Genomic DNA, 68,612 nt, shown 5'->3' on the forward strand with positions numbered 1-68,612 from the left:
TGCAGCCCCGACCCCCTGTTTGGGGATCTGCCCCGAGCCCCGGGCAATCCCTGCGGGATGCTGGCCAAGAGGATTAGTGGCTCTCTCCTTTCTCGGACTCCTGCCGTCCTCCAGGGTCAAGTGTAACGCCGCAGTAAACTGCAGGGATGGAGCGGCTGGTTTTGGTGGGGGGACATTTCACCTTGCTCATCTCCAAACCCCTTCCCAAAGGGATTCCTCTCCACAAAAATCCACACCCCCAGAGCATCCCTGAGCCTTCCCAGCCCCTAAGGAAATTTTTTCTACCCTTTTTCCTTTTCTTTTTCCTTTTTCCCCCTCTCTTTGACAATTGATGGGTTTTAAACTATGGCTGGTCCTTTCCCAATGCTCCCTGGTGGTAGGAAAAAGACCAGGAGCTCTGAGCTCTCACAGGTAGGCAAAAATAATATTTATACACAATGTACCAGCATGGTCCATGGTCAGGACAAAGACTATACAGTAGATACAGGACATCTCAGCAGAGCTAGACCCCCACTAGCAGGGTTTGGAGAAGGGGGTGCATGAACAGGGGCCAGGGAAGGTCCAAAATTCCCTCACGGTGCCAGCCACAGGTGCTCCCTGTCCCAGTTCACATCCTCCTACACAGCAGTTTAAAAATACATCTGTATATATTATTCTATTCTCCCAGGTAACACTGTACAATCATAGAAGTTTCTTTAAAAGCAATAATTTACTTAAAGACATCTCTATTTCTCTTTTGTTTTTATACAAATATTTACTGTGATATATATATATATTTATAAAGAAGTTAACCCTCTGAGAACTCTACAGCAGCAAGATGTGCACCTTTTATTTTTTTTAATAATTATTATTTATTCAAAAGAACCTAAAACCACTTAAAAGCATTTGTTTTAAAAAAATAAATAAGTAGTGCTCACACAAAATCTCTCTTCCCCCCCTCCATCCTTCCCACCCCCCAGATGCTGTGGTGCAAAAAGCAGGGGGTAAAAGCATCCCCCCAGGAGCAAAGGGATTGGTGATGGGATGGCATCCACCTTTGCTATCTTAGAAACAGAAATGTCATGGCTGGAGCTCAATGGCATGTCCCTATGTGTCCCCACTTTTGGGGACAACATATTTGGGGCACTCAGTGCTGAAAAAGCTGCCTCCCAGTGCTGCCCCTGGAGTGGTTTTAGTGGAAGCCAGAAACAGAGCAGCCCCTTGGTGGGCAGTGTGGGGTGATGGTGACAGACACTGGAGGGAAGAAACTCAGCAGGGATGATGCCCCTGTCCCCAGCACGGTGCTCAGTGGGACACTCGGGGCAGCCATTCCCCAGAGCCCTTGGCAAGAAGAAGATGGGGATGGGGACACAGGACAAATCCTGCTTCTGCCACCCGTGTTTGGACACGCCACAGCAAGTCCTGACCCCAGGACACGACTTCCCTGGCGTGGGCTGTGGGGTGAAAAGCACCGGGAGCCCATCACAGCCGAAATGCTGTGCAGGACCCCACTGCTGAGCCCTCCCCCCACGGGCTCCATGGCCAGGCTCAGATGGGGGATGCCCATGGGTACAAAGCCTTTCCCAGGGAGCAGGGAGCCGGATCTTGGCTCCCAGAGCACCAACGACAGCACAGCCAGATGAAAGGACCCACAAACCTGCCCCTTCCTGCCTCCTTCCCTCCGTGGGGAGGAGGGCAGGAGAGGAGGCTTCATGTGCAGGGGGTGCTTTGCCTTGTGCCAGAGCTAAAGCTAAACCAGGCTGTCACCAAGGGCAGCCTGAAAGGCGGTAGATGATGGGATGTGGGTGCTGCAGAGCAAAGGGGGCTTCACCCAGAGGGGGGGATGAAGGATGGGGGCTGTGGAGAAGGGCTGGGACACAGGATGAGTTTGCATCTCTAAGGCACAATCCACCTTGAGGTTGGGACACAGGGATGGGCTGAAGAGCAGGATGGGGTGATTTTCTCGACTGGCATCTGTTGTTTTGGGGAAAACATCTGTCTCTGAAGCAGGACTCTCTGGTGGGTTGGGAATTCATAAAGCCCAGCCTGGCACACACATAGCTCCAGGACTAGAAATGCAGCCCAACAAGATGACTTTCCCCGTTCATTTCTGTGTTTGAAAATATTCTTCAAGGAAGAAAGATACCAAATTGGTCAGAAAAGTGGGGAAATACCCAATTTCGAAAGCTCTCCACTCTCCTTTTTGTGCTTTTCACCATTTTGTACCAGTTATGGTGAACCTTATGAATTCCCCATCAGAGATGTTGGGGGAGACCCAACACTTCAGCAGCTGATGCTCCAGACCCCATTTCCACCCCAAAATCCAACATTTCCAGAAATCTGCTAATTACCATGTTTACAATGCTTTTTTCTCTCACAGCCCTGCTTATCCTTATTACCTCCTTTGTCAATAATTCCACTACTTTCATTCACTGCCACAGACCTACAATCACTTACATCTGTTTTCTGCCTATGAAGTCATGCCAGTGGTAAAAAAACACCCCAAAATTGGATGCAATCTTAAATTTTAGGTCTTGCATTTACCCAACAAGTCACCCCCTCAAAGGACCCCGGTGGCTTCTTCATTCCCTTGCTCATTTTTAAAAAATACTGAATGACTTCTTTCAGATTTAATATTATTATTATTATTGTTATAATTATAATAATAATTATTATTATTATTTTGGTAAACAGTCTCCCAAACGGTGCGGTGAAAAAATTAAAAACCCTCTCACCTCCCTCCCCCGTTTTTTCCCCAAATTAAAAAGAAGTACATTAATGTTGCATGTTATTTCAAGTGTTGTTCTTGTGCAACTGAACCAGACCGCCTGCCGAAGGAGCAATTGTTTTGTTGTTGCTGCTCAGTTAAAAAAATAAAAGGAAAACCTAAAAAAAAACAAAGAAAGAGAGAGAGTAAGATTTGTTTCCTGATATTCCCTCTTTTTGGATCTCGCAGTGCTCGGCGTTTTCCCCGCAGGGAGAGCAAAGCCCCACGTGGCTGCGCGGGGCCAGCACCTGCCCACGCCCCACGGACCCTCCTCTCCTCATCCTTCCTTCTGTCCATCCTTCCATCCATCCATCCATCCATCTGTCCATCCATCCCCAGGCCGTGGGCCCCGCCGCGGGCGCCGGGCGCGGGGCACGCGCCGTGGCCTGCCACCGTCCCCTCCTGCGGACCGCTCAGTGGTTATTGCGATGAAACTGAAAACTATGAACGATACTAATTTCTCAAGCATTCCTATGGCACTTGCATTGTTCTGCATAATTTGAGCGGGTTGTAGGGGAAGAGATTAGAGGAGGAAAAAAAATACCCTTGGAAAAGTCAACGGAAGGACCAAGAGTCATATTTCCGACTCCCTCCTGTACGACCGCTGATCCAACGCTATTGTGGCTTGAAGCCTGTCGAACTCGTGCCTGTTGTCTGGGCTGAGGTCCTCCAGACCCCGGCTGTCATCGTCTTCCTCTTCCTCGTCACGGCTCATGAAGGCCAGCTCGTTCTCGTAGCAGAAGGAGTTGGTGCTGGGCAGCAGGAATTTGTTCTCCACCAAGTCCTTGGCGCTGCAGCGGGGGGTGGATGGGACCTCGTAGGTTTTGTGGAAGTGGGAATAGTCTACTTTGTACTGGTTTTTCTCCTCGAACAAGACAGGCTCGAAGCGGTGGCCCCACAGTATCTCACTGGCCAGGTAGGAGCTCCGAGCTTGCGTCGTCATGGCTGTGGCTTCTACCATGCCCTCCAGGATGACGACGATCTCAAAGTCATCTGTCTCCAGGTCCTGGCGGCTGATCCCGAACAAGGGGCTGTCTTCGTTGATCTCGTGGAGAATGGTGATGGGAGACACCAAGAAAATACGGTCCAAGCCTTTATCAAACCCCACGTCAATGTCTATTTGGTCGAGCGGGATGTACTCCCCTTCCTCCGTGATCCTGGGCTTAATTAGCTGAGCTCGTACGTGGGCTTCTACTATGTGGCTTTTCCGTAGGTTCCCAACTCTCCACATCAGGCAGAGTTTTCCATCTCTCATCGCCACTACAGCGTTATGGCTGAAGAGTAATGTCTGGGCCCGTTTTTTGGGCCTGGCCATTTTTGCCATTATTGCACCAATCATGAAAGAGTCAATTATACAGCCCACGATGGACTGAACCACCACCATGAAGACGGCGAGCGGACACTCCTCGGTCACGCAGCGGAAGCCGTACCCGATCGTCGTTTGGGTCTCGATGGAGAACAGAAAAGCAGCCACAAAGCCATTGACCTGCAGAACGCAAGGCTTGAAAGTATCGTCTCCACCCGGGTTTTCTAGGTCTCCATGAATGAGTGCAATTAGCCAGAAAATCAGCCCAAACAATAACCAGGACACCAGAAATGCCAGGGAAAAGAGCAAGAGCATATACCTCCAGCGGATGTCAACGCACGTGGTGAACATGTCTGCAATGTACCTCTGTGGCTTGTCATCCATGTTGGTGAACTCCACGTTGCACTGACCATTCTTCTTTACAAACCTGTTCCTGCATTTCCTCCTGGTGTGGATTTTCCCATTGCCAAAGCCGTTGATACCTGGCATGGTGGTCAACCTCAGCCCGTCTTCCTCGGAGGACACAATGCTGTAAGGGTTGACTCTGCCTGTAGTCATCCCTGAGCCAGGCCCACAGTGAAGGTGAAGAGTCTTGCGACTCCCAGTGTCCCCCTAACCCACCCCTGCCCACCCCCCAAATTCTGCTGCGGTGGAAGAGAAGTCCCAAACTTCCACGTCTTGGCTGCCACGTCACCACGTGGATCCCGTGAGAGGCTCTGTAATGAGAAAACAGAGACAGGGCCGTTACCACTCTGGCACAGGGACCCGAGGGGCTGCTTGGCCAATGGTTCTGATGTTGAGTGACAATGTCCTACTCTGCTTTAATTCTCCCTTCCTTGGCTGGGCTGCTCCCAAAAGACACACAGAGGAAAGGGAGAAGGTGTTAGAGTTTGTTCACGAAGTGAGCGAACGAATCTTAGTGCATTTGTACGACACTCAACAAGCAGATGAAAAACCTGGAGTTTCTCCACTTCACTTTTCCCACGAGCTCTGCCACCAGAGAGGAAAGCAGAGAGGCCGAGCTGTTCTCCTTGGGACACAGATACCAATAAAGGTACTCCTGGAAGCAGCTCCATCAGTTTGCATTGCCCGTGCCAGATGGATCGATGCCCAGCCCAGCGCCGACCTCAGAGCACCAGCTCTTCTGGGCTCCAGGGAAAGCACAGGGAGATGTGGATTTAACCTCTGTCCCCCTGCCCGGGATGGAAGAGGACACAGCCAACGTGCATCCGGTTGGAGAAGGCTCCAGGAAGGCACTTGCTCGGGCAGATGTTCTGAGGAGCAATTTTCCCAACGTATCCATTGGGACATGGAGCCATCCACGGTCATGGATGGATTTAGCTAGCCAAGTCTTGTGAAAGAACAGCTGCCACTGGGGAATGGGGAGCTGTTTTGGTCCCTTCCAGAAGGCTCAGCTGCAGGGTCAAGGACCTGCACTCAACTTTGCTTGGGAGAGAGGTGACATGGACATGGGAGAGGTGGCCCATGCCTGCTGGGCCCCCATGGTGGAGATGAGCATGTGATGAGGGAACACAGTGACACTGTGCCAGGTTGCAGGACCCCCAGCCCGTAGTGGAGTGGACAGGATTGTGGAGAAGCCATGTGGCACATACCAAGCACCTCAAAGAGATGGCACCACAGGAACCCTCCATACACCACCCCCTGCCAGTGGTCACCCTATTAGCACCACTAAGCATGGAAGTGCCTTTCTGGCAGTGAGCACAGGGCAGCAGCGTGGTGGGGAGGGGTGCAGAGCCCCCATGAAAGCCCAGCTCCTGCCTGGAGCTGGCAAAGCCGCGGGGCTGGACAGGCTGTGCCGGATCCGCCGGCGCGATCGATGCGCTCGATTCCTGCAATCAGCTCCAGCGCCCGGGGACACGCTGGGACAAACACACCCTTTCCATTACACAGTGTCCAGGGCCAGCCAGCAGCAGGGAGCATTGCCAGGCACAACCTGCCCGGGGCTGCATCATCCCGGCTCGCAATGATACCCTGCGCTGCCTTTTACTGAAATGCTCCCCAAATCCAGCCTGAGAATCAAGAAACCCTCTTCACCACAAGCAGGGGCACTAAAGCCAGCCCAAACCTCCCAGGTTTGGACACAGAACCGTGTGTGCCACCATCTTACACCAAACAACACATTTTCCCTTGCTACAATCCAAGCACAAGCATTTTTATCCTCAAAGTTGATTTTTCAAGAGCCACAGTAGTTTGCTGGCATCTCAGCAGACCAAGGGATCATTCATACACGGAACAAGAGATTCTCCCTCTTTGGAACCACGGGGAAGAGTTAAATAGGCACAAACCATTAATATTAATAGCAAATATTTACAATCTTATAGTCCCTGGAAGTCAAACAGGACCAAAGTGGCCTTGCAGAACTGATCTGCCCAACACCAACCTGGTCTCCCACCCCGAGTCTTCCTCCTGTCCATCCTGACTTGCATTCATTAATGTTTCATCTCTTTTTGTGAAACGAGGTATGAGCATTTTGGGGCAGAAAAGGCTGCTCCTCTATCACCCCTCTGTCTCACCCCAGGGCAATACACCAAATGCTTTTGCGACAGGAGGAATTTAGAGTCGGGTTTGTTTTAATTAATTCTAGATGCATTTGAGAAGTGAACAAAATGCAATGAGCCCCCAGTGACCTGTGAGAGGATTAGCTGGGGTCTGGATTAACTGTGCTGGAAGAGGAGCTGTGCCCGGGTGACAGCAGAGGCAGCAGCTCTGTCCTTACCTGGGGTGGTGTTTCCAGGGACCCTCAGGCCCCCCATCACCATCACTGCTCCCCCTGCCTGCACCCCTTTCCCCATCCCTCTTTCCTTCTCCCCACTCTTGTTTTCTCTGTTCCTTCTTCCTTCCTTCCTTCCTTCCTTCCTTCCTTCCTTCCTTCCTTCCTTCCTTCCTTCCTTCCTTCCTTCCTTCCTTCCTTCCTTCCTTCCTTCCTTCCTTCCTTCCTTCCTTCCTTCCTTCCTTCCTTCCTTCCTTCCTTCCTTCCTTCCTTCCTTCCTTCCTTCCTTCCTTCCTTCCTCCTTCCTTCCTTCCTTCCTTCCTTCCGTTCCTTCCTTCCTTCCTTCCTTCCTTCCTTCCTTCCTTCCTTCCTTCCTTCCTTCCTTCCTTCCTTCCTTCCCTTCCTTCCTTCCTTCCTTCCTTCCCTTCCTTCCTTCCTTCCTCCTTCTTCCTTCCTTCCTTCCTTCCTTCCCTTCCTTCCTTCCTTCCTTCCTTCCTTTCCTTCCTCCTATCCTTCCTTCCTTTCCTTCCTTCCTTCCTTCCTTCCTTCCTTCTTCCTTCCTTCCTTCTTCCTTCCTTCCTTTCCTTCCTTCCTTCCTTCCTGCCTTCCTTCCTTATCCTTCCTTCCTTCCTTCCTTCCTTCCTCCTTCCTTCCTTCCTCTCCTTCCTTCCCTTCCTTCCTTCCTTCCTTCCTTCCTTCCTTCCTCCCTTCCTTCCTTCCTTCCTTCCTTCCTTCCTTCCTTCCTTCCTTCCTTCCTTCCTTTCCTTCCTTCCTTCCTTCCTTTCCTTCCTATTCCTTCCTTCCTTCCTTCCTTCCTCCTCCTTCCTTCCTCTCCTTCCTTCCTTCCTTCTTCCTTCCTTCCTTCCTTCCTTCCTTCCTTCCTTCCTTCCTCCTTCCTTCCTTCCTTCCTTCCTTCCTTCCTTTCCTTCCTTCCTTTCTTCCTTCCTTCCCTTCCTCCTTCCTTCATTCCTCCTTCCTTCCTTCTTCCTTCCTTCCTTCCTTCCTTCCTTCCTTTCCTTCCTTCCTTCCTTCCTTTCCTCCTTCCTCCGTCCTTTCCCTTCCCTTTCCCTTTCCCTTTCCCTTTCCCTTTCCCTTCCCTTTCCCGGAACGGTTCCCTTTCCCTTTCCCTTCCTTTCCCTTTCCCTTCCCTTCCCTTTCCCTTTCCCTTTCCTTTCCCTTTCCCTTTCCTTTCCCTTCTCCCTTTCCCGTTCCCTTGCCTTTCCCTTTCCCTTTCCCTTTCCCTTTCCCTTTCCCTTTCCCTTTCCCTTTCCCTTTCCCTTTCCCTTTCCCTTTCCCTTTCCCTTTTTCCCTTTCCCATGTCACACAGAGTTTCAGCGACCCCTCTGCTGCAGGGTGATGCCAGAACAGACCCAAGGAGCCCACTCTGTTTTGGGTACAGGGAAGTTCTTGTGACACAGCCCCTTTCCCATTTGGGACCCCACATTCCCGGACCGAGTGTTCCCGAAGCTCCCGGGGGACAGACCCCCCCCGTCCCGGGCCGGCAGCAGCAGCCTGGGGAGACGGCAGCTAAATAAAGGCAGCAAAGTGGATGTGCCGGAGCAGGCGGCCGCCTGCGGCTCGTCCTTTATTTAGCACAGTTTTGTTTGGAAATACACTTTCTCGAGTTCGCTGAAAGCTGAATTTCTGGTTTGGTTTAAATTTGAAGGCTGGAGCCCCACGCTGCCGCTGCGGGAGGCTCAGGCTGGGAGAGCGCTCATGCAAACACAAGGAAAGCCGTGGCTGGACGGGCTCTAACAGGGACCAGCTGGGGACAGCATCTCCGTGGTCACCCTACATCTCCCTGGCTCAGGGGTACATCCTCCAGCACCTCCCTGGCATCTCCTCACAGCCAGGACAGCCCCTGGGGTGTTCCTGGGAGGTATTCCCCCTTCCCGCCTGCTTCCCAGGAGCTTCACAAACCTGCCCACCGCAATTTCCCCCGACAGGAACAAAATCAAAACTTCCCCTGACAATCCCTGCCCGCAGACAAACCCACGCTGGGAGTGGGGCAGGACCGGGACCATCCCCTGCTGTCCGTGCCACGCGTCCCGTGCAGAGCTAACAGCGTTAACACGCAGAAAACAAAACAGGCTCATAATACGAGTTTCGGGAATGAGCGGCCCCGGCTCCCCGCGGCTCCCAAGGCAGAGACGCCGAGGACTGCCCCAGCTAATGAGCTAAGAGAGGCAAGAACTCCTGCCACGAAACTGCAGCAGCCCAGCTCCCACCGCGGAGCGCTTCCCCGCCGAGAATCCCAGCGCCTCCAGCAATCTGCCAACTGCACAGTTAATTTTATTTATTTTATTTTATTTTTTTCTTTCTTAAAAGGGGATGTTAAATGTTACAACAATATTCGGAACAGCCAGCACGCTGGGAAAATGTGTTGGATGCCGGGGGAGTCATTAGTTAGAGCCGGTTGAATGTGCCAATGTGATTTATCATCACACCTTTCCCCGCACCTCTGGAGTTTCGGCTGCCACCCCCCTCTTGCAGCCTCCCAGCGTGGATTTTCCCATGGAAGTGTGCACAGAAGCGGGCTGTGCTCAGGTGGGGACTCGGAGGAGCGGAGTTTGGGGATGATGGACAGGCAGGTCCCCTGTGCGCGGGGCCGGAGAGGTGACAGGGCGTGAGCGGGTCACACGCGGGGCTGCTGCCTGCCCTGCGCCGCAGATAACGCTGCCCTGCGCCGCAGATAACGCTGCTATCTCCCGCGGCGATGCCCTTCATGCCCCAGCGGCAGGACAGCAATGTCAGCGGCGAGGAGCGAGCTCTGCGTGCGGCACAGCTGAGGAAACCCAAACATCCCCTGCTCGTCCCGTCCCGATATTGCCACCCCTCCCCAGGCACCCACAAAGCGAGGGGAGGCAGCTCAGGGGCTGGAGGATCCCCGAGCCACACCACGGCAGCAGCAATGCCTGAATATCTCCTTCCACAATGCCCTGTCTTTGAGCACTGCCAAAAAATTAAGGGTCAGCACAAGGCGGGCCAGGTCAGGACATATAAAGAATAAATGAGCATAAACGGCCCCCTGTTTCCTCACCACTGCCAGAGAGGACAGGAAAGAGGTTCCCACCACAGAGCATCCCTAATGAGAAAAAAACTTCTCTGTTTTGGCAGGGATAGGGGAAGAAAACCACCACAGGCACACACCTCTTCCCAGAATCCTCCACACTCCTCTACTTCCAACAAGCAGTCAAGAAATCGCTGTCTGCAAGTCTTGGTGGCACATGCAGAAGGGAAACTGAGGCATGTGGGACAAGGAAATCCCTCGGTGGCAAGACCTGAGGTGACGGGGTGCCTGGAGAGATGCTGGCTCATCCCTGTCCCCCGAGCCACGTGTGGATGCCACGGGTACAGAAGCAGAAAAAAAGGGCCACGTGCAGCATTCGTCACCACTGGGGCCAGGTGGCCTCTGCAGGGTGATGGGCTTGTGCTTAAGCACTCTAAAACTCCTGCTAAATGTGCCTTGGATCACAGAGATCCCGGGACAGACCCTTTCAGAGGCTGCACTGAGCATTTTTTCGGCTCCAAAACTCTGTGGTGTGGTATGGGGACTGAGCATCCCAGCTCCAGCACCCATCCCTGTTACAGCACCCACACCCTGCAGTGACAGGACCCCAGGGCTGTGCATCCACCCTGCTGCAGGACAGTGTCAGAGGGATCTGGGAATGCCACAAAATCCACAGTCACTCCAACCCACAGCCAGCCCTGCCACCCCCTGTGCCTTGAAATAATCCTTCTGGAAATCACAGGCTGTTTTTCCATCCCCTCACATCCATACACCCGGACAACAGGACGTGGCTGGGGGAAAGGATGAGGGCAAGGGGGCTGCAGGCCTTGGCAGGGACCACCTGTATCAGGGGCTGTCAAAGGACACCCCAAAACCCCAGGAGATGCAGCCAGACTGCCCTGCCCACTTCTCCCACCCAAACCTCCGGGGTACCCCCTTACCCCTCCCCACAGCCCCCTGCAGACCCCCAGAGCCCCCCCACCCCAGCTGCTCTGCTCCAGCTCAGAGCATGGGTGTTAATATCCCAGGAAATCCCCCTGGGAAGGGGCAGAGCCCCAGCTCCTCCCCGGGCAGGGGGAGCTCCGGCAGGATCTGGGGAGGGGTCAGCCCTTACCTGGTGTGTGCCCGGGGGGACCCCAGCGCTCCCCGGCCATGGCTGCAGGGCACAGGGTGCCCCGGGCCCTGCTGCAGCCCGGGCAGGAGACAGAGAGTTTTAATTGAATTTCTAGATTATCCTGGGGGAGAAATTGTAATCTCCTTAAATCCAACCTCTGGTCGAGTCCCGTAACCTACTGTCCTGCGCCGGGGAAGGGATTTAGTGAGGGGGAGGGGAGGTTTCCCAGCCTGCTGATGCACCAGACCCTGCACCCAGCAGGATTTGACCCACAGGACATCAGAGATCTGCTCCCAGCAGCCCCAGGGCCCTGCAAATTAAAGTTCTGCAGCAGCAATGATGTGTTCCCTGCCCCGTGTCCTGCCATGGTACAGTGTCCCAGGAGCCCCAGGAGCTCTGGTGATGGAGATGGCTGGAGCTGGATCAGAAGGGTCTTTGGAGGGTGAAGAGGAGCCCCCCTAAGTGGGACTCATGGCTGGGGTGTGCCCACAGCTTAGAACTGAAATACCTCCTAGCCCAGCTGTGCCCAAGGTACCAGTGAGTTGTACAAGTGCCCAAGCAAGTCCCATTCCCTGCCCAGGCTGTGGTGGGAACTTCCATCCCAAAAAAAACCATCCCTGGGTCGTGTGGGCCCAGAGGATGTTCTTGGATGGGATGGTGACCTTGGGGTGTCTCCATCACATGGCCCTGGTGCCTCCTGCATGTTCCCAAATCTGGATACATGCTGGGCTCCAGCTCCAGCCCCAAATTCCCCAGCGATGGGGTTGAACAGATGATCCAGAGCTGGAATCAGTCAGCCTCACTCCTGCCTGCCATAGCTGGGGCCTCTGCAGGGACACAGATTTCCTTTGGGAATGGCAGGTTCCCATCCAGCACATACCAAAAGGCTCAGGGGAGAGGCACCACCCCTGCCCCAGCCCTGTCCCTGACCAAGGGGGGAGCATCCAGCTGCTGAAAACCACCGTGGGAAGAAAGGGAACAGAGAGGCAGAAAGGGCAAATGTCTCCAAGTGGATTTTATCACCAACCAGACAGAAACGAGCTGAGGGCCGCAGTGCTGAGGGCTTCCTACCCTGAAGGTAACACCAAGGATTGGAAGCATCCCTGGGATATCACAGGCATGGATTATTTCAAGGCCTCTCACACCTCAGGGTCAGAGGCAGGAGACGACAGATCTGCATCCATTCATCCTCATTCAGCATGACTAATCCTGTACCTCCCTCTTGCCTGGTTCCATTTGGGGCCTCTTTACCAAATCCCATTATCCCAAGGCAGATTTTCACTTGTTCTCACCTATCAGAACTCACTCCAGGAGCGTGTCTCCCGCTCCAGGGAAATCACGAGTGTGGGCAGAGCCACGCCCAGGAAATGTTTATCCTGCAGGTATAACACTGGCAGCGGGTTGGGAGGGAGGGATGGAGCTGCCACCGGAGCCAGGAGCTGTGGGGAGAACCATGGCATCTCCCGTGGTGACATTCCAGCTGGGAATCAGCACGGAAAGGAGTGGGGTGACCACGAGAGCCAGCTCAGGATACACACATCCCTTCCAGCCAGGAGAGCTGGGATGTAAGCAAGGCTGAGCCATCAACTGCTCATCACCACCTTCCATCCTTTTTTGGATCTTAAACCCACGATCATTCCTACTCCATCCAAACACTAACAATTGCTCAACTCTCGGTGAGAAGTACAGCCCGTGTCCCTCTATCCCAGGAGCTTTCCAGGCTCCACGGCCGTGCCAGGGTGAAGTTGTCATTTCCACCCCTGAAGTGCTGCTGTGTTCCCAGTGGCACCGCCATGGGTTAAGGTGTCAGCAGAGCCCTAAAGGTGGCTGTTAACCCGGCAGGGAGGGAAAGGACACGCCAGCCCGGGGAGCGCCGCGCTCCCGGCTCTACTTACCGCGGGGGCAGCGGGAGCCGCGGGTGCAGAGCCGGGCCGGGACTCGGCCGGTGTCCTGCCTGATCGCTGCCCGGCTCAGATTACAGCCCCGCTGCTTCCCTACATGTACAGCACATGGCACCTCGGCCGCGGCCCCGGGAGCCACCGCCAGCCGGGGGATGTGCCCCTTTCCAAGGGGCAGGGAGGGGAATCGCGCCGGGACAGCGGTGGGGAGCCACAGATGCCTTAGTGGTCCCAGGGGCGATGGAATAGAAGCAGCTTGGAGGGGATTTCAGAGATCTTTGGGAAGTGAAGGACCAGCCAGAAGGATGAGACCCATTCCAAACTGGTGGATCAGAGGGTGCCAGGCAGATGGTGTCCCAAGGCAAGACCACTTTGCTCTTGTTGTTTAATGATGGCCATGACACAAACCCCATCTTCTCAGGAGAGGATGAAAAATCCCCCTCCTTTTCTGCTGGGGGTGTCCAACTCCCCTGGCACACTCGTGATGCTGTCCAGCATCTTCAAGACAAAAAAGGCCCTAGCACTGTTCTTGCAGCTAGTAGTTCTCCTCCAGCTCATGGCTCTCCCACCACCAGTTCATGAGTTTCAGAGTCTTCGAAATCTTGTGAAGGCTCCCTTTAAAATGCTCATTCCTCAAGCAGAGCCTGCTTGGAGGAAGTCTCCTTTCCAGAGGGTAACAAGTTTCTGTCCCAATGTTTCTGCCCTTTCAACCCTTCTTTGCTGACACTGGAGAACCAGACAACCCCAAACTTCAGGCATGTCCCCAAACCCAAGTAGCTGAAGGGCAGCAAAGGCAGGGCAGGGTATTTTGGGGACTGTCTTTATCTGCTGCATGAAGATTTAGCACAAGCGTTGCGTAACGCTGGGGGGGTCACTGCTCTCGTCCCCTCTCGCCGTCAGAGATCAGAGACTCAATTAATCCTCCCTCATTCCCTGCCCACGGGGACCAGCCATGGGTGCCCTCTCAGCCTGGCCCTGGCAGCAAGAAGTCAAATCTCTGCCCGACGTCAGCAGCCACTGCTGTAGTAGCCCACAGCCTGGGGGTGAGGTGCTGTGGGACACTGCATTGCCACATGCTACAGCACCCATTGCCACCACACAGGACACCCATCATTCCTCCCACCTTGCTTGGAAAGCCCTGTTCAAATTGAGGTGGCCATGAAGGAACCAGACAGATACCGAGGTCCCTAAAATGACTCATTATTTCTGTGCCCCAACCTCAGGTTCTGCTGTTAAGGGGCTCAGCAGACACAGACTGTGTAGCAGACATCTGGGCATTTAAGGCATTTAAAAGGTCATTTTTAAACCATCAAGGTTTGGTGCACATCTGCCTGTGTTCCCCCTCTGCTCTTTTGCACAGAGCAGGTCACTGGTGGGTGGCTTGCTCAGACACACACTGCAGGATCACAACAGCAATGAAGGGATCCCTATTTATTTTTTTTTTGGCCAGCCCTAAAATAACAACCCCCACGTGTGTCCTTGGGCAACCCTACAATGAACAAGGAGAGTGCAAAGCCCAGCGTTGGCGAGCCTGGGCACTGCTGTGTGTGCTGACAAGGAGAAGGGCACCAGCAGGCAAACCCAAAATGCTGTCACAGGAAGATTTGGGGAGGTAAAGGTGGTGTCATACTGCTGCCACCCACAACAGCCTGCAGAACCCCTGGGGTCCTGGTCCTGCCCACCAGCATCCCTTGAGAGGTAAAAATAGACATCACACAGCATCGTGGCATGGCTGGGTGGCCGTGATGGCAATGGGAGGGCACAGAGCAAAAGGACCCCGTGGCTTGGGGCAGGGGCCAAGTCTGGTGGCGGTGGGGAGGATGACAAGTCTGGTGGCATTGGATACAGTGACATGCCCCTGGTGAAGAGCCTCACGGAGAGTTACACAACGCTGCCCTTGGCCGTGTGTGCTGTGTGTGCTCCTATCGACACGGCCCCGGCCGCCCTCCGCCATCCCCGCGGGCACACAACTCTGCAAGTGGCACAAGTGCAAGTGCACGTGAGCAGGGGACCTGCTCCAGCCCCCCCAGAGCCTGGGCCTCCTGCAGTGTCACCAGCCATGCAGCAGCATCCCACTGTCCCCTGGCTCGGGGATGGTGCTGGGTGGAGCAGGGGGAGCAGGGCAGGCACCCACCCCCAGCATCCTGCTGGGAAAACACAGTGGCTAAGGCACTGCATGGCCCCCACCTGGGGATTTTTAGGGCACCAAAGACCAGCCAGAAGGACACAACAAATTCAAACCTGGGGGATGTGATACCAGATTAGGGCAAGGCAGTAAGTGCTGCAGGCAGGGCCATGCTTCTTTGGTCTTGCCACTTAAGGAGGTCTGTGACTCAAAACCACCCTCAAGCCTATTCCAAGAGAGGAAGAAAAATCCCCCTCTTTTTTTGTTGAAGGGGAGAAACACTCATTGCTCCCATAGGCAGCAAAGAACCCTCTCCTTAGCACAGCAGTGGGAGAAGCAGAGATGCTTTTGTCTATAGAGATGGGGAAACTGAGGCACAGAAGCTGGAGGGACCTGAGCGTGGGGACTGGCAGCAGCCCCTGTCATCACCTTCCCCCTGCCTGGCCTGGCCCCAGGTTGAGATATTTATAAAGCCGATAAGGGAGCAGAAAGAATTTTCCAAATGCCGAAGTTACGTAACCTCTCCTCACCCTCCACGGACATCGCCTTTAATTATAGGCTTGGGATGGGGAGAGCCCTCCATGGTGGGGCTGGTGGGGCCCCCACTGCCACAGTCACCCCAAAGGGCTTCACCCTCCTCTTCCTCGCTGCAGAGTCCCCAGGCCAGGCACCAGCCTGTGCCACTGTCTCACCCTGTGGAACCCCATCCCCCAGGGACCCTGATGGTTTTGTGGCCATCTCTCCATCCTGTGTAGGAAACCCCAGGGGTGGCTGATCTCCCAGGGTGTGCACACCCCTGCAGCCCACCCCAGCACATGCTGGATGTCACGACAGATGACAACCTGAGCACAGCTGGCACTGCCATGGTGACAACCGATGGCTGCTGCTGGGAGGACTCGTGTGAAGGTGCTGCACCAGCACCTGCCCCCAAAGTGCTGCCCCCACCCCAGAGACTGCAAGTACCCCCTGCCCTCCACCGGCCCCATTTCCACCACTCTTTACCCCATTACACCCCGCAGACAACTTCCAAACCCTTCTCCATCACCTCACAGCACCAATTTCTCTGCCTCAGTTTCCCCAGCCCTGCGCTTGCTACCCCAGGGGAGGGCAGAGTCTCTTCTCTGGGGTATTTTTCTCTCGCCCAACTTCGGCCAAGGCTGCGGAGTTGGAGGGATGCTGAGCGAAGGCTCCGTCGCTGTGGCAACCCGCGGCGGCCGTCTCCAGGCGACCGCCCAGGGATGCTGCAGAGATGCTCTGGAGGCAGAGCGAGAGGGACCAGGGCGGTGGGGGATGTATCCATAGGGATGCCACCCCCCTCCTCCCCTTCCCTACCCAAACCACGGCATGCATCTTTGCAACAGGGTGTTTAAACCCCCTGAAAACAGCCACTGATCTGACTCAGGCAGCTGGCTGAGCACTGACAAGCTCATGGCAGCACAGGCTGGCTGGTGCAGCAGGATGCTCCGGGGTGGGAGCAGGGCCACTCGGCTTCCAGGGACACCTGCAGAGCTGTGGAAATCATTGTTGGAAATAAGCCCGTTAGCTTCTTAACCCTCATTAAGCAGCTTAGGGGGGACACGCGGCATCCTACGCAAACCCGGGGGCGGAGAAGGGCCTTGCCAGGGCGAAGGGGTGGCGGGGTCTCGGTGGCTGCCGTGGGGGTGGCACGGGGGGCACGGCCCCTCCCTGCCCCGGGCAGCTGCGCTCCTGCATCCAGCCCCTGTTGCTCCATGCCAGCCAGGCCATCGGCAGGTCCTGAGAGCGCTGAGCAGCGGGTGGGGATGGCGATGATGGGGTGGCGATGATGGGGTGGCGATGATGGGGTGGCGATGATGGGATGGCGATGATGGGATGGCGATGATGATGGGATGTCACAGCCGTGTGACGAGTGTGGGAGGTCTCAGCCCCGCCGGCGGGGTGGCGGTGACAGCGCGGGGCGAGGCCCGGCCAGCGCCCGGCACCGCGGCTGCGGGATGGAGCGGGACGTTTCTAATCACTCCACTTGGAAACGCTCCCGTTCTTGCATTTGTTAAATTAAAGGATGACAGCGTCTGATGCCAAGCACAGGCTCCCTCGGAAATTTAAACTAATGACAGCGAGGAAAATGAGCTGAAACCAGAGCACAGGCGCTCCCACGTTATCCAGCCGCATCTCCGTGGCGGGGTTTACATGGCAGCTTGCAAAGCACCAACCACCACTAAGATCTCGACTTTCTGCCCCAGAATCCAACCTTGCCTACTCTGCTCGGCCAGGAGGAGCATTGGTGGCACCTGGGCAAGCCAGGTTGCTGTTGGGGGTCGCAGAGACCCCCATCCTCCTCCAGCCTCTCCAAGGGCAAACACCTCCCTCTTTGCAGGGCGCCGCTGCCCTGGGCAGTGGGGTTTATCAGCACGGGGTGGAGGTGGGAGAGCAGCTTAGCGAGTGCGATGTCCGGATTTCTCCAGCTCTGACGATTCCTACAGCAGCTCCATCCTGCCTGGCCCTGTGCCAGGTCCTGGCAGAGCGCGGGGGCTGCCGCCGTCACACGGCCCCTCGCTGCCCCTCTTCCCCACGGAAATACCTGGGCTCAGGCGAGGGCTTTGCTCCCGGCGCTCTCCAGGCTCCGCTGGGGTGGTTTTGTGCTGCAGCTGAGTAAAAACCACAGAGTGGTGGTTGTCTTTTTTTTTTTTTTTTTTTTTTTTCCTTTTATAATTTTCTCGGCGAGATAAAATTAAACAAACAAGCCCTTCTGGGAGCAGCACGAGGAAGGGAGCCTGCTTCCCTACAGATGTGCGTGTCCTCAGCTATTACAACCACCGAATTAAGCTTTCCCTGTGGCTGGGACATTTGCACAATCCCACTCGTTCGCCTCCTGCGGTTTCACTGGTAGGAGACTAGCTCACTCTGCAGCCTCCCTCCCCATGAGGTCATTACCCAAACACCTATTTTGCACAAAAACATTGAAAATGTTGGGTTTTTTCCTGACCTCACCATCTCACCATCAAATCCGAGTGGTTTGGAGTGCGAGGCTGGGAGTGCTCAGCAAAGCAGAGCATGCTGAGTGGAATGGAATGGAAAGGAATGGAAAGGAATGGAATAGAATAGAGTAGAATAGAATAGAATAGAATAGAATAGAATAGAATAGAATAGAATAGAATAGAATAGAATAGAATAGAATAGAATAGAATAGAATAGAATAGAATAGAATAGAATAGAATAGAATAGAATAGAATAGAATAGAATAGAATAGAATAGAAATGCAGCCTGACATTTCCCAGGGGATGGGGCTGCAGAGGAGGGGGAACACTGTCAGGAGTGGAGTGGGATCTCCCAGCTGCACTCCAAGCCCTGTCTGCATCCCCCAAACCCCAAAAGGAACAATCATGGCATAAGACTTGCAAACACACCTAAACTTCCCAGCTTCATCTGCTCAGAGCCAGCACAGAAGCGTTGCCATAGCTTTGAGGACCACCGGTGGGTTTTGCAGCACAATCTGGACCATGGATCTATGCAAATCCCCAAGGCAGAAGTCTTTATGGAGGCATATGACAACCGAAAAAGAATAGTGCTCAGTGCTCTACTCCCACACGCCACCCCCCAACTTCACCATCATTTAAATCAGTCTTTAGTTGGAAGAATTCAAATCAACACTGTCGTCACAGAGCCAAGCAGAGAGGTGACACAACTTGGATGCTGCCAGGGAAATTGCCCCCCTGAGACTCCAAACTCATCAGCCCATCACTTTTTTTGAAACCCCATCGAGGAAAACAAATGAACTGCCAACTTGCTGCCCCCAGCCCTCTATTGCCTCTGGCCAGGGCTGCTGGAGAGGTTTTCAACCAGCCTTTCCCCTAGGATCAAAAGGAGGGGGACCAGTGGGAGAAAAAAATATCCAAGACATGCTGTTGAGGCTAGAGAGCTGCAGTTGGAAAAGAAATCAAAGCTGCTACAGAGAGAGATGCCAAGGAGATATGTTGTTCCCAAGAGAAACAGGACATTCCTCTCCCAGGGGGAGAAATGAGGAGGAAGGCTCGTGCCACCTCTTTCAGCTCCCTGGCATAGGTGCTCAGCAGTCTGGGCACAGCTTGTCCCCGCTGTGCCACACTGCAGGCACAGATGGCATCGCAGCTACTGATTTTTTTCATGTGTTTTGTTGGGGTTTTTTACCCCAAAAGCACATTTTCCATTTGGGGGAAAGGTTGCTGACGGACCCAAGGTGGATGTGGAGACACTCTTTGGGTTCCTGGAGACCTCCCTGCCTTTCTGCACCACACAAAACAATTAGGGTCGGAAAAGGTCTCTAGGATCACCCAGTCCAACTGTTAACCCAGCACTGCCATGGCCACCACTACTCCATGTCCCCAAGTGCCTCATCTACACCTTTAACCATGAGCCCAGACCTGCTGCTGTCCCAGGGACATGACTTGGCATCAGAAGAATCCTCAGAGCTCTTACAGAAGTCACAAAGAGAAGAAGTTGTGGGGGGAAATTTATATTTTGCTATTGCCAGAAACACCAAAATCAGGTCCTGGCTTAGTCCAGAGGGAGAAGGACCACCAGGTTAGATTTTCCCTATAAAACATGTTTGAGTTACACAAGCAATGGGATCAGGCTGGAAGCAAGTGGGTGAGATCATCTCAGCAGTCCTGGTTGATCCCCTGGAACCACCCAGTTTGGCTGGTTCAGCACAATTCCTGCAGCACATTGTTCCTGCACGAAGTTTTATACCTGTGCCCTTGGGCTAAGCCTTGACAGCATCTTTCACTGGGAACAAGCTACCTGCCTCTTCAAGGCAGCACCTGGGGATGTTGGAGGGAGAGGAGGGTGGCAGCAGAGTTGGCCTGGCTATAAATAATTCCATGGAAAGGAAATGGGAGAAAAAGCAGCAAACAGAAATCAATAAATCCAGGGAGATGTATTCAGCTACAGGCACTCGGTGTGAGCTCCTTGTGGTCCATGTGATCCCACAGAATCAGGTATAAGAAAAAATGGGATCCTTTGCAGCTCAACAGAGCAGGATCCTGCCTTTCCATGAGAAACACATGGAAACCAACCCTAAGCCCTTTGTGCAGGGTGAAACATATGGCTCGTGGCAAGACCTCATCCACTCTGCTCCATTAGAAAAGATAAAGCTGAGAAAGGGAAAAGTTAAATTAAGGAGAGTTAAATTACAGAGAGTTAAGTGAAGATGCTTGTTGGACCATGTGAACACAAAGCTGGCCTGGCTCCTGGTGCCACCGGCACTGAACACCCAGGAATCCCATCCCCAGCAAGCTGGGAAATAGCCTGTGTTTAAGGCAATCATTATTTGCAATCTGTGATCCCAGAGAAAAGGGCAGAAAAAGCAACTTCTCATTTTCACCAATAAAAGAGGAATTGCAGAAGCTCAGCAAGCACAGTGGCCAGCAGGTCACAACCAGCAGTGCTGGAGTGATTCATCCTAAACAAGCCAGATTTAGTCCAACTCGCCTAGAATAAGGCAGGGAAATAGCCCAGAGTTTTCCCTGCTGGTGCCTGCCAGTTATTCACCCATGGGAGCAACAGGGCCAGCAAAGAGGCATGGCACCATCATCCCCACCACCACTGTCCCTTCCAGCTCCAGGACAGTCGATGAAAAGCTTTAATCTCAGCTCCCACACCTGCATACTGCACAAAAGCCCATTAAAGAGGGATTTTCCCCCCTCTTTTCCCAACCTATTTTCCCAGAGCCCTTCAGTTTCCAAAGGCTGGAGGACCAAGGGACCAGGCACTGCTCCACAGCATCCACCGGGCTGGCTTTCCCCATAAAACCATCTGAGCAGCTTCAGTTTGGCTTGTGTGTAACTTATTATTGAAACTGAGCAAATAATTCAGGGCAGGAGCTCCAGGAGCAAGGTTTTGCCTTTTCATTTTCCGCTCTCGAGCTGTCTGCAGTTTTCCCAGAGCTCGGGGATGATTTAAAGACCTGTCTCCGGACGGGAGCGTCTCGCTGCGACGCCGGCTCCGAGTGTTTGATGGCCAGGAATTCACGTGTGCGTTTGAGGACACGCCGGACACATGAGGATGGATGAGCCTTTCCTGGTACCCTAATTAGATGAGCAGCATTTGCAAGTGGGTTCTGGGGATTTTTTAATTTTTTTTTTTCTGTGTTGGAGACCTGCAAGCACTTCATGCAGAGTTAATGACCACCTGTTCGGTAGGCAGGGCTCAACGAGAGCTTTGCTTTGTGGTGCAGCATTTTTCCAGCCAATGGTGCCATCCTGGACAGGAGATTTCCTTGGAGCACCCCGTTCCCAGCTCCTCTTTGCACCCCAAACCACTGAGGATGTGGGAAAGGAGGATGGGGCCACAGACAGAGCCATGGGGCAGTCAGGCTGTGATGGCTCCGACCTTCCAGCGCTGCAGCCATCCCAGGAATTTGCTTCCTCATTAGTGGAAAGGTTAGGGAGAAGGGATCTGCTCTGTGCAAACTCCCCGTGGTGCTCATGTGACACAGGCTGGCAAAGGCAGCTCACCCCAGTGCTTGGGCAGTGCCAGCCAAAAGAAAAGCAAGGAAGGGAGAGCCACATTCCCAGGCTGTGGAGCCCCAACCAAGGTCCCCATATTTGGAGTAGAGCCTGTCCCCCCCCCCACACCGTCTGCCTGTCCCTGGGAAGCCCATCTGTCCTCAAGGCCGTATGAAATGCTGACTCCAATTGCCTCCACCCTTTTCCTGGAGGAAAGGGCTGTTGTCAGCTGCTGCTGTGACCCCAGTCACTCATCACAGAAACTGAAGGGGCTGAGAGAGGAACACCCCTCCTGAAGCCGCAGTGGAAGAGCTGACATTGAGGACAACCCTGTCTCCTTTAGGGGCTTGGCCCTGGAGAAAGGTTTGGGCTCCTCAGATTGGACCAGGCATCCACTGTAACTGAGTTTGTTGCTTTCAGGATGGAGCAAACCAATGCCATTGACCTCCCACTGTAAAACCCCTCAGAGCAGCTCATGTGCTGGACAGAAGAAGCCATTTAATGCACCTCCAGCACCTGAAAGGGGACAGGGACACTTTGGGGCCATCTCAGGTGACCAAGCCTGGGGCTCCATTAGTCCTGGTTGGAAACCCCTCTCTGGCCAAACAGCTTTCTCCTCCCATTGCATAATCGCACTTTGTTGAGCAGACCCAGCCCCTGGCAATACATTTTCTACAGTCTTGCTGCTCTCCTGCAACATTTCCCTTATTCCTTTAGCTCTCTCTGGACAGTTGCTGAAACACGTGGAGAGGGAGAGGACAGAAAAACCCAATGCTTGTCCCACCCATAAAGCAAAACCCCGGATGAGAAAAGGTGGGAAAAAAGCAGGGAGTGGTGTGAGATGCCTCTCCCCAATCTATCCCCTCCCAGTTTGCCTATGTGGGTTTGACAAAGGTGCTTTTTGATTGACAAAATGATTAGAGAGTGCCGAGACAGTAAGTTGCACACGGATTTCTTTCCTGCATTTCAAAAAGGGTGAGGACGTGGCTGTACTTCTGGGGGGGGGGTCACAGTGATAGGGGTGAGGAAGGGGGAATTCGGGAAAAGGAGCCAGGAGGGGAGGAGGGATATTTTCTGCTTGGGAAAAAAAGCAGGGATGGAGCAGGTGAGAATGTGTGTGAGCAAAGCCAAAGGCAGGTGATACTGGATACCGTGATGGGATGGGGTTGGGTTTGGGAGGATGCTGGTGGAGGTGTCTGGACCAGCCCAAAGCGGGGAAGGGAGAATCTACAGCCACAAGAGGGTCAGATCCTGTGTCCTTGCTACGGGTGGGGCAGCAGCACCACTGGGACAGAGAGCAGGGTGCGCTCAGCTCCGGACGGGAACACGGAGAGCGGAGCAGAACGCGGTGCCCGGGGCACTCTCGGACCCGCCGAGCCTGCAGGGTGCTGGGCAGCGGCGAGGAGGAGAGGAGGATTTCAGCTCCCAACTCAATCTGTTGGAGAACTTGGCCTGCTCCCCGTCAAGCTGAAAATAGCACACATGTAAGGACGCGCACGCAGTGCTGGCTGTGTCCTCGCCGAGCGCTTCCTTCCTGCTGCGCCCCCCGCAGCCCCCCGAGCCCCCCACGGGGGCAAAATGCTCTTTAGAGCATCCTTATCTCAGAAATCAGGGCCGGCGCACGGATGTAAGATCCTTTCACCTTCAGCTGCTTTTCGCACGCCCCGCGGGGTCCGGCGGCGATTCCCCGCCGCTCTCATCTGGAGCGGGCGCGGCTGAGCGCGGCTCACGGCGGGAGCTCGGCTTTATTAGGAACAGGCATCTGGCTTCAGCCCTGCCTGCAGCCCCCGCTCGGCCTCGGCACCAGGATGGGGCAGAGAGCACGCACCAGTGCGCAGGCGGCAGGAACTTCCACAAGTGCCCAGATTTTCTCCTGATTTTATCTCCCGGCTTCTATTGGCGATGGGAGAATGAAGCCCTGGCGCTCCGCTGCAGCAGCAGGTGCTGCCCGGCCGGGGTCGAGCCCCAGCTCTCGGAGGGACGGGGAAGCAGCAGAGCGTGCTGCAAGCTGGAGGATGGAGATAACCCTGGCAGCAGCCAGAGCTGATTCCTGCAGCGGAGAAGGAAGAAAAGAGGCTGAGCTCCCCACGGACATCAGGCACAGGAATAATGGGAGAGCTTTGTCGGGACATCGCTGCAGCTCTGAGTACAGCTTGTGCAAAGTGCTGCTCCTCTCCCATCCCTGTTGGGAATACCTCTAAAGAAATGTTTCCCTAAAGGGCAAGTATCCAGGGATGGAGGAAATAAAGGAAGGAGCCTTATGGGGTGGTGACTGGGGGATCTAGGAGCTGCAAAGAGTAAATAACACCAGGGCTGGGGAGGGATATACAGGGATGTACACGGATGTACAGGTGATCCACATGGAGCGTGGTGTTTGGAAGAGGGGATTGTTAGGAACACACAGGTTGTTCTGTGCTCAGGGTAGTCAGGGTGAACTATACACACACTGTGGGGTGATTCCCTGTGCAGCAGGAGCCAGCAGCCCTTCAGCTTCCAGGATGTCCCATGTGCCAGGGCATGGCTACACAGCAGCACCCAGCAGAATGGGCAGTGCCTCGTGAGGACACATTTCTTCCCCCAAATTTCCACTCTGCCAAGGTTCTGCTTTCTGCCAACAGTGGCCTCATGGTGCAGCGCTTGGCTGGGGACAGCAGCAGGACACCAGAGACTATCAGTGGCTGACATTTAAGACCACACTCACAGCACACCAGATCTGCACCTGGGCATGGCCAAAACCTCTCTGCTTCCCAAAACCCTCTGAGGAGCAGCGTTAGCCAGCATGTGGTATCAGCTCTCCTGAAACAAAGCCATTGTGGTTGAGGCAGGATCCTTATTAATTCTTTCCTCTCTTTAATTTTTTTCTCAGTTCCCTTTCCCATTGCTCAAGCAGGGCTTGGTAGGGCCCTGCTGCTGCCAGCCTGTGTTCCTGTGGCATGGTGCCACTGCTGCTATTGCTCTGTGACACAGGGATGTGATTTGGAGTCACTGGTGAGATCAGAGGCATGCAAAGGGAAGGGAGCCATGGATGGAGCAGAGACCCCCAGGTGGAGGGCAAGTGGGAGGTGGGGAGCACCAAAATAATGGCCCATCAGCACCAGGCAGTGGACTGGGAGGGATGCACGGGGGGTTCCAGCCCCATCCACCATCCAGCTGGGGGGATGGAGACAGGAAACCACCACTTCTTGAAACAGCTTGGGTGAAACATCCCAACTTCTCCCCAGACACCATTCCTAGGGATGGACCACAGGGAAAAGAATAGGACAAGACATCCCACAAAAAACAGCAATCACCTTTCCCACATCTGCCAGCACCACCTTCCTCAGCCACCCATCACCAACACACTCCCTTCACCCTCGGGTCATCCCACCACCTTCATCCCCCAGCACCCTGAAAAGCACCATTTTCCCCATCACAGCCCACATCCACCACTCCTGCAGTCCCCTCTAGCACCAGCCCTGCAGCACCAATTGCCACTGATGCCATCAATGTGTCCCCAGCTCCGGGGGACCCCAGGCAGGGGCCAGCACACACAGCCTGGGTGGCTCCAGGCATTGTTACATAAACACCTGGGCCCGGGACTGTTTGTGTTTGTGCTGGCTTCAGCCTGTGCTCCTCAACCCTATTTGCATAACAAATAATTAATAATAATTAATGACTGGGAGAACGTTGTGGGCTGCCAGATTGTGCTAATTAGTGAACAAATGCCATTGCACAAGCGAAGGCAGGCGTCACACGGCCCCGTGTCCTCACCAAGTGTGACAATGTCCTGTGTGACTCTTGGCCCTTCTGGGGAGGGGGAGGAGGAGGAGGAGGCAGTGCTGTGGGTGGTGGTGGGGTGGGTCACTGGTGCTCCCGGGGGTGCCCAGGCACAGCACCCCTCTGTGCCTGCACATGTGGCATCCCACATCATCCCACAGCACTCCACAGCATCCCACAGCCCCCCACAGCATCCCATGGCACCCCACAGCATCCTACAGCATCCCACAGCATCCTACAGCATCCCACAGCATCCTGCAGCACCCCACAGGACCCCACAGCATCCCACAGCACCCTACAGCACCCTACAGCACCCCACAGCACCCCACAGCACTCCACAGCATCCTACAGCTTCCCACAGCATCCCACGGCACCCCACAGCATCCTATAGAATGCCAGTGTCCCACAGTGTCCCACAGCATCCTGCAACATCCCACAGCATCCTGCAGCACCCCACAGCATCCCACAGCATCCCACAGCATCCTACAGAATGCCACAATGTCCTACAGCATCCTGCAACATCCCACAGCATCCTGCAGCACCCCACAGCATCCCACAGCATCCTACAGAATGCCACAGTGTCCCACAGCATCCTGCAACATCCCACAGCATCCTGCAGCACCCCACAGCATCCTGCAGCACCCCACAGCATCCTGCAACATCCCACAGCATCCCACAGCCAGCTCTGTGCCCTTGTTAGTGCCTGGGACAACACTCGGTAATTGTCTGGCGATGGCGCCGCTCCACATCATTAACGAGCAGACCAGCACCAGCTCATTAAGGAAAAGCCTTTGCTCCGGCAGCTCAGCAGGCAAATCGTGCTGGGGACACTCTGACCACAAAGTCCCTTGCAGGTGGCACCCCCTCCCTGAAGCTGAAAGCACCAAAAATTCCCCCTGTGCCCCCAATGCTGGAAAACACGAGGAGTGAGGATGTGAGTGATGGTGTGACCTCTTTGGTCACTGGGACCCCACACACCTGCAACTGCCTGGGGGGCTGGGAACATGGAGATGAAAGGAAGGGAAAAGGGGAAAAGGAGAGAGAAAAGAAAAAGCAGAAAAAAACAGAAGGGAAAAAGAGATGAGAGGGGAAAGGAAAGGAAAGGAAAGGAAAGGAAAGGAAAGGAAAGGAAAGGAAAGGAAAGGAAAGGAAAGGAAAGGAAAGGAAAGGAAAGGAAGGAAAGGAAAGGAAAGGAAAGGAAAGGAAAGGAAAGGAAAGGAAAGGAAAGGAAAGGAAAGGAAAGGAAAGGAAAGGAAAGGAAAGGAAAGGAAAGGAAAGGAAAGGAAAGGAAAGGAAAGGAAAGGAAAGGAAAGGAAAGTTTTCTTGTCTTATATCTGCTCAAGCACTGACTGCTGGTCACACATGGGAGCACTGGGAGCAGTGGGATGCTGGAGTGAGCAATGGCCAAAGCTTGTGGATCTGTGTGGCCAGAGGCAGACTGGGAGCAGGGTGCCTTCCTCCCTGGGAGAACAAGGGATGGAGCAGAGCACAGCCCTCCTTCAGTCCCCTCAATGAAACTTTGCAGGTCCAACTCAATTTCCCCAATCCCTGCAGTGTCCCAGACAAGCCCTGGATGCCAGCAGAGCTCTGGGGCCGTTCAACCTCACTGCAGCTCCAAAGCAGCCCCTGCTCTACCCCCCAGCAGAGCAGAGCTGGGTGCAGTGATACTTCACTGCCTCTCCTCTCCCCCTGTAATTCCTTTGCTCTGCTGAATTGATTCCCCTTCAGCACCACACATAATCCATTGCACTGTAATCACACGGGAATTTTAATATCTGATGTATTTATAAGATGCACTTAATTCATCAGCCCCTTTAACCACACTGTCATTGCAGCCTTCAGCACGGTGGGAAGGATGACTCGCTGTCAGATGGAGATTAGCTGGCCCATGTGTGTAACGAGCTGCAGGGTGTTCTCAGCCCAGCTGAGAGCCTCACTGCCAGATCCCACCCGACTGGGGAGCAGGATCCCACCAGGCCAGGTGTCCCAGCCCTCCAGGGGATTGTGCCAGGGTTCTGCTGTGCTGCTGCAGAGACACAGGGCAGCACCATCCAGAGACTTTTCCTGAACATTGAATCATCCAACAGGTCTGAATTTGGCAGAAATGAACAGCCTGTGCTGGGGTGAGTTTTATCCCTACAGCCCTAGCACTGGGGGCTCCCCAAAGGGCTCCCTAAGGTGAGGAATCCACATTCAGATCCCATGAAGAAAGTAGCCACTACTGAAGGCTTATTTTTCCTGGCATTTGTTTTGGTGGCTCCTTTCCAGCCGTGTCCTAAAAGGGAACCAAAGGCCTTTGAGTCTCTTGCAGGGAGCACAATGCAATGATTTTCCCAGCCCAGGCAGGAGGGATGAGCTCACTGGCGTCCTTGGTTCCCCCCAGCTCCAGGGTGTGGGGTGCCTGTGCAGCACAGCAGCTCCTTGGGGTGCCCAGGAGGGCAGCGGGCTCTGCAGAGTGCTGGGTGGGCTCCATCTCACCAAGAAATGCCAGAAATGCCAGCTGAGCCTGGCAACGAGGGGCAAAGGGGGACAGAAAAGGGTGGTCTCACTGCCTCCATCCCTGGGGACATCCTGGCTCTCACTGGTGGATGACAGCAGATATTTCACACTGGAATCCACTGGGAATTCCCACAGCCCTGCAGTGACTCCGTGCTGCCTTGTCAGGGCAGGTGGCACTCACAGGTGGTGGCATTGCCCCCATCTCAGCACTGGCCAGGAGGCACCATGGAGCACAGCCCAGCTGCTGGGGGCACAGGATGGCCCTGCAGGAGCAGGAGGGGCCAGGGACTCACCAGGGCCCCACAACACCGGGTGACCATTGGGACACAAACCCTCCTGCTGTTCCCAGTGAGCTGTGCCAGAGCAGGGCTGTGCCAGAGTGGGACTGTGATGGCATTTCAGCTGGAGAAGGAGGACCTCCAGCAGAACCACCCTGAGCCCCTGGGCTGCTATCAGCACCCTGAGCCCACCCACAGCCCTCGGGCTGCCAGGGCTGGGTCAGATCCCAGCACTTGGCAGTGGTCAGGCACAGTGACACACTAGTGACACACTGGTGACACACTGGTGACACACTGGTGACACACTGGTCCTCCATCAGGCCACAGCCATGGCACAGCCTGGCAGTGAGGCCTCTCCCCACAGCTCCCTGCTTCAGCTCCCTGTGGCTCCCTGGGCACTCAGGCTGGGGACATGAAGGGTGCTGCAGCCATCCTGATGTCCCCCCATGGCCCAGGCCATGTCACACACGCTGCAGAGCTGCTCCGAGTGCCAGCAGGTTCCTGTGCCCATGTGCCAGCCCTGAGTGGGGACACCAGCTCTGGAGGCACAGCCTGGGCTGAGCTGGAGCATCTCACAGCCAGGGTTCTCCGAGGAGCTGGTAATTCCCCATCCCCTCCCCATCCAGAGAGTTCCTGGCACCGGCTCCCCACGGGATGTCACAGGCTCCTGCCTCAGTTTCCCCTCCTGCACTGTGCTCTCCGAGAGGGCAGAGACAGGACTGTGGGTGGCAGGGGGTGCAGCAGGATCTCTACCCTGACCTCTGCCTTAGGACCAGGGCAGGGCCCTCTCTGCTGTCCCCATTCCCAACCCCTCCTTCCACAGGGGGAATTCTGGCCCCAAGGTCACTGACAGAAGGGGCTGGGGGTCAGACACCTCAACCTCATGCCCAGCCTGCCCTACCAACCACCTCCTCCAGGTCCTGGCCACTCCCTGAAGCTCAGCCACCCCGCAGGTGTCCCCCTCCCTCCCGCGCTGTCCCCAAAAAGCCAATATCCCGGGAGATGGGCTCGGCGCTGCAGCTCTGCCGGTGGCACTGGCGCTGAGCAGAGCAGACACTGCAGCACGGACGTTATGTAAGCCCGAGCCAGCTCTGGGGATGTAGGACACCGGGGTTATCCCCGGGCCCCCCCGGGGCTGCCACCCCCACCCCAGCCCGCCCCAGCTGGGGGAAACCCCCCCAGCCCAGCCCACACTGCACGGGCTGCAGGGGAGCGGGGACAGCCCTTGGGGTGTGTGTGGCCCCGCCATGGGGCACACGGTGCTGGCACGGCGGTGGCAGAGGGGGGACAGGAGGGTTGTGCCGCTGTGGGGCAGGGAATGGGATGAGGGGCGGGTGGGATGGGGCTGGGAGGCAGCGGGTGCTGCACCCACATCGCACTGAGTCCTTCTGGCCTCTCCAGGGCTCAGGCGGGCAGGTGAGAGCCAGGGAAGCAGCCAGGTGGGCAGGCTGTGACTCCCGGGCTGTGCCTCCCTCGGGGTGACTCATGGAGCAGCACGAACACGGCCAGGGCAAAGGATCCAGCCCTGCTCCCTGCCTGCTACATCTCCATCCCCGTCCTCACGAATCTGGAGGGTCAGCATTCCTATAGACAGCCTTCCTGGGGCCAGTATCCCTGTGACAGCATCCCAGCGTGCCTGGAACAGCATCCCAGAGAGGAACATCCCTGTGCCTCCAGCACGAGCTGGGGAGGCACGATCAGGGTTTCCCAGAGCTGTAGGGAAGATCCGGGACAGCCCCGGCATCACCTGCCCTGCATCCCTGCGGGGAAATGGGGGAGAGGGGTGGATCAGCCGGCACCGCCCGGATCACCCGTCCCCAAAACACCTATCCCCCGAGCCGGGGGCACAGCAGTGAGCAGGCAGTGCTGGCAGCAGCGGGGCTCTCCGGGATCAGCCTTATCCTGGCTAACAGACCACCGGGATGCCAGCAGCATCCCCTGCCTTGGTGCAGGATGGGGACAGGGACAGGGAGCCCACGGCCCCACAGTTATGTGACTTCTCTCTGCCTTTCTGTCAGGCATGGTCTGGATCTGGACATTTCTATTCAGGGATTTCGGGGGGGAGAAAAGCCCAGGCTAAAGGTCCCAGCAATGGGAGATACCAGAGCAGGAAATTAATGTTAATTAATTCATAATGACACTGAGATAGTGATACCAGATGCTTTAAAAGTCCAACAGGGGAAATCTGAAAGAGCTTTGCAAGAAATCCATCGCCCACCGGCAGTCCTGCCTCGCTGCAAGCTGGGAATGAGGGAGTGAGCTGGGAACTGGGATCAAGCTGGGGCTGGAGAACCAAGCTAGAACTAGGGAACAAGCTAGGAACAAGCCAGGAATGGTGAAAGAGGGGCACATCCCTGTAAGGTGACAAAACCACAGTCACCCAGAGCTGTGGAGAGAAGCACCAGGACACCCCCTGCCTCCTGCCACCACACTCCCACCTTTCTCCCTTCCACCCCAGCTCAGAAGCTGGAGTGGAGCTGGAGTGACAAGACACCCACTGTGTTCTGCTCCCTGCGGTGCAGGGGCTTCTCATGGCCCCTAATGCTCATTTTTTCCTCTCCTTTCCTCCATTTCAGGCACACCAGGTTCAGGGCAGTTGGCTGGGTATGGACTGGGCACTCAGGAGCCCACAGGGACATGGAGGGACAGACTCATGATCTGGGACAGGGACACAAGTCCTTTTTGCCAGCCAGTAACCCCAGGCTTGGAGGACAATTCCTCCCTCCTCATCCATGCAAGCCAGCCCTTGTCCTGCATTGCCAAGCTCAAACCTGGCTGGACTTTAGCCAAGGGGTGCAAAAAATCCTAGAAAGGAGCTTGAACCTAGTGCCACATCCCTAGGGCTGGGATGCCAGAGCCAGCGCTGGGAAGGGTGCAGCCATGAACTCTGCAAAAACCAGGGGCAAACCCCTGGGCTTGGAGCTGTTTTTCTCCTTCCCACACTGCTATAGCAGCACCTGCTCCCAGAGGGGACCTCAAAACGGGGGCTCAGTGGGGTGGCCGAGGCCAGGCAGGGCCTGGCTGTGGCAGAGCAGGGTGGCACGGCCAGGGCACGGCGCTGCCATCGCTGATTACATAAGGTGCCCCCTCCAAGTGCCACACACCCGAGGTGACAGGAGAGCAGGACACAGCTGTCCCTCCAGCAACCCTCACAGGGACAGTGCTCCCACTCTTTCTGAGGACAGCACCCCCAAAACTGCCAACCCGGCCTCCTTCCCCCTGCACAGAGGGTGGGAGAGGCTCCCGTGTCTCTCGAGAACATTCACGCCCGAAAAGCCCTAAAAGCTGCCAGGGATGGGGTGGGAATGCTGAATTCCAGCTCCCCAACAGCTCCTCTGAAGTTTATCTGCAGCAGGAACGATTCCTGCTGCGCTGCCATGGAGGGAGAGGGGAAAACCCCACTGGGAGCACCACGGAAAACTACAGAGCACCACAGCACCAGAGTCTGGCCCACACCAAAATCCCACCCCAGCAGCTCCCAAGGGATTTGCCATAACCCCCAAGGGCTAAGGAAGAAACTACTTGGACTTCACAGGTAAAGCAATTCTTTGGGTAAAGAGCAGCAGAGGTAACACAGGATTTCAAAGTGTGTTTTGGATCAGAGGCAAGAAGTAAAGTGGCCTTTACGGTGCCTTCCCCAGCAAAGCCAGAGCTTTATTAAGCTTGTCTGGCATGGACGGGAATGCTCGCTGTTATTCCAGGCCTGAAAAGAGCAAGCAAGGATTTTTGATTTCTTTTTAATTTTTTTTTTCTTTAGTCTTGTTTTCATTATTTTCTGGTGGCTTCACTGCTTTGTGCTGACACAAAGGGAATTTCACCTGCTGTTCCAAACAAAAGGCCCTGGAAAGTTTTGTGGAGAAGGGGATGAGGGGAAGAAGGCTTGTAGAAGCAAAATGAGTTGTTGCAGGGTTTGCTGTGAAATTTTTTTTCACAGTAACCTGTAAAACATCTCCAGCTCTTTGCTGCTTGCAGAAGACCTGGCACCGATATGTGAGTCCCCTGTCCCCAGCAGTGTCAGCCCTGGGATGGGAACAGGAAGGTCTCAGAAATCGGGGTGGATTTGGGGTGCAGAGGGAAGGCAGTGGCACCGCTTCCCATCTTTTTCACGGGCAAAGTCACTCCACGCTTTCTAAGAACAGGAAAGAAAAAACCCAGCCCTCGTTTGCTGACACCACAGCAAAACAGGTGGTTCAAAATCACAAGTGCTAGGGGGGGAGAAAAAAAAAACAAACCCTATTTGGCGATTTTTGTTCTCATATTCACTGCAAAACTATCCAGGAATGCTGCTAAATACACACCATTTTCCCTCTCACACTCTTTGCTCTATAATTAAGAGAGACTTCTAAAAATACAAACGGCCTCGAGCACCCAGTGAAGGCGTGCAGGTGCTGCTAACTGGAGGCACTTTAGTGCAGCTCATTTTCTGGACAATTTTACTCGCCTGGCTCGTGCTCAGCGCCGATACTATTACAGTGATGCAATTCTGCTGCTGCTGCTGCTGCTGCTGCTGCCGTGGTCGCCTCTCTGGGCTTTTCCCCTGCGCTTTGCAGTTTGCCTTGGAAGCCCCCCCAGCCCTGCAGGCTCACCCCAAGCGTGTCCCCACTGGGAGCTGGGATAAGAGGGTCAGGTTGGTGTGTGTCACACTGACATGTGAGCATCCCTGTGTGGGCATGGAGGGGCACAACCCCGCGTGGGCATTGCCCAAAACAACCGGTGTGCAAAAGTTTTTTGGGTGAGGAAGCGAGCTGGCTCCAGAGGGGAGGAGGAGCACGGAGAGGAGCCCAAAAAGCAGCAGCAAAGCCTCGGTGCTGGCTGGGCAGGGAGGGGGCCCATGGCACCGGCACGGTGACGCCGCTTGGTAAAACATCCTCTCCCCCCCCAACCAACTTGGGGCACAGGGGTGGGGGGGAACTTCCCCTGTGGAGCCACCGCTGCGAAACTTCCCCGTCTCATTTCTCCATTAGGGCTGCAATAGGTGGAAGTGATTGACTCACTATGAGACTGCTGTTTTTGCTCTGACTTGGGATTAAGACGGAGCTGGAGGAGCTGTCGTGGGCAGGCACCGGAGCCGGCACTTACCTCTCACTGCATCCAGCCCCTCTGGCAGTGGGGCTGCAGCTCCTGGAGAGTTAGCTGGCAGGGCACCCCACATCCACTCGGGTTTCTCCCAGGACCGACGTTCGGCTGCTGCTTCGTAGGCACAGACCCAACCCCTCCATTCCAACCACAGGGAGAAAGAAAAATATCTTCTTCCAAAATAAAAAAAAATTAAAAAAAAAAAAATAAAAGGAGGGAGATTAAAAAAAAAAAAAAAAAAAAAGGCAAACACGCTGTTTTTTCTTGGTTCGGTTTCCCCGTGGAGAAAAAAAAAAAAAAGAAAAATAGATAAATCCCAGCGGCCAAGAGATCCAGACTCAGGTGAATTTAGCTTCAAACTCCCTCTGCGCTTTCTGAGCCTTCACCCTCAAATGGGCTCTGGAAGATGCTGGGGGACCCATCGTTGCCAAAGTGTCATCAAATATCCTTCGGGCTCAACTCCGCTCCTGCCCGGGGAGGGTGCACTTCTTCCCTTCTTCCCTGCTTGCTGCGTGCTGTGGAGTTGGCAGGGACCTGCCTGTTCCAGCCTCAGCGTGGAGGGTGGGTGGGTTGGTTGGTTGATGTGGGTTGGTTTTCTCTCTCTCTCTTTTTTTTTTTTTTTTTTTCTCGCCGCTATTGGTTTTCTTGCTATCTGATCCTGAGCGAGCGCTGCAGCTCGCCGCTTCCCTGCTTTTTTTCCCCCCCCCAGCTCCCAGGCTTTTGACAGGGAATGAAACACAGACACCCAGTGAGACAGGCTCCGGCTTCTACAAAGCTCCACTCCCTCCTGCTGCCTTTGTCCGTGAACAGCAACTCCTCCAACTCTGCCCGTAGACACGAGGGAACCTCTGCATCAGCACTTTCCTAATGGCTGCTTCGCCCCAGCCCTTCGCCCCTTCTTCTTCTTCCTCTTCTTCTTCTTCTTCCTCACTTCCTCTCCTCTACCTTGATGGCTTCCTCTGGCTTTTTCTAGCCCGGCTCCGGCAGCCCCAGAAGAGGGAAGCATCAATCCTTTCCCGATGGATCCATCTCAGCTCGCCCGAGCTGCTCGGGGGGCAGCGGCCCCCAGTCCATCACCGTCCTTCCTGGGCACCTTCCATGAAAAATCGATGGTGGGACAGCGTCCCTGAAGGCTTCACTTTGGGATGGGTTAAGGGGCAGGGGGCTGCATGTGTGGGGAGGAGATGGGGGTAGAGGGAGGGCTGAGAATTGGAGCTACTTCTTTTTATTGCAGGCGGGGATTTTTTTTTATTTTTTATTTTAAAGGTTGATTGGAGTCCAAGTTTGTTTCTTTGGTGGTGAGTATTATTTTAAGCTGTTTGGGAGGCTTTAGGTGTCTCCAGGTCACACTACCCTTATAATAGCAAGGCCTTTTTGGAGAGGGTCAGAGTGAAACCTTGCTCCAGCAGCCTGTTTCCCCGCAGAGGGGACCAGGAGGCACAGGGATGCTGCAGTGGGCTCACAACCCCGGCTGGCTCCCAGCCAGAGGGAGATGCAAACCAGCCACCGTCTGTAATTTTTGCTACACTTCCTCCACACTCGGTCACCCGCGAGATCCCAGGGCTGCTGCCTGCTCCTTTTTTGGGGATTCACAGGGCTTTGTTAAAAAAAAAAAAAAAAAAGAAAAAAAAAATCACAGCCAGGAGACCTCCAGCCCCGCCAGCGATGCTCGGCGCTGCTCTGCGTGGCTGTCACGAGCTGGCAGGTCACAGAGAAAACATAAAGCCCCCAGAACACAGCACATGAAGAGGCTGCTTCCCTCCCTGCCCTTTGGCAGCCTCTCCCTCACTTTTCCTTGACTCCCACCACACATTTGGGACCAGCAATTCCTTCCTCTTCCCTTCGACAGCATCCTGGAGCAGTGATCTCCTGAGATGGAGCACTGTTCCCTCACTGCTCCCAATCACCCCAAACACCAGAGCACCTCAGGGCAGTGCTCCCTGTGCTGCCTCCACTCCCCTCTCCACATTGCCTTGTCCTGTCTACCCCATTCCACAAACCTCAGACACACTGAATTTTACCCAACACCAAAATCCCAGGATGAAAAGCACTGCAGGGCCTTGCCCCAGCCCTGATGGATACTCAGTTAGCAGCAGGGATTTGGGATTTGAGGATCAGAGAGGACACCAGCTCACACACTGGGCATGGTGGTCTTATGCAAGACCACCCAGGGACAACCTGGCCCCAAAACACTGCTCCTTTCTGTCAGGCAGCCCCTCCACAGGCCAGCTTGTTCCTCCCTGATGCCTCGTCTGCTGTCACCCCACCATGCCCATGGAACACTTCCCAAATACCTCCCTGCCCCAATGCCCAGGTGCCAGACCAAAGTTCCTTACACTCCTTTCAAAAATAAACACCATTAATACACCCAAAGACTGGCTGCAGAGCGGGGGTGGGAGACTGGCCATGACCAGGGGCACCCACTGGGTGAGTGGAACAACTTCAGGGTCCCCAGTCCAAGGCTGGGGCTGGCTGGGAGGGCTGAGTGGAACTGGGCAGCCACAACTGACCATGCTGGTGGCTTATCCCTCTCTCCTCAGGAAATGCAAATGGATAGCATGGGACTTCCATCTTGCTAAGCCCCAGATCCCCCAGATTCTGCTTTTGGGCAGAAGCTCCCCAGGTTTTCCCATCCGGGCTGGGGAGAAGCTCGTTGTCCCCTTCTGTCAGTGCAGGACACAGCCCTGGGGACCCCCATGCCCCCTGGGCTCCCAGCCAGGGAACAGCTCCAGCCAGGATGCCCCAGGCCATGTATGGCCACTCTGTTAGGAATTGTCCAAGTGAGGGAAGGAGGATGAGGGATAAAACGAGGGGTGCACCGGCGGGGTCGAGCCCTGGCGAGCGGCAGCAGCGCGGCTGCGCAGGGCCAGCAGCGAGTCAGCAGCGAGCCATTAGGGCTAATTTAATCAAGACGGATGGCCCGATTGGAGGGCTGCCGCCCATAAATCCCCCACTCCCGCTGCATTAGTGTCAGGGCTCCCAGAGGAACAGGGGGAGGTGCGGGGGAGCGGCCGTGGGGAAACGTGCTAAGTCACCCGTCCTCCCGATGGCACCGGGCTGCTCGGAGAGGATGCCACCACCCTGTCCCACCGTGGGGACACAGCCCAGCACCCTCCAGCCCTTCCGAAAACCTGGAGAGGGTGGGATTCCGATCGAACTGGGTTTGCTGAGCCACAGAAAGTGCAGGGCCGAGGTTTGCTCCCATGGGCATCTCGCCCATTTGCTCCAATGGTTTTGCAGCAGGAGGAAGGTGGGGTGCTGGGGGATGTTGCATTGCACTGTTATGGGTTATGTTAAAAATTGCCCTGCCATTCCTTTGTCCCCTCTCTCTCTTCCCCAGAATGAGTTGGGAAATAAACTGCTGGAAATTATCCCAGGAAAAGGGAGCCTCTTTATTTTTTTACATTTGTCCATGTGGATTTCCATTCTCCTCTAGTCCGGAGCTAGCTAGGGGACTGGAGAGAGGAGGAAATACCACAGGGTGAAATAGGCTTGGAGCCCCATTGTAGGTCCCAGTGTGATAATTGAGATTTGGAAGTACAAGCTGAGAAAACTCCAAGGTTATGGATGCAGAACCGAGCAAGATACACAGAACTCAAGCCACACCAAACCACAACATCACTGCAGGACCATCCCCATGGAATACCATCTCCTTTCTCCCAGCACCCCACTCCCTTCTGCTCCTACAAAAGCCCATTTGCAGGCTCAGGGTTGCCATCTGATGACCCAAACCACGTCCCCCCATCCCTTGAGCAGCGGGAGCCACACGTGCGGCCGCGCGAGCCAGCTCAGGAAATCAGCTCCCATCCATCCAGGTTAAAAATAGCCGTGAGCTCTGCCATGGGCACGCCTCGCCCTGGCCGAGCCTGCTCCCTCCTCTCCTGCCCTCCCAGCCCACCCAGCCCTCCAAGGGTCCGGCTGCTGCAGCCATCTGCTCCGGCTCGGCCAGGCCGCCCTGTTGGCCAGCAAAGGGATGCCGGGGGCCAAGTCCTGGTGGGATTTGGGAAGCCAACGGGCCAGGGGATGCAGCAGACACAGGGAGGATGGCATGGGTTTGTGGGCATCACTCTGGCCTCCGGAGCGCTCACGGAGGTCGTGGCAGGGGAGAAAGCAGCCCCGTGCAGAAGAAAAGGTATTTGGGTTACCAGGGGATCTCAGCCTGGGAGTGCAGTCAAAGATGTCCAGGAGCAGTTGGATGATGGAGAGAGGGATGCTCAGACCTGCCCTCCATGACCAAGAGCTGTATGGGTACAGTGGGAGCACAACCAAAAGAGCTCAGGGAGGCTGAGCATGAAGGCATGAGGGGCAGAGAACTGTGACACTGCCGTGGGTTTATCTGGGAATAGAGGAATGCACATCCCTGTGCACCTCTGGTTTCTGGCTGTGCTTCAGCAAGACCAGGAGGGAGGGCGGGCAGGGAAGGAGCCTGACTGCCGGCAGGAGGAGCGCAACAGCTGAGATCTTTTGATTGTGGTGCTTTTTTGGCACCATGAGCGAGGTCCTGGGGACCAGGAACTGCTGATGGGGGCAAGAATTGGCCATTGCCATGCAGGAATGTGAAGCAGCTCTCCATAGGTTGGTTGCACCATGCCCAGCAGGTCTTGCCCTCTCAGCTCAGCACCTTTGTGTGCACTCACCCAGGAAAGAAAAATAAAGGATTTGGCCTGAGGAACCATCAGCCAGGAGCAATAATCTGTTCCATGAAAAGCCATGGAGCAGGTGAGCCATTCCTCCCCAGAATGGCTAGCACAGGGGGAAAAAAAAAAGACATTTGTATTTCTGCCAGTTGACAAAATGAAATGCCACTTGTAGCCAGTGAAACTCTGCAGATTTTGCTAATGAAGGACTGTTCCATGGAGCTTCCAGCTGGATCCTAGCCCTAGCCACAACACGGACACTGGCAGTGTCCCCGTCGCATCCCAGCACTGTGCCACGGGCTCAGGCTCACTGCAAACCCCTCCCTGCCCCACAGCAGGGACAGATCCCACTGCCAGCTTTGCTCCCACCCTTTGCTTCCCTGTGTTTGCCCTGGGGATTGTGCTGCTGGGATAGCACCGTGTCCCTTGGGAGGCTCTGACATATCTTAGGAAATTTTCCCATTCTACTCAGCTTAATTTCACCCATTAGAGCTTGTTTCAGCAGGGTCCCAAGGGAACATCACTCCCCATCCTCCTCTGACTCTTCCTCTGCTTCATGTGCACACAGCTCACCCTAGCATGGCTCAGCCTTGCTCCACCATGAGCAGTGCTCATATCCTCCAGAAAACATGATCCCCCCTCCACAATCCCAGAGGATTGCCCAGCTGCTCGTGATACACTTTTTAGGAGTTGAAAGGTGCTGACCCCTCCCTGCTGCACAAAGAGAGGCCCAGCCCATGGACAAACACTTGAGGAGACCTTGGCCAGTGTATTTCATCAGGCCAGAGGTGGGAGCCTGCTCCTCACCCACAACAGAAGAGCAAAAATAGAGCTAGTCTGGGAAAACCGTGCACCCTCAGCATGCCACCAGTGCAAGACCAGGCCAGAGAGTCCATCAGTCTGGGATCCTGACTGGACATGATAAAGCAGGAGGAAAGAAGCTTATCTGCTTCTGTCGTGGCCTGCAGTGTTTGGGGGAGGATTTGGGGCAGCAGATGGGAATTCCTAGACTTTGTGCACAATCCCAGTGCCAGCTCCATGGCCTGGGCCAGTTGGGATGAGCATAGCTCTGGCTTTTTACCATGGGATGCTCCAAAGGGAACAGCAAAGGGCAGCTGCCCTGGGTGTTAGTGTAGAAACACATAATCACAGGATGACTATATGCAGGTGCTGTTATTGAAGAGCTCTGGGAATCAGGAGTACAAACCCAAATCTGACTCTGACATGGATTCGAGATGGACATGTTGTTATTCCCTTTTCATTATAGAACTATATATTAATTTTTAAACCCATATTGTTCTATTGTATACATTGATCTTATCCAAGCATGAATTCTTGTCATTTTCATCAGATGCCCCAAATATCCTTTCTCATGATTCTTGTTATGATTATATCATTTCTCATGATTCTTATTACAATTAAACAATAATTATATTCAATTACCAATCATTATATTTAACAATCATATTTTTTATCATATGATGATTACCCAGGTGCAGACAAAGCTCAACATTCATTCCCAGGGCCTAGTTTCCTTTCCCAAGCCTACCAAACCCAACCTTTCTTTCCATCCCCTGAATCTATTGTATACAATTCCCATGTTTTAGAAACATTTGCTCACAGCACCCAGGAGAAACCACGGAGCCCTTTCAGCTCTCCTCACTCCATGACCAGTCCTTTCCCTCATCCAAAGGGTGGATAATTTTAGGAAGGGAGGAGGAAAAAGCAGCAGTGATGAGCTGACTGATGGCTGCTCACAGCAGAACCCAGCCTGGACACCCTGAGGGTCACACAGGCACCTCTCACAGCCCAGAGGTTTGGCTGCAGCCAGAGAGCCCAACTGGATCTTACATAAATGACCTGAGGGCAGTGCAGATGCTGCGAGGCCAAATCCCCCCGGCCCGGGCAGACGTCACCTAATCAGCACACTGGCTTCTTCCCAAGGCACTCTTGGGGCTCTCAGTAAATATCTTATGTAAGCACCTCTGGCCTGGGGCTGGAGCCAGTGCAGCCATGCCATACAGCCATTCCCTGCTGGACAGAGGCACAAGAAGGGGCCTGAAGGGGCTTTCCCCAGCATGGATCTGTCTCACCCCCTTGGTCCCATCAGCTTTGCCAGAGGAGGCTCCAGGAAAAGCCCTGGTGTGTGGAGAAGAATTCCCCATCTCCAAAGGCAAAAAAAGACAGAAGAAGGGGTCAAAATGACAAATCACTTCTGCCCCCAAACTATTTGTCCTCCAGGACTTGGTAGCTGTGCACAGAGATGGGAAGAGCCCAACAGCCCTTCCTTCAAGGCCAGAGCTCCCAGCCCAGCCACAGCTGGCTGGACCATGAGGCCCTTCAGTGATGGAGACATCACACCAGGACAGGAGACTCTGGCAGTGCTCAGCTCCCACCACATGGGAAATTCCTCCTCTCAGTCTCCCCCAGGAGCAGGTTAGCCCCCAAATTTCTCAGCACTGCCAGAGACATGAAAGAGAGAGAGAGACAGAGAGAATCCTCTTTTTCCTGAGCAGCCTTTGGGAGACAACTGGAGTTGGGAGGCTGGAGAGAGCCCATGGATGGGGGTACAAGCAGCTGGGCTGGGGCATTAGCAGGATGCAGAGGATGGATAAACTGTGAGCATCTTCAGCACTGAGACATCTTCAGTCACTCCAGGCTGCTCAGCAAGGTGAAAACTGTGGTGAGGGCTGTGCTGGCAGATACAATTTCCTCCCTCTTTCTGGGCTCACATCTTCAGAGAATTTACCCACAGTGGTTTTGTCCAAAGAAAATCCCAAATAAGTGGCCTCAAGCCTCACTATTGCCTTTACTGTCAGCACCAGCCCTGGGGGACTTGCCCATCCATGGGATGTCCCCAGTGTGCTCGAGCAGGTCACACGCGAGCTTGATGGGCTCAGGATCAGCTGGAGGATGCTCGGGGGCACAGACAGCAGACAGGACTCGACCCTTGCCAGCCTCCTGCTCCTCTCTGACAGGTCACAAACGCTGCAGCCACTGAAAACCCACCCACAAGAGGCATTTCACACCCGCCCCCGCTGCTAAATAAAGCAGCCCCAGCGTTTCTGCACCTCCCGGGGCAGTGCTGGGCACCGAGCAAGGTTAAATCCATCCCTGCAGAATCAGCACCAGCAGCTCCTCCATCAGCACTGGAGCTCAGTCTGAGCCAGCCCTGCCACCACCAGCCCCAGGCTGGAGAGGAAAAGAGACAGGCAGAGAATTTGGGACTCACTGCAGCTGGCAGAGGGGAACATATGCACAAATATTTGTGCTCTCCTGCTCTTGGCAAGGCCTCTTTGCCCAATGCTGGCAGCTCTCAGGGTTTGGGAAAGGGCAAATGGATCTGGCCAGCAGCTGCCTCGGATCTGGGGATGGCAAAAAAGGCAAAACCTTAAGGATTGCTCAAGTTCTGTCCTCAAGCACGCAGCACTAAGTGGCACTGGGCAGCTGCAGGCACCAGAGCCAAGTGCTTGAAATTTATAGAGTGAAGAAACACTCAAAACTGGCAAAACCTCCCCAGTTTTCACACTCTGCTCAAAGCCATGAGCAAGACCTGCACCAGACACCAGGACTGTGCCAGGGAAGCCAAGAGGCCAGTCTGGAACAGAGCTGCATTTTGGGATCACCTGCCTAGGATGGGTTTTTGGAGGGTGGAGTCTTAGGAAGTAGAGGTTCAGTAGTGCCCAAGGCCAGGCTGATGAAAGGCTGAGCTATTCTTTGGATTGTGGAGCAAAATAAAGCTGTACATTCATATGGAAACAAATTATATTTAAGTGAAAGACTAAATTATAAAGGTTTTTTTCCATGAGCTTCAAAGCAGTTTGTTCAATCCAAAAGGAGCAAACTCCCCACTGGGTAGTTGCACTCATTTGTAAATCACAGTTCTCTAGATCATTTAAAAGACATTTTCCAAAGCAGAAGAGGCATTTGAAAAAAAAATAAAAATTCCAAACAGAGCATTCTGACTCTTCCTGAAAACTTCACATTTCCAAAATCCAAGGTAAAGCAGAGTGATCTCCCCAGTTGTTTCTCTCCCCAGCTGGTGCAATCCCATGCAATTCCTGAGCTCTGCATGGCTTTGGGATGGGTGCCAGGCTCTGCAGTGCTGCCAGATCAGAGCCACAGCACCCAGCAAAGCTGAGGGCAGGCAGCTCCTGAAAGGGGGAGGAAATGCTCTTTCCCTTTTCCTGGGGTGTTTATCCCTGTGGGATGAGCCAGGGAATTCCATTTGGGATGAGGGGCTGGCACAAGAGATCCCATCAGGTGATACCTGCTGCTCTGGGATGCTCCAACACAGCAGAGATTGCACAGAAGGGGTGATTCCCACATGGAGCTGCTGTGGAACTTCCTGAACCCCTCCTTTGCAATGCACAGGTGGCACATGCACCTTGCATGGGGATGCCAAAGCAGGAGGCATTGCACAGGTGAGGTGGAAAACCCAGGGAAGGTGTGATCCAGGACTCTGGGAGGACAGAAAGCTCCTCCTGCTGCTAGAGCAGCCCATTCCTCACATCCAGTGCCACTGGGATGGGAATTTGGCTGTCACCAGCTGTAAATGCCCATGGCAGGGCAGAAGTTGTGCATGTCCTTCCCTAAGGACTGCAGCCAGCAGGAGGGCACTGCCTGCTATGCCAGCACAAAGATGCCCCTTAAGAATTCCTTTTTTCTTCCTCCATTCTGGATGCTGGATGATAAAAAACAAACCAGCAAAACCTTCCCAGAGCCCAGTTCCAAGCAACCTCTAAGCCCTCACACCTCCCAGGATGTCAGCAAGGTTCCAATGTAAATTATTGGCTTGGTTTATCAGAGATCACACTGTGCCTCTCCCCAGGGGATCTTCCACTTCTTCTCCATTAAGATAAAAAGGAGAAAAGTTTTAAAAGCCCACTGTTTAACAAGGCAGCTGCAGGGAGGCTACTCGACTGATTGAGTTTTTACCTGGTCCTTACAGGCAAGCTCAAGTACTTAACATAGAAATGAGGTTTAGTCACAGCGAGGCATTTGGGATTAGAGCTGGCTGGAGAAACTCTGATGAAACCACGTTCCTCCAGAATATGCACTCTTGTCAAAATTGAAATGCTTTGTGAGATTGAATAGGTTTAGCCAGAAGTTCATTTCGCAAAGAAAATCAGGGACAGGTTGCAGGAAAATTTGTTGCATGAAAAAAGATGTTCTTTTTCTTTTGAGCCATGCTGAGGTATATGTTTTTGAAGAGGCTGTTTTTTTCTTTTTTGTTGTTGTTGTTTTGAGGGTTTATTTTTAAGTCATGTATTGCTCAGGGAGGAACCTGAAGAACTATTTTCTCTCTAATGACAAGTTTACCCAAACTCAGCAATTCCCCGCTCCCTGCTGGCTCACAGACTGGTAGCCCTGAAGACATTTATGGCTCTGCAAGAAATTCTTGCTATCAGACTCCAAGGACAGCACGACTCAATAAAGAGAAGCTATCAAATCCCACCTGGAGTGATCTTGGTGAGGCAAGGAAAGCCAGGCAGGACCAGGGCAGGCAGGGAAACTGCAAACAGCATCAATGACCTTCACTAAGGTGAGTCCCCAGCAGCAACTGGGAATTTCTCACCCCAGTCCCACACCTTTTGAGGAGCATCACCCCACTGAAAATAAAGAAAGGATGGGGAAACCCTCAACATGGAAAAAATGGGTAACTTCCATATGGGTTGACAGATCATGGGGGTTTCTGCAAACCTGTTGTTTTCAGTTTTCTAACTGTTCTGCCAAAATCTGGCATTGCTCCTGTTAGATAAACCTGTTACTTGAGTCTCTTGGTTCAAGTTCACACTCTTGGGTCTGACAGGTAAAGCCTGGGCTTCTCCTGTCTGAGACAGCATCCTGGAGCACCTGCTTAGGAGGCAGGGGAAGGTGCATTGGGATTTCACAGTGCTGGATCCAGCAGCAACTCTCAAACCAGCCACACGGATTTTGCACAGCCCTTCCCTCTGATCACACCCAAGGGACTGCAATCACCTCTAGGCTTATTTAGCATGTGCCAACAGCCTCCTCTGCTCAGCTTCAGGAGGTAGGAACTCCAAACTCCCTTAGATTGGCAGCAAGCTGGTGTCTCAGCAGCCTGGAGCAGGTAGGCTCAGAGCAGACACTTTTCCAAGGGTTGAACAGGCAGAGTTGCTGGACCCAGTCACAACAAAAGATCCCAATTATACCTCAAACTATAGCCCAAAACATCTTCCCCAGGTTGTTGGGGGATGCTAGCATATCTCATACAAGTGGATTTTGGAGAAACACTCAACAGCCCACAGCAGCAAATTCACAGTTTTGCTCCAGCCCTGTTGCAGCCGTTCGAATCCAAGCAGGGTTTGTGCCTGACCTCAGCCTGGGGCTGTCCAGGAACCCTCTGACTACTGTCCCTGCAGCCCCAGCTGTGAGCAAACCACCCAAATCCTGCAGTACTGGGGGGGCTTTGTTTTTGTTCCCCCTCCCCTTGCCTTGGGATGAGAGGAGCTTTATAAAAGACTTCCGCTGAATCTCCTGCCAAGCGGACATCGCCGGCTCCTGCCGTCACATCGTGCTCTGGACACACACTGAGTTTTCTGCCCCAGCTTAAAAAGAACATTGTTTGCAGAACAGAGCGAACAACACGTGAAAATGAGAAGAGAAAAAAAAATTTAAAAAAAAAAAAAAAAGGGAGAGATCTGTGATGTTTGCTGGAAGAAAAAACTACTCATTTGTTTGGACAAGGATTCTCAGCACGTACAATCTCAGGAACAAAAGGAGATGCTTGTTCTCTGCTGTGTTTGTGGGAAGAGTCCTGTAAATATTATGGGGTGTTTGTGCTGTAGAAATGATCTCCAACCCGCCCTCAGAAACTACCAGCACCCCCAAAAGTCCCTGCTGAGGGGTCCAGAGCTCTCACAGCTCCACAGATCCGGACCCTGAGCCCTTTCCTTTATATTCAGTAGCAGCCTGTTCCAACAGAAGTAACTGCAGCGAGAAAATTCCTTCGGGAAGAAGTTTTGGGAAGAAGCACGGCTCCATCTGACCTTGCTGGTACTCAACAAGATGTAGGTCAAATATTTTAATTGCCAAGTCACTAATCCCTCACACTCAGCTCTCCAAAATTTGCACATTGCTGCAGACTTACTGCCTTTGGAAGCCTCGGGGGGGAAAGAAATAGCAGCTGGATTGATGGGGAAGCAATTCCTGCTGAAACACAGCGCTGGATACAACTGCTAGGGATGAATGGCTGTGACTGCAGGGAGAAGGGAGAGGAGCAGGGGGGAGTTGCTGCTCCACCAGCTGCATTTCCAGTTGGATTCAAGGCTCTTCCCACCTTCCCAAGACAGCATCCTTCAGCATCACAGCACAGCTGTCCCAACTGCACAGGCAGCACATGGATACACCCTTCAAAGCTCCCCCCTCCTATCAGTGTTCAGAAGCTCGAGGCAGACAGGAATTTATTTTGATAAGAGCTGAGAGGGTGAAGCAGCCGCGGCGGCGCGAGCGCCTGCAATGCAGCCACCTCCAGCTGCAGCTCCTGACACCTGAGACTCCTCGGGCAGGCACAGCACCAGCAATTGCCTCCCTGCTCCCCAAGGAGTTCAAAGAGACCGACTGTAATTGCCCATGATGGAATTTGACTCACACACACAGAAAAAAAAAAAAAATACTACAGCAGGAATGGCAGCTCCTGGGTCAGGCAGGGACAAGGAAGAGGACCCTGAATGGGCAAGTTCAGACCCTGCCATCAGCAGCTACTTTGCTGCATAATCATCTTCACAAATCCACCATGGAAATCTTTAAATTAGCTCCATTTTCTACCCCTTGCTGCTGCTGGCATCCTGCTCTGGGGTTGCCTCCTGAGGATGCTCCACTCCAGGTGTGCCCAAAGCAAGGTGAGCTTCCCCACGTGTTGGGACAAAAAGCCTCACCTTGGGGCTGGCTTCCCATTCAGGCACAACCAGCATTACTCAGTGACAGCATCTCCAGAGAGGAAAGAAAATGGGGATGGGGCAGTGGGATATGTGGCATGGAAAACCTCACATTTTCAGGTCAGAATTAAAATTTATGTTGTCATCTCTCAGGTACAGGAATGGTCTCGCTCACTCAAACAGGGCTTAGCAGGACATGGCCCTGGCCCAGAGCAGTGACGTTGCTGCAGCACAAAGGGGAAATTCTGATGAAGACAGAGATTGCATCATTAAAATAGAGCGAGTTGGATTCTGCCTGTATATCTACCCCTGCAAATCCCAGACAAAAGATTTTCCAGATTACGTATGCACATTCCTTTCCCTGCTGTCCCATTAGAGAACACACAGTGCCCCTTTCCCAGAGCATCACCCCAGGCATGCAAGAGGCAGGTTCAAAGCTTTGGGGCCCAGGGCTATCCAGGGAAGGAGATTCCCCAGAGAAAGAAAAGACTGTGGGGCTACCCCCACCCACCCCATTTCCCCCATTTTTCAGAGAGGTTGTTTTTGTTTTTATGTGGCAGAGGGAAAGCCCAGGTTGTGACAGCAGCAGCCCTTTGGATTTGATACAAAAGGAGATGGGTATTTTTCCTTGGCTCTCCAAATACTTGAGACACAACACTGTCTGCTGGGGCATCACATGGACACACTTCTAATTCAGTCTCACTTACAAAAATAAGAAGAAAACTTTGATTTTCACTGTTTCTCTTCCTTAGACTCAGTCTCACAGGAGAGTTATCCCCAGTTTTGGGACCCAGGACGATGGAAGAAGCTGTGCCTGCTGGGGTACAAGGTTCATCCCCTTCTTTGCTCCATTCCCCCCACATCTGGCCACTGGGAAGAGAGTTGTTTGTGCAACTACTGCCCAAAGCACATCCCATGGAAAGCAGGGAACAGGTTACAGGGGATGCTGGCCTCTGGAGCAGTGCATGAAACTTCTGTGTGTCCCACAGGGAAATTATCAAGTGGGAGAGTCAGTCTTCACAACCCAAAGCCATTAGTTACAAAACAGGGAAGAGGGCTTAAAGCTCTTATGTTTGAACATGTTAGCTCAGCCCTTTAGGGAACTCCTGATGTGCCAGAGCATCTAATCTCTGCAAATCACTTTTATTCAGCCTTGCTCTGGGTTTTCCTTTTTAATCAACTTAATCTTTATTCATGAGGTGCGTTACTGCATTTCAGAAACGCCCAGATTGTGAACATCAGGCTCAGGGAACGGAAATTGAGGAAACTTGGTGTTTGTTCCAGACAGGGCTTAAGGTCTGGAGCAATTTATCTGGACTCGTGGCAGGCCCTAGAACTCCTCCATGTCCCAGCAGGGAGGAGGAGGAGGAGGAGGAGGAGGGAAACAGCCCAAGTTCTGGGAGGACAAGCACTACACCCCGGGCTGGCACGTGGTGAGCAGCACGTCTCATTGCTATATTTAATCAGAGAGGTCCCCACTCACCCAGCCTCAGTGATAAAGCCTTTCTCTTATTTAAAATAATAAAAAAAATATAATAAAAGATTCTGTGAAAAAAAAATAATAAATTAAAGGGATCAAAGAACCGAGCGACCGGCGAGTGACAGCAACATTGAGGCAAAGAATAAAGGAAGCATTAATGGGATTTCAAGGGGAGAAGGAGGGCAGGAGGGAGGATTTGCTCCCAGAGAGAACAGGGTGCTGTGGTGCCAGGACCCATGACCTGTCCCACATGGGATCAGATACTTATCCTGATCCATCCCTCCTCAGGGAGAGCCTCATGAGGCATTTCTAAACGGGGATGTAGGCAGAGTGCAGCAGGACAGAGCAGAGTTTGACAAGCAGCACAAGCTCCTGGGAGCAGACTGGGACACAGCAGTGCTGGCATTTCTGTTTGGGGAAGGCAGGAGCAATTTCAGTGTCTGCTTCCCTGGAAGCAGAGGGCCATCATTAGGGGGTTGCCAAGAGGGGCTGTCTGAGCAGGATCCCATCCCCACAAAGCAGCCTCAGAGCACCCCCAGTTTCCCCAGTGCAAAGAGCAGCCTCAGCAGCCTGGAGTGCCCTCAGCCTCATCCTCTGAGGATCAGCTCCCCCCCACCATGATCCAAAGGAACTAATGGGATTGTAATTCTTTTAATGAGCTGTAATTAATTAATTACCCTGTTAGCACAAGAGCTTTACATTTTTTGGCAAGCACGGAGCAGTTTTGTAGCTAGAGGGAGGCTCTTCCCCAGCACCATCAGGCTCTGATCGTGGCTGCAGACAAGCTCATTCCCTCCACTTCAATCTGACACAGTTCCCTTTGGGAAAGAACCTTGGAAGCAGCCACACAGCTCACAGTTCTCTCACAAATTACAGACAACCAAGGCACACACATTCATTCAGAGGGTTCACAAATATCTCTTCTGTCAGTCCCTCAAGAACATCCATCCCCTCTGGCAAACTTAACCAGACAAACACACCATGGGCAGAGAGCAAGAGATACAGAGACCCTCCGTGGTCCCTGCAGAGCAGAAATATAATGTGGGAAATTCCAAAAAGCACTGAGAATGAAGCCAGAGCAGCGTCTGATCTGTGTTGCTCAGCACAGAGCCCTGGGATGCTCAGATCCACGCTGCAGCCTCCTGCATGCCTGGAGGCAGGATTGCACCCCTGCACAGCAGCCTCCTCTTCCATGGCTTCTCCATTACCTCCACGCTTAATAATTAAAGCAGCAGTGTAAAGGCATTAAAGTTTCAGGGACTGGCACGTTGAGAGCAAGGCGAAGGGCTCAGGGATAAGGCAAGTGCTGCTGCTGGTTACCCTGAGCAGCTCAGCCCACCAGGAGCAGCTCCCTGCCCCAGTGCCCCCATGGACGTGTCCTTTTCTCCTCACAAACCCTTTCTTCTCAGATCTGCTTTCCAAGAGCATCCACTCCAGACCGTAGGGGAGATTTGCTCATCATCAGGTGTCTCTAAAAAAATCCTAATCGAGGGGGGTTCTTCGCGGGGAGCGCGGCTTTTTATAGCGCTGGCGGCTTTGCGTGGAGCCAGCTCCGAGCAAGGGCTCTGAGGTACCTTTGGCTGGCTGTGGAGGCGGAACAGGAGGCCTTTCTGCAGGAGCAGATGGAGCTGCCATGCCTGGGAGCCAGCCCAGCCCTGCTGCAGTGACAGACTGTCCCACGCCACCTCCCCCGAGGATGCTGCAAGACCCCCTTGCAGGAATTGGGGGAGGCACCGAGGGGCTGAGTGGGCACAGCTCATCCCACCACCACCAGACCCCACAGCAGGCAACCCCTGCCCAGCATCCACCCCGCTTGTTTCCTCCTGTGTATAACCAGCAGGCTGGGGAGGAGGATGCTTCTCCTCTGGTTAGGTTGATCTGGGCAGGAGTACACCATCTTCCCTCTAATCCTCACTCCAATTAAACTAATTGCATCCCCCTAAGTAGCTGATGCTGGTTCTCTGATCACATATTCCAGGGATTATTGGGGGATATGAGCCCCTTGAGTGCAGGGCAGACAAAACTCTTTAGACACATTATTTACTCCTAAAAGACCACTTGAACCCATACAGCCAGGAGCAGAGCTCATCCCTCCATGGAGCAGCAGAAATGTGGGGATGATGGAGCCCTGATCATGGGGTAGCAGGACCAGGAGAGATTTGGGGCTGAGAATGCAGGCAGGAGTGCTCAGACAGCCCTTCCCTTGCTGCATCTGCTGCAGAAATGAAATGCAGTTTGCATTCGGAAGCGCGGATGAGCGGGGCCATCCCACCCGGGGGCTGGGTGTGCCAGGTCATCAATCCTGCCTGACACCGCCCGGGCCCAGGCACAACTGAGCATTACCTTGATTAAAAGAGATGGTGAATGCAGAACTTGGGCCCAGCAGCCTCCCAGGAGAGCCAGGCAGGAGGGTCCCCCATCACCAGCTCCCCGAATCACAGGTGACAGCAGGAGCCACCCTCCATCCTGCTCTCCCAGTGACTGTCCCTCCTTGCCAGGCAGCCAGAGGTTGTTTCACTCATTAACCCAGCACCTGCTCCTCTGAGGATGCTCCTGCCGTTTCAAAGCTTCTCCTGGTTTGTCACCTGCAGACACAAAGGAGCCTGCTCTTTGTGTGCTGTCACCAACAGGTGCACCAGCACCCCTGGTACAGCCCTGGACTGGATCTAATGATGCCACAGCTCACTCTCCTCTTCTACCCCCAGGTTGTTGTCCCAGTTTCCAGCCTTGTCTCACCACTTTTGTATTTCAAAGAGATTTTTGGAGAAGTTTCTTTCATGGAATGATTTTCGGAGAATCCCAGACTGGTTTGGGTTGGGAGGGATCTTAAAGCTCATTGGGTATCAACCCCTGCTATGAGCAGGGACATTTTCTATTATCCCAGGTGGCTCCAAGCCCCATCCAACCTGGCCTTGAACACTTCCAGGGGTATAAATGTGATGCACAGGGATGTCCTGCTGCAAGGACACCTTTCTCCCAGACTGGCCCCATTTGTGCTGGTCTCTCTCCTTCACATCTCTGGAAACTGCAGCCAATTCCCACAGAGACTCTTCTCAGGTCCCTTATCCCACTTGTATTGTTCTTGCACTTGCTTTAGTTTGCTGAACACTAAATATTTTATTCATTGCCTCTCTGGAAAGTTACTGGGGAGATTTCCCAGAACAGGAAATAATCAGAGCTGTGAGCTGCTCCTGGGGGGTGCACCAAACCCGGGGATGGCTCCAACCAGCTCTTTAGGTGTGCTTTGAATGTGCTTTTTTATATCATCATTATCCCTTTTGGTCTGGGTCTTTGACCAAACCACGACTTGTGCTGCTTCAGTGGCACTGCCAAGATCCTCCCATCCATAGGGAGGGTGGTGATCCCTGGTGCTGCTTGCCCACCCTCAATCCACCTCTGCTTTTTTGGGAATGTGCTGCTCATCCCCCAGGCACAGCACGGGGTGCCAGGACCCTCTGGATGACTGAGGACACCCAGCAGCAGGGATGGCTGCAGGGAGGAGAAGGGAGGCTCGTGTCCCTGAGCCTGGTGGCCCCACAGGCTGCCCAGGCTTGCCCCAGTTCCCTGCTGCAGGTGTCAGGATGATAAAACCAAGCCCAGCTCCCAGCAGCTCCCATAATTAATGGCACCGCCAGCACTTCCCTGCCGGGCCATGAATAAAACATTGCTGCTGAGGACCCAAACTTTGAAAAATCTCTCCTTTTTTTCCTGTTAATTATATTTGTCAGGACACTGTGCTTTTATTATTGTCTCCTCCTGCTTAATCTGCAGGGTGGAAGTGGGCTTGGGGCAGCTTCTTTCACACTGGCACTCTGTTTCTTAAAGGGATGGCAGAGCTGCCAGGGAGATTTGCCTAAATTCCCTAAATTCCTTCCCTCCCTTTGGAAAAGGATTCACCTCTGCATCTTCACCTGCTGGATCTCTAGATTTGCTACAGCCCTGTAGCCATTGGATCTTTTGGCATTTCTGGATTTTTCAGCATCCAAGAGCCCCTCCTGGAAACCAGCCTCACCAAACCCTTTCCATCTTGCAAATGCTTTTTGCTGCATATCCAGGCCATGGTCATGGAGCTCACCATTTTCCTTGAGGAAAAGAGGAGGCTGCTTAAGCTCTGGGTCTCAAACCAGACCCTGAACATTTTCCTCTGCTTGCCCCTGCCATGGGCATGTATTTCCTCCATCCCAACCAACAACTCATCATATCCATCCTTCCATGCCTGCAGAGATTTGCACTCCTGAGTGATTTTGGGAGGCTGAGCCCATGTTTGTGCCACAAGCCCATCCCATTCCCCAGCAGCTCCCATCACTGCTTGGCTGGGGAATGGGAGCAGTGTCTGACAGGAGAGAGATGTTGCCTGCACATATCCAAGTCTGAGCATCTCCTTCTGTGCAGAAAGGTGAAATTCCACCCCAGCTTTGCTGGCTCTGGTCCAGGAGCTGCATTAGCAGGGCTTTGTCAGGTCAGAATCAGACTCAAAGCCAGTTACTGCTGTTGCAGAAGTGTCTCAGCCACCCACAGTGCTGTAGGAGAGGATGATTCCTGCCCTGGGAGCCTGGGCAGAGTCACCAGGAGCTGAGCTCAGGGCTGTGCTGTGCTGGGACACTGCAGCACAGTCCCCTTGCAGGTGGCAGCAGGACTTGCATTTCCACAATTCCCAGTTGATTTTCAGCTGTGGTTCTGCAGGTCCTGTGGGGCTGGGTCCCACAGCTCTGCCCACCCCATCCCCAGATGAGGGGGCTTCCAGCAGAGGCCAGGGCTCTGGGGCACAGCAATTTCCTGCCTGAGCAACAAGCTCTTTGCTGCTTCCTGGATCCTCTGCCAGCCAATTTTCTCTCCCTGGGCTCCTTCCAGCTCAGCAGCCCAGCCCAGCCCAGCACAGGGATGCAGCCAGCAGCACACCCAGCCTGTTTGGGATGGATGCAGCCCTGGCTCAGCCCAGCCACCTCATCCTGCAGGGTGCCTTCTCCTTCCCTTGCATGTCCCTGGGGGCTGCTCCCCCCTCTGCCTGTCCTGCCCTGCTTCTGTCCTCCTGAAGGTCCTGGAAATGTTCTGCTCTCGGCAGGAGCTGTGCTGTACCTCTTACAAGGTGGAGTGGAGGTGTTTGAAGTGCTCTCAGAGGGAAGAACTGGCACCTCTAGCACTGGGAAATGGGGTTGCATCCACTCCTAAATGCTGAGGAGGGTTCTAGTTTTATTTTAAGAGGGGTCCTGCAGAAGAAAGGGACCTTCTCCTAACTTTGTCACCACAGTGAAAGCCTAAAGAAAATAAAGGAGATCAATTCTGTCAAGGTGGAGAGGAAGTAGGGAGAGAGAAATGACAGTAATCTCAACGGGCCCACTAAAAATCCCCTGGCACTCTTCAGCAAAGCAGAGATTAGCAGGAGGATTTGCTGGAGGCTGGAGCTCAGATCTGCTGCTGGGGTTTTGTATGGGCTTGGGTGAACATCTTAATCTCATCCCACCCTGAACAGCTTCACCTCATCCCATCCTGTTTCCCTGTCTGGGAAGCAGGGACAGTGTTGATTGCCCAGAAAAAAATCTCCATTTAGTGGTGGTTGTGAGGCCCTTTGGGATCTCCCAAAGCAGGGAGAAGCTGCAGGGAGGCAGAGTGGGGCACAAAGGGGTGGTGGGGAACCATGGATGTGATCTGTGCTGCTTCCTGCATGGAACTCTTCCCTCAGATCCTTTCACAGCCTCAGTTAATTGCTCATTTGATGTCTCCAGGATCTGCAGGAGCTCCCCCAGCCCCCTGAGACATCAATCCCCACCAAAACCAGCCTCATGCCACACACCAAAGCCAACAGATTCCCTCCTGAGCCTGGGATTTTTATAAAGGCAGTGAGATCAGGACCTCTAAATAAAGGCAAAGCACACACAGGGCACATGAGTCCTTGTGAAACTGGACTGTGTGATGGCTTCCAGTGGTGTAGGGTGAATCCTTCCCTGCCTGAGGGTCCCAAAGCAGTTCCCTCCATCTCCACAGAGATGGAAATCAGCCTTCCCCATCCTGGAGCCATGGCAAGAACTGGGCACTGGCACCAGGAGCTTTCCCAAGCCCTCCTAACACAAATAAAAAAGAGGGACTTGAACCAGCCAACAACGATGGACCCGAAGCAATCCCAGAGGGAGTATATTTTTATAAGCCAGGGCTATGAGAGAAAGGGCAGGAAACCTGACCCATCACAAATCACTCTCCTGTCACTTGCTGTAATCTAGAAATGCTCTATTAAAAACAAGAGCAGCCCCAGCTGCCTGCAGTGAAACAGAGCCCAGGCCAGGGAGGAGGGATCTGGCTGCCAGGCAGGTGGAACTCTCTGAGGCTGGGAAGTGCCTCTGTGCTCTCTGTGGTTTGTAAATAAATGGAGCTGCCCAGCTCTGGGGCATCTGTCACCTGCAGCCAGCAGATGTAGGTGGGGAGATGTGTCCCTCCCTAAGGGCTCAGTCACAAAAGGGCTCAGGACACAGCTCCATGTGTCCAGTTTGTTCCCAAAAATGCACAGGGCAGGCAGGGCCCTGAGTTCCCAATGGATTGGATGTGGTTCTAATGGGGTTGGGAAGTTGCCTCCTCTTCCCTCAGCTGTGGCCACTGTCTATGAGCTCCTGTGGCCACCACTGCAGCAAAAAACATCAGCTAACAGTGATTCACCTGAAAAATTAAGTTCTGGGGCAAAAACTTTGCCAATTCAGCACAAACTGAGGCAATAATTACCAGGGGAGCAAAAATAATTCAAGGGTATTGAAGCACTTGAGGGCTTCCAAAAAGTTTTTCCCGTGGGAGATGCAGATTCCCATTTACTCTGAGATTTTTCTTGGTGAGATCTTTGACAGCATTTTAACATTTTCCATGTCCAAACCCAGCTGCTCTGATCACAGGAACACCTGAGAGAGGAGTGGGAGTTTTCTCCCTCCCTCCTTCTCTGTCTCCATCAGGGTTTCACAGCCACAAAACCTATTTTGTCACGTCTCTCTCCCTCAACAAAACCAAATGTCCTGGACCACCTTCAGCTCCAAGCACTGCTCAGAAGATCTGGTGATCCAGGAATCTCCTGGACACAGAAAAGCCTGGAGCAGGCTGTGATGAGGTGCCCCCACCCCAGCCCCCTGCTGCACCCTCCTCTGAAGCCAGTGCACAGCAGCTTGCTCAAACAAAGCCCATCTGTGCAGATTAATTACCAGACAATGTTTGCTCTGCTGCAGAAGCTGATTGGGTGATGAAAGTTTAAACAGGATGGAGAAGGGAGCACGGTGTCCTAGAGATGGAACAGCCTTGTGGGTCCCACCCAGATCAGATCCCCATGGCAGCACCCCTTGAACTGTGCACTGTGAGCACCTCACTGGCACAGGCACACAGGGGGGCATCCCCAGAGAGCCACCAGCCCCAGGACAAGCTGCCCTGCAGGTTACAGGAGACACAAAATCACCTGTCCACACACTGAGAACCTGCCAGTGTCCAAAAGTCCAGGGAGTCCTGTCAGAGACAGCCCAGCATGCTGCAAACAGCCCCAGGAACAGGCATGGGAAAGCCTGTGCTGAGATGGAGAGCACAGAGCAAGGAAATCCCCCTGCAGAAACAGTTCCTACAAATACAGACACCTGCTCTGGCCTTGCTGCCCAGCTGGGAAGAAAAGCCCTGCTTGGGGCTGGAGCACATTGCTGCTAGACCAGAAAACCACCCTGAGTCCCTTCAAGCACTGAGATAACCCCCAGGTCACCACAGCCACTCTGGGGGCTGATGAGGAGCCCAGGCCTGGAGAAAAACACCCAGATTTCCTCCCAACCCTTCCAGGTCCCATGGGAAATGGCTGGTTCTTCCCCTGAGCCTCTAGAACACTTCCAGCAGACATGCACTGCTTGTAGAACACTGCTTTGAACCTCCAAATGACCCTTCCTGGCAATCAAGGAGCCTTCTGGACCTCAGTGGAGGTGAAACAAGGCTGGAGCAGCTGCATGAGCTCTCCCATCCCATCCCATCCCATCCCATCCCATCCCATCCCATCCCATCCCATCCCATCCCATCCCATCCCATCCCATCCCATCCCATCCCATCCCATCCCCCCAGACTCACACTCAGCCAGCTCCTGAGATGGCTCCTGGAGCTCTCCTCTTGTTCCTACCTTCCAGGACAGGTGGATGAAGATCTCACCTCTTTGGAGCCAGCCCTCACCACCCTGTTCTGCTGCCAGAGCCCAGAGGTGAGCACCACATCTCCATTCCTCCCATGGAGGAGGCTGAGGAGCTGGGGAACACCAGCAGCTCAGAGAGGACAATTCCCCAGAGATGGATCCAGAGCAGGGAAAGGACTGGGGAGGAGGAGAACCTGCCTTGGAGCCAGCAACGCCTGCTCAACCACTGGTTAGTGGCTCCACAGGAAACACCTGGCCATGCTCACCTGGACAAGGCTGGGAGTGGAGGGAGGCTGCAGGAGATCCACCCCTTGGCACAGGCAACCTCCTCCTGCCACAGCTGGTGAGGAGAGGAGGCTGCCAGCTCGTCCTTTGTGCAGGATGGGGTCTGCTGTGGTCATTCCTAAAGGTGAAAGGGCTTTCTCATGCAGGACTAACCCAGCCTGGGTTTGCTCCAGAGTAGCTCTGGGATCTGATGTTCTAATACACCTTCGTGCTCTTCAGTTTTATTTTAGACTGAAGCTGTGGGGTCACACATGAGGCTTTGGGATAAATTATTCTCCCTGCCCATTCCTGAGCTCCAGGACCAGGATCTGCACATTCATAGCAAGCTCCAAGTCCAAGGTATGGCTGCTTAAAACCAACAGCAAGGCTGGAAAATGGGTAGATGTGTTCAAGGCCAAGTTGGACAGGGCTTGGAGCAAGCTGGGACAGTGGAAGGTGTCCCTGCCCATGGCAGGGGGTGGGAATGAGATGATCCTTGGGATCCCTTCCAACCCAAACCATTCTGGGGTTAATGCAGTTGCTCTAAAGTTTGCTTGTCCTTTAGGGCGTGGACAAATGCTGGGGTTGTCAGGAGACAGAGGTAATTGTTGGGAAGGACCCCAGGCTTCACCATAAGCCCATCTGGACACCTCAGCACAAGAGAACCTCCCAAGAGCGCTGGCTGAAGGCATCACAAAGGACTGGGGACAAAAGAAACCTGGAGGTTGGGACAACATCATACTCAAACAGGTCTTGCCTACTTTGTGGAGAACAACCCAAACCTGCCTGTCACAGTCATGGCAGAGCTGCTGGATGACAAAGAGGAGCCACCCAGGCTTGTCCCAGCATGGAGCTCCTCCATGGCCACCTTCTCTCTGCCAGCTCTCATGGGAGGGGGATGTGGCTGTCCTGCTCCAGGACACAACGCCCACAGCTCTGCCATGGACCTCCCTGGGAGCACAGGCCATGGCAGAAGGCTCCATTCTGAGCCAGGAGAAGGTTACTCACAGTAAAAGCATGTGCTCATGTGTCACAAAAACAAACCCTGCGTCCTCCTCCCACCACAGTGCCCGCGGAGCCGGGCGGGATCTCACCACAGCCACGCCACCTTTCCCATCACAGCCCTCCCAGGTGGCTCCACCACATCCCTCGGGGCAGGGGCAGGGGCTGGGGAGAGGAGCCCTGCACGGACGTGCCAGGAGCCAGCACATCCCCACGGGAAGCTCTCTCAGCTGGCAGCAGCCTTACCTTGTGTCATGGCACACGCCGTCCTGCTCCCTGTGCCGTGATGGTGACGGATGCTCAGAGCAAAGCAGCACAGCTCCACTGCCATCAGGGACACAGAGTCCCTGCCCATGAGGAGGGCGTTGGGACTCGATGATCTTTAAGATCCTTCCAACCAAGACCATTCCATGGTTCTGTAACTCAGAGCCATTTCCAAAGGCTGGTCTCACCCTCCCAGGTGTTGGGTGCTTTCCATGCTCAGACCTCTCTTCAGATGCTGTTTCAAACAGTTTTAGGGTGGCTGAACAAGGCCCACATCATCTCTCTTCCCACATCTCCAGGAGGCCTCCACATGCCTTCTCTGGTGCAGAGCTGTGCTGCTCCAGGCTCAGGAAGACTGGGACATTAAGTGGGAAAACACTGATTTTTCAAGGGATTGCAACAACAGGGTGAAGCAAAGCCCAGCTTGAGAGAGCTGCAGCTCAAACTGAGCCAGCAGGGAATTCTTTCCAGCCACACAAGAGGGAAGGGGAGGAGGAGAACCAGGTGAAGCTCAGGATGAAGCATCATCTGATGCATGGCTTTGCAGGTTGTCACCAGTTTTCACAGCCCTGAAATGGAGATGTCTTGTTTGTAAACACACAGGGGTGTCTGGTGAAATCAAAGGGCTGTGGGCTTAGGGTGAAACACTCCCATAGCCATGAGTCAATCCGTAGCGTTGCTCTGGGCAGGAAGCTGGTGAGTCACAGATCACAGCCAGCCTGGAGGTGACCACCCAGAACATCCCTGTTATTTATGGCCACGACACTGATAGGGGCAGAGAGACCCCAGAGGTGCCCCAGGCAGGGACAACATGGTGTATCCCCAGCATGTCCCCTCCTGGGCACTACTGCCCTCATCTCCTGGGTCCCCAGCCTGGATTCCCAACCCAGAGCTGGGCTCCTGCTGTGCTGGATGTGCCCCCTTCACCCAGCTCACACTCTCCATCCAACAGCCAGACTGTGCTAAAGCCATCACTGCCAGCTGCCTGAATGCAGAACTTCCCAAGCCTCTCCCTCCACGGGTGCCACTCTTGGAAATAAACATATGGAAGAACAAACACGGAGTTTGCAGAGGGATTTCTTACATAATTTATCTGCAAATCACGTTGCATTGAGAAGATGCAGGAGCTCTTGGGTGAAGCCTTTCTTCTATCTTGAAGGTTTGGCTTCGCTGGTTTTGCCTGGATGGCTCAGGACTTTCCTCCTGTCTCCACAGCCAGCCTTCATCCTCAGACTCATGCTCCATCCCCCTCTGCACCCTCTTTGGAGACATTTGGGCTGTGCCTCACCAGCAGCTGTGAGCACAGCATGCAGGGCTGGGGCCAGCAGCAGAGCTTGCCAAGAGCTCTGAGGAAGGGCTGCTGGTGAGGAGCTGCCCTTTGCTTTGTGCCTCCCTTCCAACTGCGTGCTGCCCTCAGCCAAATACCATTAAAGGTTCATCCACACGCTGATCCACTGATTTGCCTTCAAAGCTGCAGCAAGATGGGTCTCTGCAGGGAGAGGTGCTGGATGTTGAACCATCTTCCAAAACAACAGAGGATGGGCAGGCACTCCGAGCTCGCTGGGAGGAGATTGGCCAGGACATTCTGGAAAGAAGTGGTGATGCCTTCAAAGTGGAGAATGGGTTGATAAAGAGGGGAGTGGGGAGAGACATTTTAGCTCCTACTGGGTAATTATCACCCGTGGAAAGCTGAGGAGTTAGCTGGTGGGAGGGAAATTACAACCTATCATAAAACCAATCTCTCCCAAATCCAGTCTCTTCAGTGCTCAGGAGTGTTTGGTCTGGTTCCAAGGCTCAGCTTCTGGAGCAGTTTGGAGAGGTCCCTCGACAGAGCTCCAGCCCCCTGCAAAGCAGACACCACATCCCTTTTGTTCGAGGAGCACAAAAACGGGGGGCACGTCAGGAGAGGGGCTGGAGGAAAACAAACAGCTTCATTCAGGAGAACCAGTCCTGGTGAGATGAGAAGGGACTTAATTACAGTAAGTCCCTTTACAGCAAAACTGCCAGGTGCTAAAAGACTTTTTAATTTAGCAGAGAAAGGCAGATCAACGCCAAGCATCTGGAAGCCGAAGATGGAGAAAATCCAATTAAAAAGCAGCAATGCTGTGAGTAGAACAAGCTATGAGGTGATGGATTGTTCATTCCACGAGGTCTTCAATTCAAGAGAGGGCTGCAATAATCAATCCTTCCAGCACTGCTTCTGTTGATGGTGAATACTCCTGCCCAACTTTTGGGAGTGTGCACATTCCACTGTGAGAGCCAGGCCCCAACTTTGGCAAACTGCAAAGTTCCCATGGATGATGGAGGACAATCCACCAGCCCTACTAGGTAAGTTGTTTCATGCTTAGAGGCATTAATAACCCAGAACTAGCAGCCAACTCCATGGAAACCAACTGGTAGTCAGTGACAAGTTCTCCTGTTGCTATAGGAACAGGGTCCAAACAAATAAAAATTACCTATAATTTCTCCTCCCCAAAGTTCTCCCACATTACATTTCCATAGCAACTAATTAGCCCATTATTGATCCAGACCAAGCCAGTGGACCAGAGGAAGTGCCCAGCTGCCATGCCCAGCTCCATCCTCTCGTGGTGAGCTGAGATGAACCTTTAAGGTGGTTTGTGCTGGGTTTGAGAGGAAAGGCTTGAACACGAGGAGCTGGGGATCTCAGGGCTGGATTCCTTCATGCCTTCCCCAGGATACCTCTGATACAAATAGCACTTGCTCCCTTCTATTTCTAGCTGTCACCTTACACCTCAGTCTCTTTTCCTCGTTGCTCCTTTCCAGACTTCCCTGTCTCCTCCAGGCCCAGCGTTGCTCTGTTGGACACCTGCTTGTTTTGGCAATGTTCTCTCATCTTTCTGGCCAGGATATTTGAGTCTCTTGGCTTGTTTCTGCCTCTCCTGGACCAAGCCAGCACACTGCAGGGTCCTTGCAGGAGTGTCTCTTTCCTCATGTACACTCACAGCTACAGCCCTCCATCCTCCTCTGGGAGGTCACTGTCATAGATCTTTTCTGCCTCCACCCCTGGAAGTGTTCAAAGACAGATTGGATGGGATTTGGAGCAATGTGGTCCAGTGGAAGTTGTGCTGAGGTTGGAACTGAATGATCTTGAAGGTCCCTTCCAACCCAAGCCATTTTGGGATTCTTTGACCCAAGGAGTTTGGGTGTATTAAACCACAGGGCTGTACCATGCAAACATCAACGAGGTAAATTAGCCACAGCCACCTGCTCAGCTGGGAAAAACTGCTGTGACACCTCAACCAAGGGAAACAGAGCTGAGGAAGGTCAAGAAGATTTCAGGCAGGTCCACCAAGCCTCTGTCCTGGGACCTGCAAACTCAGTGCAAGGCTTGTGGCCTCATGCAATGGCAGCTCCACTCCACAGCCCTCCAGGGACTGGGATTGTGTTGTGCACCCTCATCTTCTCTTCCCTGTGTGCCCTGGGGCCAGCAGCACTGGCACAGAGATGGGGACAAGTGTCCCTCCAGCATCTCAGGGGAGAATTGAGGTCAGGGTGGAGGATACTGTTTTCATCCCAATGTGGGGGGAAATTCCTGGTGTCCCAGCATATCCAAGGCCTTCCCTGCCATGCCCAAGCCCCTGCCAAGGACCAAGGGATGGAGGAGAGGCTGCTGCCTGCTCTTCATTACCCCCAAAATCACACACACAACAAACACCCCATGAAGCACCTGCTGACAGAAAGGCATCTGGAGCAGGGGTTAGCATGGCTCTACAAGGAATATTCCCCCATGCCAGGGGCTGCACTTCCAGCTGAATTCATGTGAATGGCAGATGAATCCCTGCAATGAATTGCTGCCATCCGCAGACCCGTGCGAGCAGCAGCAGATGTGCAGAGACCCTGAGAGCCACTGCCCTGCCCTGACTCCAGGCAGGTCAGGATGAGGCCAGCTGGGTACCAGGAGAGCTGGGGATGCTGGATTTGCTCCAGCCTGCAGCAAGGTGAAGGACTTTGCCAAGGAAATTGCCTTTTTTAAGCAAAACAAACACAGCCTGCAGGGCTCAGCCCCCACTGAGACATTCAGTTAATTCACCCGACCCCAAAACGTGACCTGACCCCAGAGCCTGGCTGCTGTGTCACTTCCCTGGTCTCAAAAGGTCCAAGTGGCATCACACCAGTCCCTGTCTCTCCTCCCTCCTCCACCAGCCCCATTTCCATGTCACCCATGGGAATCTGATTATCAGCAAGATCTCTGCCACCGTCAGATGTGATCAAAACCACGGCTCAATTAAATCTGACTGGATTGAAAGCAGAGGGTTTCAAGGAGACAGGCACTACACCCAGAGCAGGATGCCATTCCCCAGGGAAGCAGGGAATCTGTAGGATCTGCAGGATGGTCACCCCACCAGGTGAAGGAAAAGCCAGGATGCAGCTCTGACCCTGGGATGAACTCTATCCTTTAGGGGCAGGAGCCTTTGCCAAGTCATTCATCCTCCTTCTAAAGGATCCTGGATAGAGTAAGGTGAGCCCAACCTCCTTTTAATTCTTTCTCATCTTCTGAAATCAAATAAAATTCCAAATGAGAAACTTTGTCATCTGAGCAACAGAAGAGAAAAAAAAAAAAAAAACAACCCAACCAAACATGCCTGGAGATGAAAGGGAATTGTAGATGGATATTTCATCTCTTGCTCTTGTAAGGAACATGAACATAAAAAAAGGAGAAACAAACAAAAAATCCCAGACACGGTTAATGAGCTTTGCATTTAAATGTGCCACCAATGTCACTGCTCAGACAGCTCCTCCAAGGTCCTGCTCACCCCAGACAATGGGTGTGGGACAGCCTCAGAGCAAACATTGGGTGAGATTAAATTCCACTAGTGTTTAGTAAATAAAATATGCATTTAGAGAAATCAGGAAAAAGTTCGTTAAATATTTTAGTACATCTGGTCTCCCCACCCGTACACGGCCTTACAAAATGTTTTGCATATTTATTTTAGCATGCACTAGATTTATTTAAAAATAGCATCACCAGCACTGGAAACAGCCCACTTGCTTTTCATCTAGATCTTTGCATTGAATCAATGAATCCAAAATTAAACAAGGTTGGGTGAACTAAATCTATACAAGGACCTATTTGCTGATCAATACAGCAATGGATGCCTGGGATCTCGTTGCTGTGTGAAATATGAGGACTTACGAGAGAGAAATTGCTTCTTTTATTATATTTTAAAAAATATTCCAATTTAATCTCCCCACATAAAGAAATTATTTATCGGAGAGATGCTCGGTCCTAAATAATTCATGCTGGTTGTATAGTACCCAGAAGACAGAAGACTCCTGTCTTCCATTCCTAATGAGAGGGAAAAACACCTCAAATACTTTTCTTGCATTCACTTTCATCACTGCAGGGAGATTAAACTCTACTTGGTTTCCAGAAGGTGTCCTTCCCCAGGGGAGCAGAGCCCCCCACACCACAGAGGAACCACAACGTGCTGTGGATGGAAGGAGAAGAGCTTCAGACATGTCTGGAGGCCAAATTTTGGTTACCAGTAAAATACACCGTGCTCTGGTGTTGAGATTCAAGGTATGACTTCGGTGAACAAGGAGCCAGAACCAAGAAGGGTCTTCTGAAGAAGCTATCTCAATATAAATAATACAATTTTTTATATTATATATATATAGAGAGAGAGAGAGGCCATAATATAAATTCAGCCTCTCCAAACAGGGGTGAAGCCACCCTGGGGGCAGCAAGCACTGAGCCCCCAGCAAAGCAGAACTGGAAGAACAAATTCAACCCAGGCACCCCAGCTGAAGCACATGGAGAATACAAGCTGTAAGGATCAGTGGAAGTCTCCCCTTGAAAAACAGGAACAGAATTGGGGCTGAAATACGTGGATTTGGGGTAAAAAAAAAAAAAGAAAAAAATAAAAGTATTGGCCTTTTAGCCCATCTTGGGCACAAAATTTGGGGCTGGCTTTGGGAAGTCCCTTGCATGGCTGCTCAGCCAAGTCCTTTTCTCCTAAGCCTGCTGCAGGAATTGATCCACAGAGGGTTGTACCTGCTCTGCTCTGAATAAATCTGCATATCAGCCTCTTCCATGAATGAAAAATGCATGCACCAGTAAATCTGAGATGAAATAATACATCTGTTGTCAGCAGCCTTTTCCCTTTTTTTCCTCTTTTCTCTTCCACAAGTTTCATTAAGAAGAGACACATCAGCTGTGATAAAGTTGGCACCACCAGCTCACTAATTGTTCCTGACACTTCCCTGTTGCTTTGAGGAGGGATCGCTGCAGGAACACCCACCCTGAGCAGGCAGGGAGGGGTAAAATCACCTCCCTGGGCTAATTCTGAGAGAAAACATCAGCAGAGTGCAGAGGACATGGCAGGGAATGTCCCCAAACACGGGGGTGGCAGAGGGGGAGCCCTGTGAGGTGCCAGAGATGGATTTGGGTCCTGCAGGGCTCCCAGTGAGCTTCCTCTGAATGAGAGGAGGAATGAGAAATAGCTGCACACATCATGGATTGATCCCAGGGGCAAAACTCAATGAACAGCCCCAGCTTCACCTTCATCCACCTGCATCATCCAGCCCTTCTCCTGATCAGGAGCTGGGTGAACCCAAAATGAGTTTGGGTTTGTTGCACTCAGGTCATCTGCATCCCTGTCACTATCGAGCTAGGAGTGGTGAATAATAGCAGCACACTTCTTCTTGGGCAAAGAAGCACTTTATTGAAAACCCTACCTATATTTAAAGGACAGTTTGTGAATCTAAGAGGGGATAGCAAGTCATTGTCAGCAGGAGAAAACATGCCATGTCATATACATCATGTACTGTCACACTGTCAACACCAGGTGCTAATCTTATGTTATTAAATCCTTTCTATCTGTAAGAAAGGTATCACCCTGGGAAAGAATCCTGGCCTGTGCTGGGAAAGCTTCATAGCCTGGGAGAGAATCTGAGCTGGAGCTAAAACAGCTCAGAACCCTGGGAAAAGGCCTGGCTGAAGTTTTCCTGGTTCTCCAGCAGTGTGCACGCATCCCCACTGGAAGGGCTCCATGCTGGGAAGGATGCAGAGGGACACAGTGCTCCATCCCCACTCCCAGCTCAGATGATTTCAGCTCTCACCACGGGCAGGGCAAGGCTGGTCCCAGCAGGCAGATGCCCTGGGCATCCTCGGGGTGCCAGGTGGGACAGTGACAATGCCAGGCCCTGCACTGTCCCTGTCCTGTCCCACAATCAGGTTGCAGCTTGCAACACACCCAAGCGCTGCAAAGAGGCAGCAGCTGCTTCCTGCTGGCCCAGATCGAGGATTTTAATTAAGGAGAAGATTTGGGGGAATAAAGGGGAAGATCTCTCTCAAAGCTGTAATTAAAGGAGCTCAGGGTGGGGCAGGATGATGAGGAAGGACACGTCCTGCTGCTGCTGGGGCTCAGGGGGGGCAGTGAAAGGTGACCCCCATGTGGGGCTGGCATTGCTCCCCTCCCTGAGGGGAAGGATCCCCCCAAATGCAGATCACAGAGGCTGCTCTGCACCCCCACAAACAACCTTCCAGTCTTGGCTGAGGTTCCCCACAGGGCAATCAGGTGCTCCAGCCTACAGCAAACCCAGATTCCTGTGGATTCCAGGCTGAGTTATGGCAAAGGTGAGGGAGAGGCCGGAGGATCCTCCCAGCTGAAGGTCCTGACCCCAGCTCACCCCCTCTGTGCCAAAAGGGACTAGTTAGAGCCCAGGAAACCTCTGGGAAGTGGGGTGCAGTCACCAGAATCCCCAGACCACTTCTGGGCTGTTTAAAGAGGTTTCTGGAAAAAGTGTCAAAAAAAAAAAACAACAAAACCTGCAACCCCAATGAAAAACACCGGGGTGAGAAGACAACTGGAGACAGCACTGCCTGAGAAGTGCCAGTGCCATCCCTACACCTCACAGCCCTGGCAGCCACCAGCACCTCTACACCTCCCTCCAGATTCCAAAAATTCCACTCAAGTCTTCGTGGGGCTGTGCCTGCACGGAGCCGTGCAGAGCCAGCCCGGATCGATTCACAAATGGGTATTTACAGAGCCATTCCGACCTGCGAGCACAGAGCATCCCTGGGGCAGCAGCACAGGAGCCAAACACCTCCTGCCACAGCCAGGGCAGCGTTCCCAATCCACAGGCACATCCTGGGGGACCCTCGGGATCATCCATCAGCTCAGTGCCGGCACAGAACAGGACCTGGTGATATTCTGCAGAGGGTCAGGATGACCTGGGAAATGCAAATTAATTATCTGAGTGGAGCAGTGGTGCTCAGAGCAGCCACACACCCTTTGTGTGGAGCATCTTTGGACCCAAGCCAGAGCTTTTGCCTGAAACATCGGAGTTTATTTATGAAAACCCAGCTTCGGAGGAAAGGAGTGCATCACCCGAGGAGCGACAAGCGGCCCTGAGCGGGGAACGGCACTGAGGAAAACACAGATGATATCAAGGTAGCAGCTTTGTCTCATCAAGGTTTCCGTCTCCTCCTCCACCCCGAGGTGTAAATCAAGTGCAGAAGCCACCGTGGCTCCTCTCAGCCCCCTGCCCACGTTCCCGGTGTCTGGGAATAAACAGCGTGTTCCAGCTCCGCTTGGTATTTGCAGAAAGGTTAGCGCAGCGTGCGCGGGGCAGAGCCGCCGCTCCGGGACTGGAAAGGATCCCGCAACCACCGGGGGACCGGGGCTCCCCGCGGGGCCGGTGACCTCCCCGCTCGCCCCCGGGGCGCTGCCGTCGAGCTTTGATATTTGCAGGCTTGGAGCTGCCGAGGCTTCCTTCTCCCACCCCCGTGTTCCCCCACCAGCGTTCCCGCCTCTGAAAAATCAATAGGAGCTTCAAGCTGAGAGGGAAGGCTGGAGGTTGGTATTTGCTGGGCAAGCCAGGAGTATTCCCCCCAGAAATCACCCCGGTTTTTTTCCAGCATCCTGTTGATGGGGAGTTGCTGTTGGTCCTGGGCAATTCCGAGGGGATGAAGTAGCAAAGATGCTGTGCATGGACCAGCATCCACACACACTGGGGTTGGATGTGCAAAACCAGGCTGCAGGGACAGGCAGAAAGTGCTTGGAGATGCTTTGTCCAAGCTAGCAGTAAAAACAAAGTAAAACATAAAAACTCATAGCCAGGGATGATCAATTATCAGGGAGGAAAAGGCAGGGCACCAAAGCAGCTGGATACCAGTGGTTAAACTAGAGTTTGAGCACTCCTCACCTCAAAACAAGCCATTTACACTTCTGTTTGGAGAGGAGAGCTGGGAGACATCCCCAGCATCCTCATGGGCAGCAAAGACTTCTCCACCCAATGCACCTCAAACCCTTCTCTCCCAGCTGGTCTGCACTGGTCCCTCTGGGTGCCAGCTGAAATGATTTTAGAGCCTCTGGCTGGGCCAGGAAAGGCTGATCCATATTCCTGAGGCCTCATTGCTATTCTGCAGCTTCAGCTCATTAGTGCTTAGGTGCTACAAGAGCTTTGGAAGTTTCTGGGTGAGGCAGCTATTAGGGGAGGATTGAACACATCTCGTACAAGCCCCTGGCCTGGGTGAACTCACTAATTTACACTATCGAGCGACAAGGTGCCCACAGGCCACCCGAACCAAAAAACACCCCTGTCCTAGATACAGGCTCAGCCACCATCTGAAAAAAAAAAGAAAAATTAAGCAAAATAAATAACCCTCAGCCCCAGAAAACTGGCTGCATCATCACACCCCCTGCTAATCCATTAGCCAGCCCTCCTCCGCACACGGCTCTTAGGAACAGCGTGAGCTCCAGCTCGGGAGCTCCTGGAGAGAACCACCACAGAATGGAAGCACAGAAAGGTTTGGGTCGGAAGGGACCTTAAAGGTCACTCAGTTCCACCCCCCTGCCATGGGCAGAGACACCTTCCACTGTCCCAAGCTGCTCCCAACCCTGTCCAACCTGGCCTTGGACACTTCCAGGGATGGGGCAGCCACAGCTTCTCTGCGCAACCTGTGTCAGGGCCTCCCCACCTTCACAGGGAGGAATTTCTTATGTTTTATTTTCCCTCTTTCAGTTTGAACCTGCTACTCCTTGTCCTACCACTACAGTTCCTGATGAGCCAACCCTGCAAAGGTCCAGTATGATCAGTACAGACACCTGCACTGTACTGGGGGACTGAATTGGGGTCTGCCCTTCTAGAGGGACTGCTTGTGTTACTGGTAGGTAAGGCTTTATAAAGGGGAGGCCTTGGAACATGGCTCCAGCCTCCTTAGGCTAAGGAGAAGGGAGCTTTGGGAGAGTGGCTCAGGGTGACAGAGAGATGTGCTGTGTGACTGCAGCATGGCCACATCGTGGTGGATGGTGGCTGCTTGACTTGGGCTTGTTGTGCCTTAAAACAATGTAAACTGATAACCAGCTAACTGCTGGAAAGGCCAGGTTTTTGGCAATGAAGATGAATTTCTCTCCTTTGCACCTTCCTGGGGTCCCTGCCTCTCTTAGCATGCTCCCAACACGTGTTCCCAGCACAGGGAAAGCTGTTGGCTCTTCCTCTGAGGAGGACTGAGCTGCAGCCCTGATGGTCCCCGTGCCCTCTGCCTGTGTTGGATGTGCTGAGTTTTCCCTTCTCTGCAGCAGGAACTGTGTCCTTCTCACCCAGGTTTGGGCACTGCCTGTTCACACCTCGTGACAGTCCCACGGGGGAGTCACCAGGCAGAAATAACCTCTTTTTGCCTCTGTTTGAGACAAATGGAGGGGAAAAAAAACACCTTTTCTCCTAATAAGGGAACTCAAAGTGATGAATTTTCCACTTCTCCTGAAGTTCTTTCCTCGGAGGCACTGATGCATTTTTAATGGTCTCGATGTAGCTATTAAGCTGGTAATTGGAACAGAGCAGACTCCAGCTCTCAGCAGGTCAGGCCCCCTCCAAGCATGTCCCCATTCTACAGGGATGGGTGTTCCTGGGGTCCCTGCTCTCCCCAGCACCGCTGAGACCCCCTGCCCCATTTCCAGGCAAAGCATCATCACCAAGATCCCGGGGCTTGAGGGACCCGGTGTCCCTGGCCTGATCCTGCCTGGAGAGGGCTGACAGGGGAAATACTTGGGAAGAGAGCTGTTTCAATACTCCCAAACCTGCAGCGCCATCCTCCATGGGGACGATTCCCCGGACCCCTGCCCTAATTCCGGCTGCACACCCTCGAGGGAGAGGTGGGAGGTGGCGACAGGGGGGTGACAGCAGGGATGGAAAGGGAGGGATCCCGCCGGGTTCTGCCGCCGTTGGAGGCTCATCCTGCGGATCCAGGCTCATCCCGCCCGATCCCGGTGGATCTCATCCCGCCGATCCAGGCTCATCCCGCCCGATCCCGGTGGATCTCATCCCGCCGATCCAGGCTCATCCCGCCCGGTCCCGCCCGGTCCCGGTGGATGCTCATCCCGCCGATCCAGGCTCATCCCGCCCGGTCCCGGTGGATCTCATCCCGCCGATCCAGGCTCATCCCTCCCGGTCCCGCCCGGTCCCGGTTAATCTCATCCCGCCCGGTCCCGCCCGGTCCCGGTGGATGCTCATCCCGCCGATCCAGGCTCATCCCGAGGATCCAGGCTCATCCCGCCCGGTCCCGGTGGATCTCATCCCGCCGATCCAGGCTCATCCCGCCCGGTCCCGGTGGATCTCATCCCGCCGATCCAGGCTCATCCCGCCCGGTCCCGCTCGGTCCCGGTGCCGGGCGCTGCCTCCCCCTCGCGGCCGCGGGCAGCGCGCGCTGCCCCGGGACCCCGGACCAGCAATCCCCCATCCCAGGGGCTGCTCCAAGGATCCCATCCCAAGGGTCACAGCTTGCACAATCCCCAAATCAGGAGCAGCATCACCCCACGATGTAAGGATGAAGCAGGATCCCCCTCCAAGCTACTGCCCCAAACAGCAACAAGAGACAAGCAGCAGGTTTTTGAGGGTGAATTTTATTAGAATCAAGGGCGTTGAGGGGTACAGACCATTCCCAAAAATACAAGGGGAGAGGGGCTTCCTATGCG

The 68,612-nt window shown here is 53.7% G+C and overlaps 1 protein-coding gene across 2 annotated transcripts; it reads right to left on the reverse strand.

The window, feature by feature from the left end:
- Positions 1–288: 288 nt before the first annotated feature.
- On the reverse strand, positions 289–58,494 carry LOC306809188 (ATP-sensitive inward rectifier potassium channel 12). 2 transcript variants are annotated; one of them, XM_079320472.1, is made up of 3 exons: positions 58,397–58,494; positions 56,656–58,258; positions 289–4,768 (listed from the first exon to the last, which is right to left on the reverse strand). In XM_079320472.1, the coding sequence occupies exon 3, from the start codon at positions 4,608–4,610 to the stop codon at positions 3,321–3,323; it is 1,290 nt and encodes a 429-aa protein (XP_079176598.1). In that variant the 5' UTR covers positions 4,611–4,768; positions 56,656–58,258; positions 58,397–58,494; the 3' UTR covers positions 289–3,320. The 2 variants fall into 2 exon arrangements, with proteins under 2 accessions (XP_079176598.1, XP_079176597.1); XM_079320471.1 differs by lacking the exons at positions 56,656–58,258; positions 58,397–58,494 and adding an exon at positions 33,007–33,688.
- Between the last annotated feature and the right edge of the window lie 10,118 nt (positions 58,495–68,612).

This window comes from Erithacus rubecula (genome assembly GCF_903797595.1).
Source record: "Erithacus rubecula genome assembly, chromosome: 17".
In the NCBI taxonomy this organism is placed as follows: Eukaryota; Metazoa; Chordata; class Aves; order Passeriformes; family Muscicapidae; genus Erithacus; species Erithacus rubecula.

What these genes read in the sequence shown, in the direction of transcription:
- LOC306809188 (XM_079320472.1), bottom strand. Translation starts at nt 4,610, where the DNA reads ATGACTACAGGCAGAGTCAACCCTTACAGCATTGTGTCCTCCGAGGAA.